The sequence below is a fragment of the Capricornis sumatraensis genome, chromosome 23 (assembly GCF_032405125.1).
Source record: "Capricornis sumatraensis isolate serow.1 chromosome 23, serow.2, whole genome shotgun sequence".
Taxonomy (NCBI): domain Eukaryota; kingdom Metazoa; phylum Chordata; class Mammalia; order Artiodactyla; family Bovidae; genus Capricornis; species Capricornis sumatraensis.
In genome coordinates, this window is record NC_091091.1 from 11,663,455 (window position 1) to 11,735,543 (window position 72,089).

Sequence of the window (72,089 nt, forward strand, 5' to 3'; positions counted from 1 at the left end):
TGGATTGATGTGCCCTCACACCTCGAAGATGGATTTTCCTGCTATCTTCTAAATAAAATAGAGCTGTAACACTGATTTGTCTAAGAGCTATAACATGGTCTATCCAAGACCTGAGAGCTGCAACGCGCCGAGGGGGCTTTAATGTCCGTCACTCCAAATCTTTGTTGTGACGAGACAAAGAACCCAGGAACATACACTCGCGTGACAGTACGATCCACCTTCCTATGGGGAGAAAAGACCCTGGTAGAGGGACTAGAAGTCACGAGTAAAGTGCTGTTGTGTGAGTCAAGGAGTGGGAGGAAAAGGAGACTGTGATCAGAGAATGGTTCCTTCATTTTTCTGCTGTAGAACATTCCCAATAGGTGTAAAGAGCAGGTATGGCCACAGGTACATAGAGGAAAATGAAAACAAAGGCCACTGCATAGAGAATGTCAAGGAATACTGACATGAGGGAACGACCTGAGTAATTGCACTACCCTCTTATTTACACAGAAAAAAGGTCTCCATCCTGCTTGTGAGTGGGATGCCAGCTATCCACTGATGGCACAGCAGGGCAGAAAGGACTTGCCTCATTGAAACAGACACTGTCCTCCCCATAAAACAATAAAGTGATGCAATGTAAAGAAAGTAGAGTGGGATGCGACAGTGAGCGAATCTTCTAGCCTCATGAGGAAAGTTAATGATGCAATCAGGGATGGGGGTAGAGCAGCTGGAGGACAGCTGAGGGCAGAGAAGTGAGTCATGGTAACTCTTCATGAAAGGCCACCAGACTCTCACCACCTGCCCTCAGCCAGGGCTGGCCGAAGTTCTAAAAGTGTCCAAGAAGGCGACCCAGTTCCAAAGACCACATTACTTGTAGCGAATTGCAGCCTCTCTCCCTAAGTGTTTCTGGAAGTGTGGGAACAAACATCATCTCTGGCCTCCAGAAGAATGTGCTACGGCTGAATTGCTTTCAGTCTTGGAAGATGCTGGCGTCAGAGACTCTTATTTTCTCCAGTCATTAGAGTGTATTCAAATCAAGGCACGCCTTTTTCCTCAGCTTTTCCCATTTCCTCAAACGTAGGCGATCAAACCTCTCCCACACATCTGTCTCCACTAAACTGTGCCAGGCAGCCTCAGGGGGCGGATGCTGTCAGTTTCCGTTTGTTAGCATCAATACTTATCAGCAAAATTCCTTTTATCGCACACTGTAATTTATTGACATGTCCCACGGATTGGGGCATGACATCTTGTGGTGGGGCAGGCATTATTTTGTCTAGCACACTCAGCTTCATTTATCTGTAAAGTGAGAGTAATAATACTACCTACCTTGCAGGTAGTAATAATGCTACCTACACATTGCTTTGGACAGTGTTTGGCATTCTCTTAAAGTTATAGCTTATTGTTGGCAGAGTTGTACCCAGGTGAGATCCAGGAGTGGGGAGAGGATAGGGGGAAAGGACCGTGTTTTACAGCTCTGTGCAAAGAAAATTCTGTGAAGCTCAGAGCTAGAAATTCAATCTGAATTTGAATCTTGCTTCATCACTGATAGCTTCATCACCTTAGAAAATAAACATTTTTTTGAGCCTCAATTTCTTCATCTGGAAAAAGGAGACAGTAATATTCAGCTTAGAGAGTTTATAACTTCCCTGGTAGCTCAGATGGTAAAGAATTTGCCTGTAATACAAGAGACCCATGTTTGATCCCTGGGTCAGGAAGATACCCTGGGGAAGGAAATAGCTACTGACTCCAGTATTCTTGCCTGGAGAATTTCATGTATACAGGAGTCTAGCAAGCTACAGTCCATGGGGTTGCAAACAGTCAGACATGACTGAGAGACTAACACTTGACACAGTCTATGGCAAGATTACATGTATAAAATGCCTGGTAAATGACAGTACATGATCAGGTAATAAGTCCACTTGTCCCACCCCACCCCCCCCCCGCCCCCCCCCCCCACCACTTATCACTTTTTTCCTTATATTTATATAAGTGCCATGTCCTGGGGTCTCTGACAGTGCAGAACATAATGTGTCATCTTACATTCTACTATGAAATTACTAAGATTACAATAGACTCATGATTTTTTTCCTGGAAGTTGACTTTTAATCTTTCACTGTTACTTTTTCCCAATGAGTTCTACTTCCTTGCATTATTCTGGTTTCCATCTCCATTCATTAGATAACATTTACCATGGAAAGACAAATTCTTGGGAATACTAGATTCTGGAACCCCTAATAAGAATGCTAGATATTATCATGGTCAAACTCATATAGTGTGCACCCAAGGGTTTTTGAATCATTCACTGTTTTGAAATTATCCTTCACATGTATAAACTAACTCAATACAAATGCAGATAGATATAAGGCTGGTTCCTGGAAAGATCATGCAATCTTGTTCCTTGAGAAATCCAAGCATGATATACCCAAAGATATTTACTTATTATGATTGATTATCTTCCACATATTCCTCATGTATGTACTAAAAATCTAGTAGGACAGTAGCTCTTAAATTTTGCTACCCATTGGATTCACTTGGGAGTCTTAAAAAATACAGGTGTTTTTTTTTTTTTTGCCACTTTCTAAGTGTGCAACTTAATTGATACAGGATTTGACCTGAGCATAGCATTTTTCCCAGATGATTTTGATGTTCAGCAAAGTTTGGAAACTGCTGTCTGAAGCTAGTACCTACCCAGGAGTCATTACAGAAAAGACATGTGTTTCTATGTTATTCAGCTTGAGTTTCACCAATTCATTCAATAAATATTTGTATACTGAGAGATACTGCATTGTTAAAATATATTATTTTTAATAGTACTAATTCATCGGACGTGACTGAAGCGACTTAGCATGCAGTTCATCTGTATTTTCTTTTATAATTAGGAACAGTGCCTCCACTCAAGGTGGAGCATAGAATTTGTTAAGTCAAATGAACAAATTTTTTTGGTAAAAGGTAAACATTACAAACTATATGACAGAATAGCCTGTATCTCTTTTGTTTTCCCTCTCTTAGGACACTCTGCTTTTAGCCACATACCAAAGTACAAAAGCAAGCCAAGTGGAGGGCTATATGCATGTGTGTGTGTGTTCACACTTGTATATGTGTACATATTTCTGTCCAGGGGCAGCCAGGCTTACTTGGGGCTTGTAAAAGACACGATGACACAATTCTGTGTCACATTCGCCTCATCTGCTACTGACCTCAATCCCCTTTTACCTTTCATGTCTCTCTCCTCATCCCTACTCTTTGTGGAAATAGCAGAGCATCCATCACACAGCGGGTTATGGAATAGGTGCCCACATTTTTCAGATTTATTTATTTGACTGGGCATGGTGGCTGAATATGGTTGGAATACATTTAATATGGAGCCATAAGTGCCCGCTAATATAAATATTTGCCTTTAGCATTAGCTAGCTACCTGGCTACTTAGGGGAATCATTGGAAGAACTTAAAAAACCAAAACATTAATGCCAATGCCAGGGTCCCATCTAAACAAATAGATTCTGTTTCCATTGTTTCGAGTGGAGTCCAAATTTAGGGCATTCATATTTTGCCGTATTCTTCTTCTCCTTTCCTCCCTTCCTCCTCCTCCTCTTTCTCCTCTCCTCACTTTTTCCTCAAAGCTCTTTAGGCAACAATAATACAGAACTTGATATCAGAGCTGGAAGGAAAAAGTAATATATTTCTAGGCAATGATGGTCAAGGAAGGAAACATTACCACCTATATATGAATGCAATAACCTGCACAGATACAGCATAAAACAAATGAAAGTGCATTCATTAGATTAAATCGTATGAGGTCATTGCTTCTGTGTGTGATCAGTTTAAATTAAGGGTTATTGGGTCAGCATCTACTATGCACCTGGGTTATGCAACAAAGGTCCATCTAGTCAAGGCTATGGTTTTTCCAGTGGTCATGTATGGATGTGAGAGTTGGACTATAAAGAGGGCTAAGTGCCAAAGAATTGATGCTTTTGAACTGTGGTGCTGGAGAAGACTCTTGAGAGTCCCTTGGACTGCAAGGAGATCCAACCAGTCCATCCTAAGGGAAATCGGTCCTGGGTGTTCATTGGAAGGACTGATGTTAAAGCTGAAACTCCAGTATTTTGGCCACCTGATGCGAAGAGCTGACTCTTTTGAAAAGACCCTGATGTTGGTAAAGATTGAAGGCAGGAGAAGGGGACGACAGAGGATGAGATGGTTAGACGGCATCACCGACTCAATGGACATGAGTTTGGGTAAACTCCAGGAGTTGGTGATGGACAGGTAGGCCTGGCATACTGCGGTTCATGGGGTCGCAAAGAGTCGGACACGACTGAGCGACTGAACTGAACTGAACTAATGCTACATGGGTCTTTGCTAATGTCTCCAATCTAGCAGTCTACTCAGTCAATTGTAACTCTTTCCCAACACGTCTGCTATTCCCATGATGTGGAATTTTTGATCCAGACATCCCCAGGTCTTTTTGTGTGCTCTCAGGGGTTGACCAATAGAGTCTCACATGTAGTTGGTGCTCATTGACTCTTTATGGGTTGACTGTAGAAGTGAGCAATTAAGTTAAACGCTGAGAATCATGAAGTGTGCAGGAAAAGACACAGTCTAACTCCCACATTCATGGAATTTATAATCTCATGTGAGAGTCACATGAAAAATATATCCATGGCTTTCCAGGTGGTCTCCAATGCGGGAGACTTAAGAATCATGGGTCCAATCCCTGGACTGGGAAGATTCCCTGGAGGAGGCTTGGAAACTAACTCCAGTACTCTTGCTGGAGAATCCCATGGATAGAGGAGCCTGACAGGTTACAATCAATAGGATCACAAAGGGTTGGACAGGATTGGTGCGGTTTTTTTTGTTGTTCAGTCACTCAGTCATGTCCGACTTTGCAACTCCATGGACTGTGGCATGCCAGGCTTCCTTGTCCTTCACCATCTCCCAGAGTTTGCTCAAACTCATGTTCATTGAGTCGGTGATACCATTCGACCATCTTGTCCTCTGTCATCCCCTTTTCCTCCTACTTTCAATCTTTCCCATCATCAGGGTTTTTTCCAATGAGTCAGCTCTTCTCACCAGGTGGCAAAAGTATCGTAGCTTCAGCTTCAGCATCAGTCCTTCCAATGAATATTCACAGTTGGTTTCCTTTAGGATGGACTGGTTTGATCTTTCTTTCCAAGGGACTCGCAAGAGTCTTCTCCAAGACTCTGAGCCAGAGAACGCTCAGAAGGTGCAAACAAAACTCTGTGCTCCAAGACCCAGGAAAAGGAGCAGTGACCTCCACAAGAGACTGAGGCAGACCTGCCTTTGAGTGTTTGAGTGTCTCCTGGGAAGAGGCATCAGCAGTGGCCTGCCACAGGGACTGGGACTCTGGCAGCAGCAGTTCTGGGAGGCACAGCATGTGGCAGAAGTCCTCTTAGAGGGAGTCACTATTAACCCCACCTTAGAGCCGACAAGCAGGTGACCCACAAACTGGATAATAATTATACCAAAGAAATTCTAGCCCTGTTGTGAAAGGTCTAGTGCCCACAGCAGATTTCCCAACCTGAGGATCCAGCAAAAGGACTGAGAACCCCCAGGGAACTTGACTTTGAAGGTCAATGGGATTTGATTACAGAACCTACACAGCACTGAGGAAACAGAGGCTGTTGGAGGGCACAAACAAAATCTTTCTTGCACCGGGACCCAGGAGAAAGGAGCAGTGACCCCACAAGAGACTGAGCCAGACTTGCCTATGAGGGTTCAGGAGTCTCCAATAGAGGCGTGGGTCGACAGTGGCCTGCCACAGCGTCAGGGACACTGACTGCAGCAGTCCTGGCATGCTGGTCTAAGTCCTTTGCAGGTCGCCATTAGCACCATTACCCCTACCAGAGTTTGGCCTCAGGTCAAACTACAGGGAGGGAACACAGCCCCGACTCATCAGCAGAAAATTAAAGATTTACTAAGCATGGCCTTACCCACCAGAGCAAGATCCAGTTTCTCCCACAACCATCCCTCCCATTAGGAAGCTTCCACAAGCCTCTTATCCGCATCCATCAGAAGGCTGACAGAATGAAAACCGCAATCAAAAAAAAAAAAAAAAAAACTAACCAAACTGATTACATGGATCACAGCCTTGTCTAACTCAATGAAAATATGAGCCAAGCCATGTAGGGCCACCCAAGATGGAGGGGGGTCACGGTGGAGAGTTCTGACAAAATGTGGTCCACTGGAGAAGGGAATGACAAACCACTTCCTCATTCTTGCTTTGAGAACCCTGTGAATAGTATGAAGCGATTTAGCATGCAAAATTAGAAAGTAACATGGGACATCCTCCCCGCCAAAAATTTGTTAAAGCAATTGAGGCGCAAGGTCTCTGGTCAAGAAGGGGAAAAATAATATGTATCATCATGGCTGATTTGCATTGTTATAGAGCAGAATCCATCACAACATTATAAAGCAATTTCCTCCAATTTAAAAAATAAATTAAAAAAAAGAAGGGGAAAAATAATCATGGGACTAAGGAGTTAAGGAGGAAGGCTTTGAGAAGGAAATGAAACTTGAACTCAGTATGGAAGCTGTGGCAGAATTTGAAGGATTAGAATAGTAGCAGGCATTGTGTAAAGTGAGAATTACAATGTGGAAATGATAGCAATGGATGCCCACTGTAACATCTGAGTAAGGATCTTGTTGTCTATTCAACTGACAAGAGCAACATAGATTTAAAAAAAAAATAAATAAACCATGTGACAATAAACTTTGATGAGTGGGATTTGTTCACCACTGCATTCTTAATTCCTAGAAATGTGTGGTCTATAGTAGGCTCCTAATAAATATTTGTTAAATTAATGACGAACTGTATAAACAACTAAATGAAAAATGAAGGAAGGCATGAAGAATCAGTATTCATCAGGCATTTACTTATTGCTCAAATTTATTAAGTACCTACTGCTTGCCTGGTTATATGCTAGAAATAAGAGACACAAAGATGAATATAATTGTAGTCTCTATTGTCATATTCAGTGGTTCTCAAACTTTCATTTGCCTAAGAATCACCTAAGGAGTTTAGTAAAAATGAGGATTCTTGGGATTTACTCCCTAGATATCTCAGAGATTCTAACTGAAAATCCTGGGGCTTAGGAATACACACTTTCATAATTTTTCTTCCCCTGGATACTGAGTACTCTGAGGATTATACTGGGAGAAATTCTTGCCAAAAAGAAAAGATCTAACATGCACCTCACCAAAGAAATCTCCCAATAACTGTGAATATCAGGTAAAAGGTGCTGTAATAGAGACTCTCTCAGGGAGTGACAGTGGGTTTATTACTGAACTGAGTCCTGAGTATTGAGTCGGCTTCTAGAGAGTCAGCATGAAAAGAAAGAAGGAAAAGCAGGAAGGTGTGAAAAACACAGAACATTCAGGAAATGGCAATTGGCTTGGTACAAAGATTTGATGTATCTTGGGATGCACCAATTTCTCTCAATAATCTTGATAGATAGTATTTTGGCTGCTTGGCCTAGCATTGTTAGAAAAGAAAGGACAAGCAATGCTTAAATCAGATGAACCAGTTAAAAACCTGGGATGATTATGAAACAGAGAGACCACCACCATATGACTGTGATCATGCTTCTACAAGTCTATCTCTAGCCCGCTGCTTGATGTAAGTTCACAGATTAGTATGATTAGTGGGATGCTTACTTCTCTAATTATAGGACCTTTGGTTCTCCAGTGTTGGAAAAATTGAGTTCGAAAAAGCAGAACAAAACACTTTCTTGGTACTGACTTCCTCTGTACCAAGAATGTTCTTTTGTTTAATCAAGAAAATGTGACCTTTCACTTTACTTATCAAGAAAGGAACACATTTCCGACTAAGTACAGATCATTCAGATACACTTCTTAAAAGAGGAGTTTGGGCTGTTTAGAAAAGACAGTTGAACACACCCTTTGGTCCATCCATGTAAATCTGTAGGCTAATCTATAATTATACTGTCTGGAAAGAATATAGAACATGATTCCAACATCTAGTTGGTTTTTTTTTCCTCCTGATTCTCCTTTTGACACCAAACCTGTGGGAAGAGAATTTTGTGAGTTATCCCAGAAGAGAGAAGCAAGCTGACAGAAAACTACAATTCAGCCTGAGTCTATTGAGTATTAGCGTAATACAAGACTCATCCTCCTGTGTAATTTAGATGCTTCAGCTCAGGCAGGCTTGGTGACTCCTCAAATATGAGACAAGCTTAAGAAAAAGACTGTCAATCACAAATGGGGGAGATGCTAGGGACAAAGCTCCCAGGCTACCCATCTCTGAAAATAATTATTAATTTAAAACACAGTCATCATCTTATGGGGCTTCTACAACTGCAGAATGTTTGGAGGGGCTGTTTTCTTAGCCCTGTGGCTTGGATGTGGGGACACTATCTCCTCGGCTTCCTGGAATGGATCATCACCTTTCTAACCTAGCCACACACAGGCTGACAGCACCAGTGCATGTTAGTAAGGGCCTTCAGAGGCTGGGGGATGGGGAGTTGTTATTTCATCAGTCACAGTAGAAGAGGTTCCCAAGTGACCAAAAGGTAGGTTTTTTCTTTTTTCAAGTTGAATTTCTTCTGCCACATTTAACCAAGGCTCCACCCCAGGTGACTGACTTCCTATCTGAAAGAAGCATCATTTAGGGGTTGCCCTCCCTACCTCAGCAGCTCCCTCCAAGATTTCTCTCTCATGGGGGTACACTTACTCCAGTCCCCTGCAGCATTTCATGGCTATTTTTTGAGGGACAAAATGGTTTCTTTCACATATACAGCCTGCCACAAGATGCTATTCCTTTTAACAATCAGAACAGTTGAGTGTTTCTACCTCATTGAATGCTCTTTTTTTTTTTGAACTGTCTTCTGTTTCCACACCAAACATACTGGGTTTCACTGTGCTAGACAGTGGAAGCAAAAAGTGTTAGTCACTCAGTCATGTCCGATACTTTGTGAACCCATGGATTGGACTCAAGTCCGCCAAGCTCCTCTGTCCATGGGATTCTCCAGACAAAAATACTGGAGTGGGTTGCCATATCCTTCTTCAGGGGGTTTTCCCAACCCAGGGATTGAATGGGTCTCCCTCATCGCAGGCAGATTCTTTACTGTCTGAGCCACCAGTGCACTCTCCCTTCTTATCCCTTTGAATTTAGAAGCAAATTAAAAAGCCTAAGTTCTGACTTATTTTGGTGCCTGTGACCAAAATAGGGGCTTCATGTCCCACCACTAGGACCTTATTTGTGTATGCTCAAACTTGAAGAGCTGAGTCACACTTAAGAAGCTTCATTTCACTGGATTGATATAGGCATCTCTGAACCGGACTTCTTCCTTGGGTCTTGTTCTCTATTGTTGCTTCCTTTATCCTCTTCTCTTCCTCTTGAAGTATTTTTATGTACAATCAAATCAATGGGAACTTGAAAGGAGAAGAAGACATTTAATCCTTTCAACCCCAGTTGGGTATGATTTCCCAAATTGCACCTCATAGCATTTTGTGGTATGTTTCTTGGAGAAAGTCTAAACAATTATATAAGGCTTTCCCGTTCCTATATGTGTGTGGTCACCATACAAATCCAGTAACTATGTATATCACCAGTCACCAACAACCTTTGCAGTACTACCAGGTTTTGTCCCCAAATGGCAGTTATTTTAAACTTTCATGATGATATAATTCTTAAGGCTGGCCCTGAAAGGTCATGGAGTAATTGACAGCCTTTGTTTCTTGATCTACAAGGCCAGGTACCCTATGGCAGATGCTATTTGTACATTGATCCCCATGAAGGATCCCTGCAGACAGTTTCCATTCAGGGCAATGGTTTTCCTGCAGCTTTTTACCTAAAACTATCTGTTCACCTTATATTTAGCCTATGCATAGAACAGCAAGAAATGTCAAATAGTAAGGTGTCAGGAAGGAACCTTGCCTGTTGAGGAAGAAAAGATTTCTTGTCCCTCTAGGGACAATTCTGAAGTGTGTTCTGAACAGTTTTTCAGAGAGTGCCCAGTGGGATTGAATCCCAGTGAAGCTCAGCCATCATCTGACGATGAATTTACCCTTCATTGGTTCTGGCCTGTCTCCTTTCCTCCTGCTCTTGGCATGCTTTCTGGGATCACCTTCAAAATAAATTTACAGTGAAAACCTTATCTCTGGGTTTTCTCTAAATAGTACCCAAATGAATACAGATCCCAAGCAAGTATGGGACCTGTTCTAACCACAATTCTCCTTATGATCAGGAACTGTAATGCACAACAATCTATGGTTTCTTGCAGCATATTGCCTTGACTAGGGTTTCCAATGAACATTGATAGCACCCCCCATACTAATGTTTCACGCTATCACCAGGGATTCCTGTGTTGGCAGGCAAAACAAAAAGACCATGAACCGAACGAGTGCACCTGCCTTCCCCCAAGAAAGGCTCCAGGTCTTTAGTAAAAGGTTTGTACACAAAGGCTGGGATGAACGCCAACATCTGGCCTTTTCTTGCAAGAGTTTCTTAGACATTTTTGTTACACCCATACAAGGTTATTTATTCCTTATTCTTCATTGGGAGCATCGGCTCTTGAGTGATCTTTCCCCCAGGGGTTGTACTGCCTCGTGCAGAATATTTTCCACAACTTCTGCCCAACACTAATGTAGTGTTTGGGGAATCCAACCAGAGAAGAAAATCCCACGTGTGGTCCTTCAGGTCCTAAATCTCAGATGATTATGAGCTTTGGATAGCAGGCCTCCTGGAGGTAGTTGCCCTTCCTACCCCACATGAGGTGCTCAGCCAACACACTGCAGTTTTCTGAAGAGAGCTGCAGTCAAAGTTCAGGCCTCACCCCTCAAAATCAAGCCAACCATGCTTATACTCACACCTGCATCCCTAACCCAGATGCCTCCTTCTGGTGTCTCAGCCGAGGTACTTCCTAGGTGTCTTCTATATCCAGAGTCTTGGCTAAGTCACTTTTCTCCACTCTGATCCAGTGCTTTCTCTACTCCTAGCCTGTTCCCCTTTTCCTACCCCTGACCACCAGATTCATAAAGAGAAGGACCCTTTATTTATTTACGGGGTCTTATTCTACCGTGAGATCACTCTTTCCACCTGTACTTCGTGCCACGTCTGATCCTAGCTGGGTGCTGTTCCATGGGAAAAGTTGGAACACTGGGAAGCCAGTGCTGCTTTTTGGGGCCTCTTGCTTGTGCAGTCACAGTGAGTGATTAAAGGCTTGATTGCCACTTTCCAGTTTGGCTCATTGCCCTAAGTGACCACTTTGACAGCTAGAAGCTCAACAACCATCTGCTGACCATCACAGCCCATGTTGGACACTCGGTTCACAGTGACCCGAGTTGGACACTTCACAGTAAAGGCATACACTTGGTTGGATTCTGGAGGAGGAAATGTCACCACAGACATGGCAAGGAAATGCTCCTCTATTTAAGTATCACAGTCATAATTCCAAAAGATAACCCCTAGATCTTTCGAGACCTCCTTAGCCTTTGGTATTTGTTTGTTTGTTTTTTTGTTTGTTTAAACTTGATTCCAATCCCCAATGTCTTAGTCTGGGTTTTTCCAGCACCCTCCTAATGATGTCTATAAATTCTTGTTCTTACTTCCTCATGGCCCTTTTTCTCCTATGCTGACTTGAGGCAAATGCACTTTTAATCTAGATGCAAATTTCTTTTTGCCAAAATCTGCCAGAAATGCAGTCACCAAGCATACTGTGATTTTTGGCTTCCTTAATATTTTGCGGGGTCACATTTATCTAGGGTGAAAATTCCACTATGCACAACCCAGGGCTTCCCTGGTAGCTCAGCTGGTAATGAATCCGTCTGCAATGCAGGAGACCCCAGTTCCATTCCTGGGTCAGGAGGATCCCCTGGAGAAGGGACAGGCTAAGCACTCCAGTGTTCTTGCATTTCCCTGATGGTTCAGATGGTAAAGAATCCACCTGCAACATGAGAGACCTGGGTTCAATCCCTGGGTTGGGAAGATCCCTTGGAGGAGGACATGGCAACCCACTCCAGTATTCTTACCTGGAGAATCCCCATGGACAGAGGAGCCCAGTGGGCTACAGTCTATGGGGTCTCAAAGAGTCAGGCATGACTGAGTGACTAAGCACAGCACAATCCTGGGATGTTTTCCAGCTGCCCACTCCAGGGAGTTCTCTCCTGGGAGCAGCTGTGACTGGGCCACATGTAGTTTCCAGCTCTCCTAAGAATTCTGTGGGGGTAAAAATGACTTTTTCAAATACCATGAGGGTGATTCTCACTTCCTTCCACCTCCAGTTTCCCCTCATACCACAGATTCTTCTATTTCTCTTCCTTTAAACTCCTTGAACTATTGCTCCCATATCAGAGTCAGCATGAACTTCTCCCTCTTCACATTTCCAAGATCTGAGAGGAAGGAACTAGAGAGGCAAACATTGAAGTGGGTAAGTTAGACGAGGCTATGGCAAAATCTTGGAACACTTGCAAGTGAAGGATCTGTGTCCTTGTACAACTATAAATGTAGTAAATGAGTCCACACTCCTTATCTATAAAGTAAGTGTAAAGAAGGCATTGTTTTCTCATTTTACAGACAAAAGCATGGGTTTAGAGAGAGGTGATGCAAATTTCCCATTATCAAATACCTTGGAAGTTGTGGAGTTGTGATTTAAACTCCTGTTGTGGTCTTCACAACAATGCAACTTTTCCAGTTAATTGATTTATTTGCTCATCATTTTGATGAAGAGTTGTATTGGTGTCGAGACCAAAACAGGAATTTAAATCTCAACTCCACAACTTTCAAGGCGTTTGATAATGGGAAATTTAAATCACCTCTACTTACTTTATAGATCAGTTCAGTTCAGTCACTCAGTGGTGTCCAACTCTTTGTGACCCCATGGACTGCAGCACACCAGGCCTCCCTGTCCATCACCAGCTCCTGGAGCCTACCGAAACTCATGTCCATTGAGTCAGTGATGCCATTCAACAAACTCATCCTCTGTTGTCCCCTTCTCCTCCCACCTTCAATCTTTCCCAGCATCAGGGTCTTTTCCAAGGAGTCAGTTCTTCACATCAGGTAGCCAAAGTGTTAGAGTTTCAGCTCAACATCAGCCCTTCCAATGAATATTCAGGACTGATCTCCTTTAGGATGGACTGGTTGGATCTCTTTGCAGTCCAAGGGACTCTCAAGAGTCTTCTCCAACACCACAGTTCAAAAGCATCAGTTTTTCGGCACTCAGCTTTCTTTATAGACCAGTCATCACATCCATACATGACTATTGGAAAAACCATAGCTTTGACTAGATGGACCTTTGCTGGCAAAGTAATGTCTCTGCTTTTTAATACACTGTCTAGGTTGGCCATGGCTGCAGTCACCACTTGCAGTGATTTGGGAGCCCAAGAAGATAAAGTCTCTCAGTGTTTCCATTGTTTCCCCATCTATTTGCCATGAAGTGATGGGCCTGGATGCCATGATCTTCATTTTTTGAATGTTGAGTTTTAAGCCAATTTTTTCACTCTTCTCTTTCACTTTCATCAGGAGGCTCTTTAGTTCTTCTATGCTTTCTGCCATAAAGGTGGTGTTATCTGCATATCTGAGGCTATTGATATAACTTTACTTTACAGATAAGGTGAGTAAAATGTTTAGCATCTGTGCCTAGGACACAGTGAGCACTTTATTGTATCTATCCTTATCCCTGGAAAAATGTTAAATTTTTAGCTGGAAATGCTTATTTAATGTTCCTGGCTCCCAGTCATACAGTCCATAAGAAACATTTCCTTGAAGGTTCCTAATAGATCAAGTGAAACCATCCTGCTTTTCTGCTCAACTGTGTGGAACACAAAATCACATGCAGCTCCTTCTTTTACACCTGAAAATGTTTCTGAAGAGATAGTCCATTGTGGAGTATAAGCAAATAGTTGAAGATGAAGTTTGCATTGATTTTAAAACCACTATGCCTGCAAGTGATTGATTTTTTTATTGAGCTCTTTTTGTTTGTGTGAGCTCTTTTTGTTTATTTGTTCTTTTATGTTAAAGCTTCAGGATGCTCTGACTTGTTTTAGTTAATTACAGATACTTAGGGTCATTAACTTGAAAAGCTATAGCTTTTCAGCATCAAATTTCCTTGAATTTCACTTTTATTCCAACTAAAAGACTCAAAAACAAGAAATCACATGAGACCATGTTCCCTTCTTCTCAAAAGAAATACAAAAGAAACAATAACACGTTGATAGTTCTCATAAAAATAAAGTGTGCAAAATCATACATCAAGCATTTCACGTTTAGTCCCCATTTTAGATAAAATACTTATAAAGAAAAAAATACTTATAAAGAGTCATAAATGTACTATGCACAAAGAAGTGATTATAGTATTATGCATATTTTATTATGGGATATTTCAAATATTAAAGTGGATAGAATAGGATAATGAATCCTCCATACCTCAGCTATTATTAACTAATGGCCAATCTTAATTTCTCTCTAGTCCCACCTGTTTTATTGAATTCTTTCTAAAATGTGGTTTTGTGGAAGAACCAAAGCAGATTACAGTCAGAGAGTGAGTAAATGAAATAGTTCCTGGCTTCTTATTTGGTACTGAGGTTGAAGGCAATTCATTGCCACTGAATCATAAGGCAAATGGTCCTCTTGAGTGGGGTCTCACTTTTTTATAGCCGGTTTCCACAATCTGGGGCTTCCCTTGTGGCTCAGCTGGTAAAGAATCTTCCTGCAACACAGGAGACCTGGGTTCAATCCCTGGGCTGGGAATATCCCCTAGAGAAAGGAAAGGCTTCCACTCCAGTATTCTGGCCTGGAGAATTCCATGGACTATACAGTCCATGGAGTCGCAAAGAGTCAGACACGACTGAGTGACTCTCACACTTCCACATTCTGAGCAAAATGAAGGGGAAATTAAAACTGCAAACAACTCTTGCTATAATTTTCAATGCATTTGATCAGAACTTTAATTTTTTTCCTACCTTTACTAAATCATTTCCTCAATGTACTTCTCTAGGTTGCATTTGTTGACTTAATGAAAAAGAGGATTTCAGGAGTAATGAAGTGATCACTTAGAAAAAACAGGCCTAGTGAATTTAACACGGAGAAGGCAATGACAACCCACTCCAGTACTCTGGCCTGGAAAATCCCATGGACAAAGGAGCCTGGTAGGCTGCAGTCCATGGGGTTGCTAAGAGTCAGACACGACTGAACGACTTAACTTTCACTTTTCACTTTCATGCATTGGAGAAGGAAATGGCAACCCACTCCAGTGTTCTTGCCTGGAGAATCCCAGGGATGGTGGAGCCTGGTGGGCTGCTGTCTATGGGGTCGCACAGAGTCAGACATGACTGAAGCAACTTAGCAGCAGCAGCAGCAATAAATTTAACAATTGCAGGACATCCTGACATTATCATAAAACATTATATTAATATACGTCTTCAAAAATATTACACGCATGGCAACACTCTGACATAACAAAGAAACAAATGGAGATAGCTTATACACTGATGTTGTATAAAATATCTCATTATTTAGAAATTTTTCTCCACTATAACAACAACAGCCTCAGACATGAATATAGAATTTGTCAATTTATCTCTTAAAACTACTCAATGTTTGTAGTCCTGAAAATGATACAATGTTATACTAACCTTAGTATAAATTGGCAAATTCTATATTCATGTCTGAGGCTGTTGTTGTTATAGTGGAGAAAAATTTCTAAATAATGATATATTTTATACAACATCAGTGTATAAGCTCTCTCCATTTATTTCTCTGTTATGTCAGAGTATTGCCAATCGTGTAATATACTAAGAGTAATGAATACAGGTTGGCTGCGCGGAGGGGCCTAGAGGAGCTATCCCATGTTGAATGTCAGGAAGGGCAGTGGTAAGAAGATACCCCTCGTCCAAGGTAAGGAGCAGCGGCTGTGCTTTGCTGGAGCAGCCGTGAAGAGATACCACATGCCCAAGGTAAGAGAAACCCAAGTAAGTTGGTAGGGGTTGCAAGAGGGCATCAGACAGCAGACACACTGAAACATACTCACAGAACACTAGTCAATCTAATCACATTAGGACCACAGCTTTGTCTAACTCAATGAAACCAAGCGATGCCCACGGGGCAACTCAAGACAGGTGGGTCATGGTGGAGAGGTGTGACAAAATGTGGTCCACTGGAGAAGGGACTGGCAAACCACTTCACTATTCTTGCCTTCAGAACCCCATGAACAGTATGAAAAGGCAAAATGATAGGATACTGAAAGAGGAACTCCTCAGGTCAGTAGGTGCCCAACTCGCTACTGGAGATCAGTGGAGAAATAACTCCAGAAAGAATGAAGGGATGGAGCCAAAGCAAAAACAATACCCAGTGGTGGATGTGACTGGTGATAGAAGCAAGGTCCGATGCTATAAAGAGCAATATTTTAGGAACCTGGAATGTCAGGTCCATGAATCAAGGCAAATTGGAAGTGGTCAAACAGGAGATGGCAAGAGTGAACGTCGACATTCTAGGAATCAGCGAACTAAAATGGACTGGAATGGGTGAATTAACTCAGATGACCGTTATATCTACTACTGTGGGCAGGAATCCCTCATAAGAAATGGAGTAGCCATCATGGTCAACAAAAGAGTCTGAAATGCAGTACTTGCATGTAATCTCAAAAATGACAGAATGATCTCTGTTCATCTCCAAGGCAAACCATTCAATATCACAGGTATCCAAGTCTATGCCCCAACCAGTAACACTGAAGAAGTTGAAGTTGAATGGTTTTATGAAGACCTACAAGACCTTTTAGAAGTAACACCCAAAAAAGATGTCCTTTTCATTATAGGGGACTGGAATGCAAAAGTAAGAATTCAAGAAACACCTGGAGTAACAGGCAAATTTGGCCTTGGAATGTGGAATGAAGCAGGGCAAAGACCAATAGAGTTTTGCCAAGAAAATGCACAGGTCATAGCAAACACCCTCTTCCAACAACACAAGAGAAGACTCTACACATGGACATCACCAGATGGTCAACACCAAAATCAGATTGATTATATTCTTTGTAGCCTAAGATGGAGAAGCACTATACAGTCAACAAAAACAAGACCAGGAGCTGACTGTGGCTCATTCATGAACTCCTTATTACCAAATTCAGACTCAAATTGAAGACAGTAGGGAAAACCACTAGACCATTCAGGTATGATCTAAATCAAATCCTTTATGCTTATACAGTGGAAGTGAGAAATAGATTTAAGGGTCTAGATCTGATAGATAGAGTGCCTGATGAACTATGGAATGAGGTTCATGACATTGTACAGGAGGCAGGGATCAAGACCATTCCAATGGAAAAGAAATGCAAAAAAGCAAAATGGCTGTCTGGGGAGGCCTTACAAATAGCTGTGAAAAGGAGAGAGGCAAAAAGCAAAGGAGAAAAGGAAAGATATAAGCATCTCAATGCAGAGTTCCAGAGGATAGCAAGAAGAGATCAGAAAGTCTTCTTCAGTGATCAATGCAAAGAAATAGAGGAAAACAACAGAATGGGAAAGACTAGAGATCTCTTCAAGAAAACTAGAGATACCAAGGGAACATTTCATGCCAAGATGGCCTCGATAAAGGACAGAAATGGTCTGGACCTAACAGAAGCAGAGGATATTAAGAAGAGGTGGCAAGAATACACAGAAGAACTGCACAAAAAAAATCTTCAAGACCACGACAATCACGATGGTGTGATCACTCACCTAGAGCCAGACATCCTGGAATGTGAAGTCAAGTGGGCCTTAGAAAGCATCACTACAAACAAAGCTAGTGGAAGTGATGGAATTCCAGTGGAGCTATTTCAAATCCTGAAAGATGATGCTGTGAAAGTGCTGTTCTCAATATGCCAGCAAATTTGGAAAACTCAGCAGTGGTCACGGGACTGGAAAAAGACAGTTTTCATTCCAATTCCAAAGAAAGGCAATACCAAAGAATGCTCAAACTACTGCATAATTGCACTCATCTCACACGCTAGTAAAGTAATGCTCAAAATTCTCCAAGCCAGGCTTCAGCAATACGTGAACCGTGAACTTCCTGATGTTCAAGTTGGTTTTAGAAAAGGCAGAGGAACCAGAGATCAAATTGCCAACATCCGCTGGATCATTGAAAAAGCAAGAGAGTTCCAGAAAAACATCTATTTCTGCTTTATTGAGTATGCCAAAGCCTTTGACTGTGTGGATCACAAGAAACTGTGGAAAATTCTGAAAGAGATGGTAATAGCTGACCATCTGACCTGCCTCTTGAGAAATCTGTATGCAGGTCAGGAAGCATCAGTTAGAACTGGACATGGAACAACAGAGTGGTTCCAAATAGGAAAAGGAATGCGTCAAAGCTGTATATTATCACCCTGCTTATTTAACTTCTATGCAGAGTACATCATGAGAAACGTTGGACTGGAAGAAACAAGCTGGAATCAAGATTCCCAGGAGAAATATCAATAACCTCAGATATGCAGATGACACCACCCTTATGGCACAAGGTGAAGAAGATCTAAAAAGCCTCTTGAGGAAAGTGAAAGAGGAGAGTGAAAAAGTTGGCTTAAAGCTCAACATTCAGAAAACGAAGATCATGGCATCCGGTCCCATCACTTCATGGGAAATAGATGGGTAAACAGTGGAAACAGTGTCAGACTTTATTTTTGGGGGCTCCAAAATCACTGCAGATGGTGACTGCAGCCATGATATTAAAAGACGGTTACTCCTTGGAAGAAAAGTTATGACCAACCTAGATAGCATATTAAAAAGCAGAGACATCACTTTGCCGACTAATGTCCATCTAGTCAAGGCTATGGTTTTTCCTATGGTCATGTAAGGATGTGAGAGTTGGACTGTGAAGAAGGCTGAGTGCTGAAGAATTGATGCTTTTGAACTGTGGTGTTGGAGAAGACTCTTGAGAGTCCCTTGGACTGCAAGGAGATCCAACCAATCCATTCTGAAGGAGATCAGCCCTGGGATTTCTTTGGAAGGAATGATGCTAAAGCTGAAACTCCAGTACTTTGGCCACCTCATGCGAAGAGTTGACTCATTGGAGAAGACCTTGATGCTGGGAGGGATTGGGGGCAGGAGGAGAAAGGAACGACAGAGGATGAGATGGCTGGATGGCATCACTGACTCGATGGATGTGAGTCTGAGTGAACTCCGGGAGTTGGTGACGGACAGCGAGGCCTGGCATGCTGCGATTCATGGGGTCGGAAAGAGTCGGACACAACTGAGCGACTGAACTGAACTGAATGAATACAGGTTAAGAAAGAACTGGCCAGAAGAACTCACACAGTTAAAGTCAAGATTGAAACATGGAAATAAAAATATCATTACAGAACAAAGCAAGACTTGAAATTCCAGACAGATTTTCAACTAGAGTCTCAGCTGAGTAAATCTAAAGATTTTCTCAATTTATGCTATGAAAATAACAGCACCCAAAGATGTTCTACCTTTTCATCATAAGCATTATCAATTCCTTGTTAACTCACCATTTGGAAAATATTGCACAAAGCCTCTTAGGCATGAATTCCCATACTGGAATGAATTAGTAACCAAGATCATTAAAATATTGAAAAAATAAATGAGACATGCCTCAAGAATTAAGCATGCCAACTTCCTTGGCAGCTAGCCTGGATGTAACTCATAGTCACTTTCATAGGCTCTGGAACAACTAACCTAGTCTTTTGTTTCGATGACATCTTTTTATGTGGAATATCCTTCTGTTCTCCAAAGAGAAATCTTACTTCCCAGAGTTTTAGTCTCTTCCTTCTCCCATTGTCATGACACTGGATTCTGTTATCTTTGCCTGATGTCTTTTCTCTGATTACATAAACAGAGGGAGCAACTGGGTACTGACTGATGAGAAAGCTCTCAGACCCCTTCTCTGAGCAGCCTTCATCTCTCACATACCAATACCTCAAATGATGCCACTAGAATCACTTCTGAGAGTTAACTGTCACCTGTCTTCACCTGACCTCAAAGAGTCAACTCAAGAAGTCTTACTTATTCCACTCCAATGCAATGGGGAATTCAGAACGAGTGAGATTCTGACTTGAGGATAGGAACCAGTTCTCATGCATTTCCATATACTCAGTATGTGCCTGTCATGTGGTAGGTACTTAGTAAAAGGGCAGTGAAGTGAAAATAAACAAAATAAAATATTTGATGAGGAAATGCTAAAATAAGGGAGAAAAGGTCCTGAAAGTGAAGATCAGAAATCCACCATCTTTACCTCTTTGCTACAGATGGTCCTTGAAGTTCAAACTCACTTGTCAGATGCCACCAACTGCTTTCTGTTAACAGGTTTCTAAGAGCAAACTGCCCTGCTTCCTGGGCACCAGCCTTCCAACCTCTCTAGTCTAGGTGTCCCTGATAATTTAGATGTTTCTCCAGGAACCTGGATCTGCAGACTATTGCATAAGCAGAAAGTACTCTCTCCCTGTCTGTGGAGTGAGGAGAAAATGGATCAGTCTACAGGGCATTGGAAAGGGAGAAGGAAAGGAATTAGAAGTATGAATAGCAGAACTACTGCATACCTCTCTGAGGAAAACTTCGTGGAAAGTAAGCAGAAATGAATAGTTTTAAGGAAAACAATTTTGAGATCTCTGCTTGTTTCCACTGACTTTAAAACTCCAAAAATCAGAATAAACCCCCATATGCACTTTAGATTCAGCAACTTATTAGCATTTTGCCATGTTTCCTTTTTTTCTCTCTCTCTTTCCTCCTCTTACCCTCATTCAAGTGGAATCCCATAGCAAAGTGACCTTGATCCCAAAGTTTCACAGAACTTGGTGAGAGCGCACTTGTAATTCGTATTTGCATACATCCATTTTTCCCCCAAGTCGTACTCATGTTTTCAAAGTGAGTCCAGTCCTGGCTCTATACAGTGGATGGAATCTAAAGCCCTATCCCTTTTCAGGCCTTGAACAGCCCAGACTCCTGATTATTTTATGGCTCTTTTGAATGAAAATTGGAGAATATGAATAAGAAGGAAGAGGTGAGGGAATTCTCTGGTGGTCCAGTGGTAAAGAATCCACCTGTCAATGCAGGGGACAGAGTTCAATCTCTGGTGCAGGAATAGTCCACATGCCATATAGCAACTAAGCCCATGCACCACAACAAATTAAGCCCACTCTCTAGAGCCAGAGCTCCACAACACGTGAAGCCATCACAGTGAAAAACCTGTGCACTGCAGCTAGAGAGTAACTCCCACTTGCTGCAACTAGAAAAAGCCTGTGTGCTGCATCAAAAACCCAGTGTGCCCAAAAATAAATAAAGAAAAAGACGAAAGAGGTGAGGGGTGGAAAGCTGCCAGGAGCCAGCGTGAGGAACTCCGCCTGTGGCAAAGGTCATGAGGAAGGAGGCTCGGCATACACAAAGGCGGGATAGAGCCTCAGGAGACACCCTGTTCCCGAGCATCTACCCCCAAAACCAGAGTCTGCCTACTTTACTGCTTTATGCTCTCACCTACACCTCTGACTTTACCGGGGGCTGTCCCCCACCACCTCTCTCAGAGAAGGAGTTAACTTACAGCTCCAGTTAATAAAAATTCCTGGGCGTGACAAGAGTATTTCAACTTACAAACTCCTCTGAAGTTTCTCTAGCCTGCCTGAGCAGGTTCGTCCGGCCACATGTGATTCACAACCTCCCAACCGTGAGAGGCACGAGATGTTTTAAACTTTCTAAGTACAGACTCTTTTGAGAAGTTAGAAAATTATTAGTATAGTACTAGTGGTGAAGGGTTTTCATTTGTTGGGCCAATATTTGCTGCCAAGTCTCCATATTCTCTGCCCTTATACACATTAATGAATATAACTAGCATATAGGGGAAATAAGTATTAACCTTTGATATTAATCATGTTAAACCTTAGGCTAAGTAAATTCCTTTCTTGATTATAACTCCCTGCACCCTCACCTTATAGGAATGCAACTTTATCTGGTACCTTTGGAGGGTGGTACCTGGTTTAAAGAAAAATCACCCCTGGAAAATAAGTTTTCTGGTTGACTGACCATTATCAGAAAGAAAGGGCCATAAAATGTTAGCAGGCCCCCTGGCCAGAAGATGATGTAAAGCCACCTAAGACCTTTTGTATACATTTATATGAAGCACCTGATCTTGATAAAGGTCAGGACTGCTGACCCCCACGTGACTTTGAAATTTCCATTTGTCTCTATGTGTAACAAAAGGTATATAAGCAAACCTGAAAAATAAAGAAATCGGATCAGTTCCTGGAAAGACTGATTCCCCCATGTCATTCTTTCTTGTTCTGTTTTTCTGGCTGAATTCCCATCTGGAGCGTGGATGCCCACCAAGCCTGCTAATTATGCCTGTGCTTCTAAGATCTGACCGGGGAGGCCTTAGTGTCTCCTCTCCTTCAGGAGAACGGGAGGACGCCTATGGCCTATGTAGGTGGTGCAAATGTCTTGTCTGAAGTTTTATTGGTATTCCATGTAAACCAAGTTATTCAGCCTCTTTTCTCCTCTAATTTTCCTACTACACTATTCTTTCCTAATCTCTCTTTATATTTCTAATTAAATAGCTCTTTCCTAGGACTCTGACTCCGTCCCCGCTTCAAATTACCCTGGATCCACTGGGGCTGGACCCCAACAGAAAGCCAACACCTGTTGCCCCACATGCACATGGATTTGTAGAAAGGAGGATGTTTTCCCACATCCTCTTATGATCTTAAACTCAGAGAAGATGCCAAGGACCAGCTAATATAAAAATGTACACAGAACTAAAATCTGTGGACTTACCAGTTGTTCTTCCCTACTGTGGAAGTTACCATTTGTCAGATTTTATCCTCCACTTAGAAATATGGAACAATCATGCAGAATCATTTAGGTCAACCACCAATCTTACAGATACACGAAGTAAATCCAGAGAGAAGAAGTGACTTGCTAATGTTGGTGTGGCTTGTAAATATCAGAGTCAGTACTTGGACAAGTGGTTTCCCGGGCTCAGTTTGGTGTCCTTTCTTCCATACCACTCCTTTTCATAAAACTTCCCTGGAAGTTTAATTTGATGTTCTGTCAAGTAAGGTGCCTAAAATAACTTACCAAATTCACCGTTCATGAGTCAGCAGTTACATGATTGGAAGAAAAATAAACAAGAGGGAGAAATCTAATGACAAGCATTTTGGAGAAATAACTCAAAGGAGTGAGGACACAATGCAGTTTATAAATGAATTTTCCGACATGACTGAGCACACACATCATCTTCATCACCATCTCCTTAAACAAACACTTTGGTTGAAATATATTGAGATGCTGTCCCAATGCACCAGGCTGTGACTCAAAGCCACTTTCATTTTCGGAGGATCTAGCAAATGTGGTCCGAGAATTCTATACCATCCAAACTGTCGTACCTGAGTGAAGGGAAACAAGAAGCATTGTCAAAGACTGAGTTTATCCTCACTCAGCCTTGCTAAAAAGGTGGGGAACATTGTAAATCAACTATATTTCAATTAGAACAGAGAAAAAATGGAATATAAACAACAAGTTTCTATTGCATAGCACAGAGAACAATATTCAATATCTATGATAATGGAAAAGAATATATATATTTTAAAAAATTTATATACATACCTTGATGCTGAGAAAGATTGAGGGCAGGAGGAGAAGGAGTTGACAGAGAATGAGATGATTGGATGGCATCACCAACTCAATGGACGTGAGTTTGACCAAACTCAAGGAGATAGTGAAGGGCAGGGAAGCCTGGTGTGCTGCATTCCATAGGGTTGCAAAGGGTCAGACATGATTTAGTGACTAAACAACAATACATACATATGAATGAATCACTTTGCTGTACAGCAGTAATAACACAGCACTGTAAATCAACTACTTCAATTTAAAACTTAAAATTTAAAAAATGCAATGAATGAATGTAGTTCGGGAAGAAGGATTTGAATTCAGAAAGATGGTGCATTCTATACTTTCTGTTCATAGTCAAATATTTCAAAGTTGAAAATAAGAGAATAAAAAAGTGATACTGAAACTTAAAGTTAAACTAAAGATGGTTAAAAGGTACAATTTTCTAGTCATAAAATAAATTAATCCTGGGACTATCACATACAGTATGGTGGCTATAATTAATAATACTGCATTGTATATTTGAAAGTTGCTAGGAGAGTACATCTGAAAAGTTCCCATCACTCAAAATATTTTGTAACTATGTGTGGTTATGGATGTTAACGAGATTTATTATTTTTCAATATATACAAATATCAAATTATTATATTGCACCCCTGAAACTAATATAATGCTAGACGTCAATTTTATCTCAATGAAAATGGAGCTCTAATATACTCAATAATCCAGTGAGTATTTTTGTTAGAAGGCATATGACACATAGAGTTTAGAGAACTGGGGCTTCTGAGGAAAATAAATGCTGACAAACTAAGATAGCAGATGAAACAGCTAATGGCAGGAAATCAGGCATCTTCCATCTAAGAGCAATTGTGTTTTGCTGTTTTATTTATTCAGAAAACATGTCAATGTGTTAGAAATTAAGGATACAGATGAATTAAGCCTGGCTTTCATTCTCAGGGTCTTCCCTCGTGGCTCAGACTGTAAAGAATCTGCCTGTAAGGCAGGAGACCCAGGTTTGATTCCTGGAGAAAGGAATGGCTACCCACCCTAGTATTATTCTTGCTTAGAGAACTTCATGGACAGTGGAGCCTGGTGTGCTACAGTCCATGGGGTCGCAAAGAGTTGGACATGACTAAGTAACACTTGCTTTACTTTGCTTCATTCTGAAGCTGATTAGGGAAATAGGACATGACCGTCAGAATTTCAGTACAGACTATAAGAAGGTTTTAACAGACTGTGGACTTGTAGATGTTAAACCCTGGTGACCAGGAAGCAGAACAAAAGTATAACTCTCCACGGCAGGATGTATTCAGGCTGGGGCAACTAGAAGGTTGATTCTAATATTACGTTTGTAAGGTTTCAGTGGTAGCTGGAATCAGGAAGGAAATTAAATTTGTAAGAATGGGGTGTGATGGAAAATCTGATCTTAATAATCATGTCATTTCCTTCTCTGGAGCTCATATTTCTATTCTATAAAAGGGAGCTTAAAAAATGTATTCACAGAATTACTGAGACGATGCCAAGGATTAATATTGTAGCCCTTTTACTCAATTTAGCCATCAAGTGTCCCACAGGGGAGAATGCTAACTGGAAGATTCATCCAAATCATGTTAATCTTAATCTCTAATTCCTAAATCTCTGACTATCCATTCTTCATTGCCGATGCTCACTTCAATTCAATCATCATTTTTGAAGGCTTTCTTCATGTCTGGTCTTAGCATATGAAGATTAATAAACACACCCATTCTGTCACTGAGGGACTTCAAATTCTTTCCCTAAAAGTTTTCCGTGTATTCATATAGCATCTTGTTTATATCTTTAGGACATAAATCTTTATTAATATCTTGCTGCTGCTAAGTCACTTCAGTCATGTCTGACTCTGTGACCCCATAAACAGCAGCCCTCCAAGCTCTGCTGTCCCTGGGATTCTCCAGGCAAGAACACTGGAGTGGGTTGCCATTTCCTTCTCCAGTGCATGAAGGTGAAAAGTGAAAGTGAAGTCGCTCAGTCGTGTCCGACTCTTTGCGACCCCATGGACTGCAGCCTACCAGGCTCCTCCATCCATGGGATTCTCCAGGCAAGAGTACTGGAGTGGGGTGCCATTGCCTTCTCCATCTTATAAAAATAATTATCCCACTGAACTTAGGGGGAGAGTTACCCTCATACCACCAAATTACAAGCTTTCTTTGAGTGATGTCAACCTAATTCTTATTCAGTTTTGTATCTTCAAACTGGTATTAAAAAATGCCTGCCATAAAACCATGCCCAATAATTGCTTTTGTTGTTTATTTGTCTTTCTTGAATTGAAAATGATCATAAAAATAATATTGAATGCAAAATCACTGGATTTATGTTACTGTAGTTCCAGTATTCCTAGAAGATTTTTTTTTGTTTTATTCCCAACATACAAAAATTGGTGTATGTATGATAGTTATCATCATTAAAGGATTCCATGCAATGGCTTGTGTTTGTTTAAGTGATGTGGATTGTTTATCAGATTAGGGTATCACTTCTATTTCTCTTCTGTCTTTCCACACCTAATTCCCTAGAACTAGTAGTCTCACAACAAATTGCCCTTTCTTTCCTATATGGAAGAGTCATGGTTTATTTCTACCACTTCCTTTTCCTGACATAAACCCATTCCTAGTATAGTAGGTTTGGGGGACTTCCTTGGTGGTCCAGGGGTTAAGACTACCCCTTCCAAAGCAGGGGATGCAACTTTGATCCCTGGTTGGGGAGGTAACATCCCACATGCCTCATAGTTATAAAATCAAACATAAAAACAGAAGTAACAGTGTAACAAGTTCAAAGACTTTAAACATGGCCTATGGTCCACACAGACCTGTAGAATCTCATGGACAGAGGAGCCTGGTGGGCTACAGTCCATGAGATCACAGAGTCGGGCACGACTGAAGCGACTGAGCATATGGTTCACATCAAAAAAAAAAAAAGATTCTGCAGGCCTCCCTGGTGGCTCAGTGGTGAAGAGAACACCTGCCAATGCAGAAGTGCATTCAACCTCTGATCCAGAAGGATTCACGTGCCTTGAGGCAACTAGGCCCATGTGCCACAGCTGCTGAGCCCATGCGCTGCAACTACTGAAGCCCTCACACCCTACAGCCTGCACTCTGCAGCAAGCCAGCCCATCACAGGGAGAAGCTTGTGAACCTTCCTAGAGAGTAGCCTCCATTCACTGCAACTAGAGAAAGCCAGGGCTTCTCAGTTGGCTCAGTAGTAAAAAAAACTCGCCTGACAATGCAGGAGACATAAGGGATGTGGGTTTGATCCCTGGGTCAGGAAGATTCCCTGGAGAGGGAAACGGCAACCCACTCCAGTATTCTTGTCTGGAGAACCCCATGGACAGAGGAAGCTGGTGGGCTATAGTGCATGGGGTCACAAACAGTCGGACATGACTGCAGCTACTTAGCACATAGCAGGGAAAGCCCATACAGCAATGAAGACCCAGCACAGCCATAAATAAATAAATAAAATAAGAATAAACATTTTTAAAAATCTTGAAAAAAAGAAACTCAGTCTTTAGTTATAATGCTAAGCATTAGATAGACATTGCCTAATGTTCTAAACTGGAGTATAAAACTTTAACTAATGGATCTCCAGCTAACTCTGAGAAGCTGTACCTGAGAAAACAAAATGGACTTTTCAAGGGATAAAGAATCCCGTGTAACATACTTATTAGCTTCAGAAAATGAAAGGGTAAGAATAAACTTAAGCCCTCCTCAAATGTAACGCTGTTTTCCTTCCAGAAGCTATATTATATGTGCAACTGCCTAGGGTTCAGTTGGGTAACAGAAAAAAATCTAACTTGATGTTATTTTTTTCAGCAAACATCTACTCATCTCTAGCCCAGATCAAAATTCTATGTTTGCAGAGAGACAGGCTACAAAGCTAAATTAAATAGACTTATGTTCTCCACAGGACGTTTACAGTCTTAAGTTTATACTAAAGTGAATTCACCAATGGCAGGAACCCAGGGCACTATGGTAGGTTCATTGATTTGTGGGTAATTATCACAAAAGGAATACAGTGCGCGACAGGAATTCAAAGAAGGAAGAGAGTGACAGTTTATGGTGAACGATGTCAGATTCATGATCTCCAAAGAAGATTTAGCTTCAGGACCAGGGACCAGGCTTGATCACTCAAGAGCTTTTGTGTAGCAGAGTTTTATTAAAGTACGAAAAGGGACAGCGAAAGCTTTTGACATAGACATCAGAAGGAGGATGGAGTGCCCCACTTACTAGTCTTGCTGCTGCTGCTGCTGCTGCTGCTAAGTCGCTTCAGTCGTGTCTGACTCTGTGCGACCCCATAGACAGCAGCCCACCAGGCTCCTCCGTCCCTGGGATTCTCCAGGCAAGAACACTGGAGTGGGTTGCCATTTCCTTCTCCAGTGCATGAAATTGAAAAGTGAAAGTGAAGTCGCTCAGTTGCATCCAACTCATAACGACCCCATGGACTGCAGCCTACCAGGCTCCTCTGCCCATGGGGTTTTCCAGGCAAGAGTGGTCTTATCAAGGCCTTATATACTTTTACCAGACCCACTCCCACAACATACTTAAGATAACAAGATTAGTCAGTAGGTCCTTGTTAAGGAGAAACATGTCCTTGAGCAAGATACATTGTTATATTGACTAAGACAAAGCAATATAGAAAAAAAAGTTTGTCCTTTTCTCCTTGAGAGCCCCAGACCCCTTTCTCCTTCTTGAGGGCTCTGGACCTCTTTCTCCTTCTTGGAGACCCCGGACTTCTTATCAACCTGCCTAGAAATTGACTCTCTCAAGAGACCATCTATATTTGGAGTAATCAAGGAAGAATCTAGGTGCATTTGAGTTGAACACTGAAGATATGGATACTATTGATATTTGGAGAGGAGTTATCAGAATGAAACCCTGAATATTCACTGGAAGGACTGATGCTGAAGCTGAAGCTCCATTACTGTGGCCACCTGATTCGAAGAGCTAAGTCAATGCAAAAGACCCTGATGCAGGGAAAGATGAAGGCAAAAGGAGAAGAGGGTGGCAGAGGATGAGATGATTAGATAATATCACTGATTCAATGGAAATGAATTTGAACAAACTTAGGGAGATAGTGAAGGACAAGGGAGCCTGGTGTGTTGCAGTCCATGGGTTGCAGAGATTCGTACATGACAGAGACTAAACAACAACAATCAGAATGAAAATCCAGACTTTAAGGGATAATGCAAACAAAGGCGTTCTTGTAAATAAGAACCAAGGCTTAACTGAATCTTAATTTGCCCATATTAAAATTTCACTAATTTTTCATTTATCTATATCACCCATTTTTCAAAAAAATGTAACAGGTTGATCTTTTTGGAATGTGTCTGACTGCTCATGAAATTTATTCATTCAGTTAACGCCTCTTATTCTGTGTTCAGAATTGTGCCAATTAATAGAGTTAGAGAGATGGAAGCCACTGCCTGTTCTCAAGGTAACTGGTTTAGTTAGTGAGGAAGACAGATTAGTGAACATGTTGCAAATCACACACATAACACCCCAATTTGAAATTTTCTGGACTTGGGAATAAAAAGTCAAGTGTGAAAGAACATGAATTTTAATGACCCTCCCCAAAGAATCTATTAATCTTCAAAATTAAAAGAAATTTTTAAAAAATCTAGAATAGAGAACAATGGGGGTGAAGGGCAAAGGAACTCAAATGTCTAGAGTAAGAGGAAAAGGATAATGAGTCAGAAAAAAGTATTAAAAGAATCTGGGGTGAGTCTTGTTGTGAGAAGAGTAGGACTTGAAAAGAAAAGAAAATTCCTGGGATTCAGCCAAAGAAAACATTAGTGTCCAGAAAATTGGAAAGAGTGAAATCAAATACATACTTATTTAAGTATGTATTCCAAGACTATGTATACCAGGAGTTGGCATGCATGTATACCATGCAATTTGGGGGTTTGAACATTAAACCTAAACATATGGACTCTATATGATTATATGATCCAATTAAAAGAATGCATAGAGGAACTGAATAGACATTTTTCCCAAAGAAGGCACACAGATGGCCAAAAGGCACATGAAAAGGTGTTCAGCATCACTAATCATTTGGGAAATGCAAATCACAGTCATAGTAAGATATCACCTCACACCTGTTAGAATGGCTATTATCAAGAAGACAAGAAATAACAAAAGTTGGTGAGGATGTGGAGAAAAAGGGAACCTTTGTACACTGCTGGAGAGAATGTAAGTTGGTATAGCCACTCTGTAAAACATTGTGGAGGTTCCTCAAAAATTAAAAATAGAACTATCATATGATACAGCAATTCCACTTCTGGGTATTTAGTCAAAGGAAACAAAAACACTAATTTGAAAGGAGGAGAAAGCAATGGTACCCCCCTCCAGTACTCTTGCCTGGAAAATCCCATGGGCGGAGGAGCCTGGTGGGCTGCCATCCATGGGGTCACTAAGAGTCGGACATGACTGAACGACTTCACTTTCACTTTTCACTTTCATGCATTGGAGAAGGAAATGGCAACCCAATCCAGTGTTCTTGCCTGAAGAATCCCAGGGATGGGGGAGCCTGGTGGGCTGCTGTCTATGGGGTCACACAAAATCGGGCACGACTGAAGCGACTTAGCAGCAGCAGCAGCAACACCTTGTTCACAGCAGCATTACTTATGATAGTCAAGACATGGACACAACCAAAGTGTCCATCAGCAGATGAATGGATAAAGATGTGGTATATATACACAAGAGAATATTACTCAGCCATTAAAAAGAAGGAAGTTTTACCTTTTTTGACAGTCTGGGTGACTTTGAAAGCATATGCTAAGAGAAATAAGTCAGACAGAGAAGAAACAAATAACATTTGATCTCACTTGTAGGTGGAATCAAAAACAAACAAATAAAAACTTTTGGCAACAATAATCTCTCTTTTCAGCATGGTTTCTGAGCTGTAAAGATATGAGCAAGGACAAGTATTTTGCAGTGAGTAAACATTTTGTCAGACTTTATTTTCCTGGGCTCCAAAATTGCTGCAGATGGTGAGTGCAGCCATGAAATTAAAAGACACTTTTAAAAAAATAAATAAATAAATAAATAAAAGACACTTGTTTCTTGGAAGAAAAGCTATGATAAACCTAGACAGTATTTTAAAAAGCAGAGACATTACTTTGCCAACAAAAGCCCTTCTAGTCAAAGCTATGGTCTTTCCAGTAGTCATGTATGGATGTGAAAGCTGGACCAAAAAGAAGGCTGAATGCAGAAGAATTGATGCTTTTGAACGGTGGTGTTGGAGAAGACTCTTGAGTCCCTTGGACTGTGAGGATATCAAACCAGTCAATCCTAAAGGAGATTAGTCCTGAATATTCACTAGAAGGGCTGATGCTGAAGCTGAAGCTCCAACAGTTTGGCCACCTGATGCAAAGAGCCTACTCATTAGAAAAGACCCTGATGCTGGGAAAGATTGAAGACAGGAGGAGAAGGGGACGACAGAGGACAAGATGGTTGGATGGCATCTCTGAGTCAATGGACGTGAGTTTGAGCAAGCTCTGGGAGATGGTGAAGGGCACGGAAGTATGGTGTGCTACATTTCATGGTGTTGTGAAGAGTGGGACGTGACTGAATGACTGAACAACAACAAAACATTTTGTCAGGATGATGGGAGAGTCTGCTTGAGAATGAAGCCAACAAATAAGAAAGCAGAGCTGAGAGATAGAAAGAGATGGCTTTTAATGATATCCTTTGAGTATATTTAGGCATATCTGATTCATGGGGTCGCAAAGAGTTGGACGCAACTGAGCAACTGAACTGAACTGAACTAATGAGTCCTACTCCTGACTAAGATATCCAATAAATCCATAAAATATTATTTCTCTTGAACCTAGTTTAAACTGAGTTTCTGTCACTTATAAGCAAGAGACTTAATAGAGGCCCACTGGCAAAATTCTGGAGCTCCCTCTTGCCCCTGCTTCCTCCTGAAATCCAGTGACATAGACATATCTAGTCAGCTCTTTGTGAGAGCAGCTCCTCTGTAGGTAAGTAAATGAACCCTTTGAGATGGGGCTGCCTACAAGTCATCCAGTCTCCATATGGCTGGACTGTTCATTTTCTCATTTGTGTTTTGTTTTGTTTTTAAACATAGGAATTGTTTTAAATAAAATGCAATGCATTTCTTTCTAAAGAGGTCAGAATCATTTTAACTAATTTTGCTTCCTTTGTATATGGTTTTTGAAGATGAGTAATCTAATCAGGTCAGCACTGGAGAGTTTTGTTTCATCATAAGAGGCAAATTTCCATAGTTATTCCTCCTTTAAGAGGCAGTAGGATCCTAAATGATAATAGCTGAAGCTGAGCAAAGACGTTATGTAAGTAACATGGAGGAAGTGGTTACGGTAAGAATTTTGGGGTAGTCAGCAGGGACTGTTGCCATTGCCTCCACTTCATCTATTTTTACTCTGTTGAAAAATAAGTCTAATATAAGGGTTCATTTGTCATTAGTAAGTTGACACCTCATGTCTGCAAATGTCAGATTTCAAGGAAAATACTAATGAGATTATAAATAAAGAAGGCAGAACAGGATGCTTGAATTTCATGAGAGATGGAGAGAGAGAACAAAACAGTTGTGCAAGTACATTCAGAACATCATTCCAAATAAGGAAAACGCTACTTACAGAAGCAAAGTCAGTTGGTACTATTTTGCAAGTTAACAGTAAACCAGACTAGCTTTCAGTTCAGTCGCTCAGTCGTGTCTGACTCTTTGAGACCCCATGGGCCTCAGTACACCAGGCCTCCCTGTCCATCACCGACTCCCGGAGTTCACTCAAACTCATGCCCATTGAGTCTGTGATGCCATCCAACCATGTCATCTGCTGTTGTCCCCTTCTCCTCCCACCTGCAATATTTCCTAGCATCAGGGTCTTTTCAAATGAGTCAGTTCTTCCTATCAGATGGCCAAAGTATTGTAGTTTCAGCTTCAGCATCAGTCCTTGAATATTCAGGACTGATTTCCTTTAGGATGGACTGGTTGGATCTCTTTGCAGTCCAAGGGACTCTCAAGAGTCTTCTCCAACACCACAGTTCAAAAGCATCAGTTCTTCAGGGCTCAGCTTTCTTTATAGTCTAATTGTCACATTCATACATGCCTACTGGAAAACCATAGCTTTGACTAGACAGACCTTTGCTGGCAAAGTAATGTCTCTGCTTTTTAATATGCTATCTAGGCTGGTCATAACTTTTCTTCCAAGGAGCAAGCGTCTTTTAATTTCATGGCTGAAGTCACCATCTGCAGTGATTTTGGAGCCCCAAAAGGATAAAGTGTGTCACTGTTTCCACTGTTTCCCCATCTATTTGCCATGCAGTGATGGGACCAGATGCCGTGTTCTTCGTTTTCTGAATGTTGAGCTTTAAGCCAACTTTTTTGCTCTCCACTTTCACTTTTATCAAGAGGTTTTTTAGTTCCTCTTCACTTTCTGCCATAATTGTGGTGTCATCTGCATATCTGAGGTTATTGATATTTCTCCTGGCAATCTTGATTCCAGCTTGTGCTTCATTCAGTCCAGCATTTCTCATGATGTACTCTGCATATAAGTTAAATAAGTAGGGTGACAATATACAGCCTTGACGTACTCCTTTCCCATTTTGGAACCAGTCTGTTGTTCCATGTCCCATTCTAACTGTTTCTTCTTGACCTGCATACAGATTTCTTGGAATGCAGGTGAGGTGGTCTGGTATTCCCATCTTTTTAAGAATTTTCCACAGTTTGCTGTGATTCACACAGTCAAAGGCTTTGGCATAGTCAAAAAAGCAGAAGTAGATGTTTTTCTGGAACTCTCTTGCTTTTTTGATGATCCAACAGATGTTGGCAATTTGATCTCTGGTTCCTCTGCCATTTTTAAAACAGGCTTGAACATCTGGAAGTTCATGGTTCATATACCGTTGAAGCCTGGCTTGGAAGTGTGTGAGATGAATGCAATTGTGTCGTAGTCTGAACAGTCTTTGACATTGCCTTTCTTTGGGATTGGAATGAAGACTGAACTTTTCCAGTCCTGTGGCCACTGCTGAGTTTTCCAAATTTGCTAGCTTATTGAGTGCAGCACTTTCAGAGCATCATCTTTTAGGATTTGAAATAGCTCCACTGGAATTCCATCACCTCCACTAGCTTTGTTTGTAGTGATGCTTCCTAAGGCCCACTTGACTTCACATTTCAGGATGTCTGGCTAGCTTTACCATTCAGTTATAGGGAGATAACAAGCCTGGCGTAATCAATTCATACAGAACAGAGAATAAGTATTTTTCAAGGCCCAATTGTGGCTCAGCTGGTAAAGAATCCACCTGCAATGCAGGAAACCTGGGTTCAATCCCTGGGTTGGGAAGATCCCCTGGAGAAGGAAAGGGCTACCCACTCCAGTATTCTGGCCTGGAGAATTCCATGGACTATACAGTCCATGGGGTTGCAAAGAGTCGGACACGACTGAGCAACTTACACTTCACTTCACTTCAATCTGTACAGAATTGGTGTGTGATTTTGGACTTTCCATGTTAGCAAGCAACTCGACGGCCATATTGGGTATAAAACTATCACTAGACAGAAACTCACAGCCTAGGCAACCACTCAGAATCACATACAAGAATCAAAATTCTTTAGAAACTATATACTTCTTTTTGTGACATGACAGATGTAGAAATCACAATACTTAGTTTTATGACATTTGAAGTCTTAACAGTTTAATAGGTTCTGAGGCACAACACGGAATCCTAAACCAAAGTTGATAGCTCAGTGCACTCAGAAGAATGATTAAAGCAAACAAGTGTTTTTCAAGTTTGATTATTTATCTAGCTCTGTAAAAAGGAATTGTAAGAGAAAAATAAGCCATGTGTCCTATCCCTCTCACAAGCTTTTGGTTATCAAATATCAAATTGCATAGAACAGTTAGAAGTGATCAGTAACAGGAGAGATCACTGAGGGTGAAACAGAACCACTCTGAGACCAGCAGAACTGGTAGAATTTGGTTACTCTGGATGTGTAGAGAGAAGACTGTTCTGGATTGGGGAGTGTGTGTGTGTGTGTTTTCATGTATTGTGTCCTGTGGGTTTTAGAGGTACCATAATGGCACCAATTTGACTGGAAGAAATAAATAGTGCTCAGGTTTTTATAGTGAAGTAGGTTCAGATGAAAAAGGCCCTAAGAGACAAGGCAGGAGGGTAGACACTTGATAGGGAAGGGAGCAATGAGTCAGTATAATTCACTGGAGAGGAGAAAGGGTGGTGTGTTACTTTCTGATGGCTGCTGTAGCAAGCTACCACAAACACAGAGGCTTAAAAAGAGCACAAATTTATGATCTTACAGGTTGAGAAATTAGTAATCCCAACACAGTGCTGTATTTTTTCTGGAGGCTCTATGAAAGAATCTGTTTCTTTGCCTTTTACAGCTTCTAGAAGCTGCCTAGATTCCTTGGCTCACTGCCCCTTCTTCCATCTTCAAAACCATCAATCATACCACTTTAACCTCTACCTCCAGCCCTCATATCCTTCTCTGACTCTTCTGCCTTTATCTTCTTTTAAGGACCTTTGTGACTATGCCAGGATCATCTGGATAATCCAGAATACTTTCCCTATGTTAAGACTCTTACCTTTATTACATTATATCATCCTCGTACCATGAAATGTAGCACACTTGTAGGTTCTGTAGATAGGTTATGAATACTTTGTGGGGAGCATTAGTCTGCCTACCACCTATGGAAGAGTGACTTAATCCTAACCCTGAATCAGTAAATCACTATCAGCTTTTAAAAGTTGATGCTAATACAAAGATGCTGAGTAGGAGAATATAACAGGCTTCATTACTTATAATGACTGCTCTTGGTACATCTCTGTGTTTCTGATATACATATCAATTCTAGAAACCAGCAGCATAGAAGAGAATACTGTACTATGGGCCCACCAAAAGCAATTCAGACTAGTCTAGCACATGAGAATTCTGCAGGCATAAGCAACCAGGATGGAGCATGGTTGCCAGTGAATGGAAAACTGAAGTATTTTTTTCAGAATGGAAAACTGAGACTTTAGGAAATGGTACAGACATATCTACAATGAGGGACCACAGGAAGGAACTGGATCATGTTAACAAATGCACTGAGTATTTAATTTCACTTCTCCTTTTACATGAGTGGGGTTTTTTTCCTTCATAAATTTTTAATGTAAGTTGTTATTCTGGTCACATGGATGAAGAAAATGTCCATGGATCTATTTCATTGCAGTGAAAGGGAATGCTATTTCTAAATGACTTCATAATGGCTGACTCAATCATTCTTTTAATGAATATATACTGTAAACCAACTTGGTGACAAAAAAATGACATTTAATCCATAATCTCAAAGATTTCATGGTCCAGTAATCTTCATGATAATTATGTGAGATAGATGTACCATTACTCACTTTTAAGTAAAAGAAGAAAGTCTCAAAAAGTTAAATAATTCATCCAAGGTCATTCAGCTAAGAAATGACAAGGAGGAATTTGAATGAACATTCATGTAAAGGTAAGGCCCATTTTTTCCCACCAAATGATGTGGCTTTTCTCTGGGCTTAGACCCTTTTATAAAAAAGACTTTACACAGACTTTATACCTTGATATTTTTGTCTCCTATTCTATAAAGTGTTCATATTCACTAAACCAAGGATGGTTCATAACTGAAAAACTTTACAAACTTCTTATTTCCATCAGTCTTATGCAATATGGTCCTGTAATTCTGGGATGTGAGAGTTGGACTGTGAAGAAGGCTGAGGGCCGAAGAATTTGTGCTTTTGAACTGTGGTGTTGGAAAAGACTCTTGAGAGTCCCTTGGACTGCAAGGAGATCCAACCAGTCCATTCTGAAGGAGATCAGCCCTGGGATTTCTTTGGAAGGAATGATGCTAAAGCTGAAACTCCAGTACTTTGGCCACCTTATGCGATGAGTTGATTCATTGGAAAAGACTTTGATGCTGGGAGGGATTAGGGGCAGGAGGAGAAGGGGACAACAGAGGATGAGATGGCTGGATGGCATCACTGACTCGATGGACGTGAATCTGAGTGAACTCCGGGAGTTGGTAATGGACAGGGATGCCTGGTGTGCTGCGATTCATGGGGTCGCAAAGAGTCGGATATGACTGAGCGACTGAACTCAACTGAACTGAACTGAACTGAACTGAATTCTGAAATTCACTGACTCACCTGTGAACTGTGGTTGTGGTGCTTTCCACCTTACACTGATGCATATAGTTAATATAAAAAATAGGCAAGAGAATTTTACAGCCAGTAGTTGCAAAGAGTCAGACACAACTTACTGCCTGAACAAATTATCTCAGGTGGCTCAATGGTAAAGAATCTACCTGCCAAGCAGGAGACTTGTGTTTGATCTGTGGATCGGTAAGATCCCCTGGAGAAGAAAATGACAGCTCACTCCAGTATCCTTGCCTGGGAAATCCCATGGACAGAGGACCCTGATGGGCCACAGTTCATGGGGTCGCCTAAGAGTCAGACACAACTTAGCAACTAAACAGCAACAACATTAAATCTGTGGCACAGGGCTAACAGTAGGAGAAACTTGATTAACGGGCTGACTACCTCTCTCATTAGCTGTGAGGTCTGTGGCTGAGGCTGTGTCTTCACAACTCTCTAGCTCCAGCTCTGAACCAACATCTGTAGGTTTTCAGTAAATGTTTAGAAAAATGATTTATTCAGTCAAACTCTTACTCATTTTCAAGGGTCCCCCATGCTACACTTCCACTTACCTCCTTTTGAAGTCTCTCCTATCCACTAGCCAAGCAAATGCAGAAAATCACACACAAGGGTGCTGTTTACAGTGAAGTGCCGGAGCCATCTAAGACCAGATCCTGAAAGCCGATTATAAAATGTTCAGGAACTTACCGAGCCCACTGTTAAACTAAGGTAAAGTAAATTACATAAACTTGAAATCAAGTTAATTATATTAAAAATGAAGACAATAAACAAACTTCATCACTTCCTAATTATTTTACTGTATTTTTATTGCCCATGCCCTTGAAATTCTTTATGCTAATTTCAACTGTACAGTGCAGATTTTATATAATCATGTGCTACTACTGTGAATCTCTTCCCAGCTCTACATTCAGTGATGTCACATTGGAAGCTTAAAACAAGCCTTGGAGTTTTACAACATGGAAACTGGCAAACACTACCGGACAGAGTGTGGTTTGTTGTTTTGCTGATTGTCTAGACTAGAGATCAGTCCCCTTTTTCTGTAGAGAGCCAGATAATAAATATTTAAAACTTTATAAGCCATCCAGTCACAGCTGATCAACACATGCTATAGGTTAAAAGAAGTCACACACAACATGGAAATAAATGAATAAGCTTGTGTTCCAATAAAACGTTCTTTCAAGTAAGGCCAAGGTGTTTTGGGATGGTGGGTAGATTTGGTTGCAGTTTGAGAACCCTTGGTCTAGTCTTAAGAAACGTTAACATTGAGGGTTAAACTTAAAAATTTAAACAGTGTCATAACTGTTATATTATGAGTAATACCAAAAATTGAGGATTATTTTCCCAATGTTCTAAAACTATTATCCAATTTAGTAATAAGTTAGTCAGATAACTAACGAAAGAGTGAAGTTCTAATATTTGTCTCTGCTGTTTCACTTTTACCTGACTCATTAACACTTATGAAAATATCAATAAACATCCCTATCAGAACTACATTCCTTTGCCATCTGTAACTATAGTTGGACTACAGATATGAGAGTTCAGCCAAAATCACCGAAGGCCTTCTTTGAGAATTGGTTACGTGGAATTTACAATGGAACATAATCTGAAAAATATATATATAACTGAATTACTTAACTGTACACCTGAAAAAATATTGTATATTTTATTGTTATTTTATTTGTAAATTGTATGCTATATATCCGTTATCCTAAGATTTATAATAAGTATATGTATGCATAAATGCTATGCCCTTGGTCCTCAGCTGTAATTCAATGTCTATTACTTAGAAGGTATTATTTAGTTATATCTGAGTCTTCCAGTCAAGTAACACTCCATGGACCCCAACCTCAAATTAATATCTAAAACACAAGTTTTATGAAAGAAATTGTATACCTCATACAGATACACCCATGGACACAGAAGCCTGATAGTTTACAGTCCATGGGGTCAAAAAAAGTCAGACACGACTGAGCAACTTCACTTACAGATACTGCAAGGAGAGGTAAACTAAATTCTTTGGATAATTAAAAATTGCTTACGCAATGCTGCTGCTAAGTCGCTTCAGTTGTGTCTGACTCCGTGCAACCCCATAGACAGCAGCCCTGCAGGCTCCCCTGTCCCTGGGATTCTCCAGGCAAGAACACTGGAGTGGGTTGCCATTTCCTTCTCCAATGTATAAAAGTGAAAAGTGAAAGTGAAGTCGGTCAGTCGTGTCTGACTCGTAGCGACCCCACAGACTGCAGCCTACCAGGCTCCTCTGTAGCTTGTCTTTAAAAGTCCTTCTAGACAAGCTTTATTACTGTTGGGTCTGTTGTAATTTTTTTTTTTTTTAACTTTTTGTTCTTTTTTTTTTTTTAATTTTAAAATCTTGGTCTGTTGTAATTAATCCTGTTATCTTTTACTCTGTGGAAGCACAGCTGGCTTGATTCAATTACACTCATAGAGTAGGTTGAAAACCAAAAGACAGCTTCCTGGAATAAGATGGCCTTAAAAGGGAGAGACAGCATTTGGTCACTCACCCTCCTCCCCAGCTTTGAGCAGTCATTATCTCTGCCAGGAAAGACATTGCTAGTTTGTTTAAATTATCTAAGACTAAAAGATTAGAGAATAGTTTAGAACCTCAATGTGGTTGTAATGAAGACAGAAAGAAGTGTACGACTCTGAGACCACATGGACTGTACACAAAGAAATAAAGGTTTTTTAATTAATGGAATTTTCCAGGCAAGAACACTGCAGTGGGTAGCCATGCCCTTCTCCAGGGGATCTTCCCAACCCAAGGGTTGAACTCAGATCTCCTGCATTGTAGGCAGATTATTTACCATCTGATTCACCAGGGATGCCGCTGATGAAGACATAGTGGTAGAAGAAAAAATCATCTCCAGATACAGATAATAGAAAAAGGTAGGTAATAGGAAAAAAAAGAAGAGTATAATGATTGCAGCTCTGCTTTAGCTCTCAAACTAGTGTGTGGGATAGGATAAGTGTGGTTAGGTCAGTCTTTACCACCTCCGAACGGGCTTCCCTGGGGAATTTCAGTGGTACTACCACGAAAATTCAGGCTACATTCCCGTAACTCCATTGTGTCCAAAACAAGACTCTGGCAGATACCATCTTGTATTGGCACTGTTTTCCTGTCTATTGTTCCATCTGTGAACAACTTGGCAGTAAGGGTGGTGACCTATTTATCTTTGTAATTCAGTTTCTAAAATAGTGGCTGAAGTGAAGTCAATGTTCCATAAAGGGGCACCACCTGGATACATGAAATGGAATTAGGGAGCTTCTGAGAAATCTGGGCGCCCTGCTACCAGTTCCATGTTCTGATGTAATTTAAAAGTCTCATCCCACAATGCTATGAGAGCAATGAAGCAGAAATGACTAAAATAATTCTGATTAAAAAAAAAATTGAAACAAAGGGAGTTTAAATGTTTGCCCAAAGTCATAAATATGGTAGGTGGAAGAGTCAAGAATAAACTCCCAAACCTAAAGCAACTTTGAGAATCCTAATTATAATGTAGATTCAGGAAGTTTAGGAAAGAAACTTGAGCATCATTTCAGTAATCAATGGATTACAGAAGTTGCAGATATAAGAAGGTTGGCTTTAAAAGAATAATAAGTAATTCAATTTTGAAGAAAATAATAATGAGTAGTTTTATTTCTGTTGCTTCAAGTTAGTTAGATGCCTAAAATTCCAATAATTAGTTTTATTCCATAGAAGCCATCTTAAGGAACAGTTTCTCTTTGCTTCATGGAAAACAAAATGATTATTTCATCCTATTACAAGGGTTGGTTAATTTGACGACCGCAGCCCACTGTTAACGTGTTCATTTGCCATGGAATGCAGGCCAGGCATACAGAGAACAGGGTTTGACAGTTGTAGTTATGTTCTGGGAAATAGTTCTTAGCCCTTGCTGGACATCACATCACTTGAGGAATTTTTAATGGCACAGATGCCCAGACCAGAAGCCAGAATATTTTTATCAGAATCTTTGGGAGTGCCACCCATGTATCAGAAGGCTCTTTGAGTGACATAAATGTGCAGTCAAAATTGAAAATCTCTTTATTAATAGGTCTTAATGCAGTAGTAACAACCAACATTTTGTCAAAAGGAATGGAATGAAAAAGAAAATATAAGAGGGTATTCTGCATAATAAAGACACGGTTTGTTTTAGTAAAACTTTAGTTTCACTTTTGTGTCTCTGTGTGCTTGAACTGTGCTGCAATGTAAAACACAGTCACTATATGCTGTGTTCTAGAACATTCAGTGAATACTGATTTGGGTAGGTGAGACTCTGTGATTGGGTCTTAGCAGGCAGAGGTGGCAGGAGAATCATGTAGGGAGGGCATTGTTCTCATCTCCTTCTCTATTCCACATGAAACCAGGTTGGTGGGTCAGTCAATCTTTAGAAAATTAAATTCGTTTGATGAATTGGCAAACTGTCTCAGACTTCATGGTATAGGGAAAAATTTGTGTTTTGATGGAAAACTATGTATCGTCTCTAGCCTATCTTTCTAGGGTATCTTATTATAATTCTATGAAAGCTATTGTACAACTCTGAAAAAGTATAGATGGCGAATAGAAATGAATGCTTATCTGTAAGCAGGCAAATTCTGTCCTATCCAAGAGAGCTTCAACTGACTTACCTCCCCAACTTAGAAGAGGCTAAAGAGCAATGTCTGCCCATGCACATGCATTTCAACACTCCATTTCATGGGAATTTCTGCTTTGTTAATTGCCTGATAGCTCAGCTGGTAAAGAATCCGCCTGCAGTGCGGGGAGACCTGGGTTCGATCCCTGGGGTGGGGAGATCCTTTGGAGAAGGGAAAAGCCACCCACTCCTATTCTGGCCTGGAGAATTCCATGGACTGTATAGTTTACAGGGTCGCAAAGAGTCGGACACGACTGAGTGAACTTCACTCAACTTCCTTTGAGCCAGTTATAAAGCATTGCGATTCCTTCATTATGAATTAAATATGACATTTAACACATGTTCACTTCTCCATCTCTATAAGAGTTATGATCTTTTACTTTTTTGAACATTAACTTTTAATAATGATAATTCCCTCTTCAGAACAATGTGGCGGGCCTTTGTATTTTGTGGTCTCCTCGCTCTGTGGGCCAAAAGGACACCACTTCACGGCCACATACCCCTCTTGCAACCTGCCTCAGTGCAGCCACAAAACACAATCTGAATTCACCACAGTTGTCAGGCTTGGATCTGACCCAAGAAAGTCATGCCCACAGCTAAGGTTAAGTAATACCATGGCGTATGTGTGGTTTCATGTAAAACAGAATGAACGCTGATGAAATCTTGGAAATCAAATTGTAAGGAAAACTGCTGAATTTACTAATTTATCTTTTTTATTTTTTTTTCTAACAGGCTCAACTTTCAGTATATTTCCCAGTCATGTGATTTATTTATTTCAACAAGCATTAACAGAGAACTTTTTTCTCGCATCATGATATTAATAGAAAAGACACACTGAAAAATCCCCCCTAAAAATACCCAGAAATTAAACAAACATCCTTTAAAACATACAGCTAAACTTTAAAGAAATAGAGAAAAGGATGCTAGAACAATTAGATATCCTCTACAAAAAAAAAAAATTTATATATATATAGGCATAAACTTGACACCCTTTACAAAAATTGACTCAAAAAGGATAGACATAAGTGTAAAACGCAAAACTAAAACTCCTAAAAGATAACACAGGAGAAAATCAATATGACCTTGGATAAGACAATGACTTTTGTTTTGTATTTCAGTTTGCATTTCATCATTACATTGCATTTCAGTCTTGTATTTCATGAGTGCAACCAGTTGACAGATTGGCAGATAGATGTTTACAGACTATCCACACTACCACATTACAATGAGGTTTTATACTTCTAACAGCTTTTCTATGGCTTGTCCTATTTTCAGAGCCATCTGAAGCTTGAAATTCAAAATCAAAGTCCTTTTTTAAAAAAATACTTTCATTTCCCATTGACTTCTAAAATTCCCTACAGCCTATATTAAATGTTTTCTTTTTCTTATGTGAGCATAGAGGTCCTCAACTTAGGACCTGTGTTGGAATTACCTGGGGAAGCTTTAAAAATCCTAACACCTGAGTCCCAACTCAAATATTTTTATTTGATTGATTTGGGATAAGGCCTGGACATCAGTGTTCTCAGGAGATCCCAGGTAATAATATTATATAGGGCTTGGTGGGGCTTCCCAGGCGGAGCTAGTGGTAAAGAAACCACCTGCCAATGCAGCAGACATTAAAGACGCAGGTTTGATCCCTGGGTCAGGAAGATTCCCTGGAGGAAGGCATGGCAACCCTCTCCAATATCCTTCCCTGGAGAATCCCATGGACAGAGCCTGGTGGGCTAGAGTCCATAGCGTTGCAAAGAGTCAGACATGATTCAAGGACTTAGCATGCATGCATGCAAGATGGTGATGACTTTTTAGATACAACACCAAAGGCATGATCCACAAAAGAAATCATTTATACACTACACTTTGTTAAAATTAAAAGGCTTCTTCTCTGTGAAAGACATTGTCAAGAGAAATAAAATACAAACCACAGACTGGGAAAAAATATTTGCAAAAGACATGTCTGATAAAGGACCATTGTCCAAACTGCACTAAAATTCTTAAAACTCAACAAGAAAACCAACACAATTACAAAATGGTTATAAGATCTCACCAAAAATGATATCAGTTTAATCAGTTCAGTCTCTCAATTGTGTCTGATTCTTTGCGACCCCACGGACTGCAGCATGCCAGGCTTCCCTGTCCAACACCAATTCCCAGAACTTGCTTTCCCAGCATCACGGCCTTTTCCAATAAGTTAGTTCTTCACATCAGGTAGCCAAAGTATTGGACTTTCAGCTTCAGCATCAGTCCTTCCAGTGTGTATTCAGGACTGATTTCCTTTAGAATGACTGGTTGGATCTCCTTGCAGTCCCAGGGACTCTCAACAGTCTTCTCCAACACCACAGTTCAAAAGCATCAATTCTTCTGCGCTCAGCTTTCTTTATGGTTCAACTCTCACTTTCATACATGACTGACTACTGGAAAAAACCATAGCTTTGACTAGACGGACCTTTGTTGGCAAAGTAATATCTCAGCTTTTGAATATGCTATCTAGGTTGGTCATAGCTTTTCTTGCAAGGTGCAAGCATCTTTTAATTTCCTGGCTGCAGTCACCATCTGCAGTGATTTCAGAGCCCCCAAAAATAAAGTCAGCCACTGTTTCCATTGTTTCCCTATCTATTTGTCATGAAGTGATGGGACCAGATGCCATGATCTTCATTATTTGAATGTTGAGTTTTAAGCCAACTTTTTCACTCTCCTCTTTCATTTTCATCAAGAGGCTCTTTAATTCTTCTTCACTTTCTGCCATAAGGGTGGTGTCATCTGCATATCTGAGGTTATTGATATTTCTCCTGGCCATCTTGATTCCCGTTTGTGCTTCATCCAGCCCAGCGTTTCTCATGATGTACTCTGCATGTAAGTTAAATAAGCAGAGTGACAATATACAGCCTTGACGTACTCCTTTTCCAATTTGGAACCAGTCTGTTGTTCCATGTCTGGTTTAACTGTTGCTTCTTGACATGCATACAGATTTCTCAGGAGGCAGGTAAGGTAGTCTGGTATTCCCATCTCTTTAAGAATGTTCCACAGTTTGTTGTGATCTATACAGTAAAAGACTTTGGCATAGTCAGTAAAGCAGAAGCAGATGTTTTTCTGGAACTCTCTTTCTTTTTTGATGATCCAGCAGATGTTGGCAATTTGATCTCTGGTTCCTCTGCCTTTTCTAAAACCAGCTTGAACATCTCGAAGTTCATGGTTCACGTATTGCTGAAGAATACTGGCTTGGAGAATTTTGAGCACTAGCGTGTGAGATGCGTGCAATTGTGTGGTAATTTAAGCATTTTTTGGCATTGCCTTTCTTTGGGATTGGAATGAAGACTGAACTTTTCCAGTCCTGTGGCCACTGCTGAGTTTATATTGAGTGCAGCACTTTCACAGCATCATCTTTTAGAATTTGAAATAGTTCCACTGGAATTCCATCACCTCCACTAGCTTTGTTTGCAGTGATGCTTCCTAAGGCCCACTTGACTTGGCATTCCAGGATGTCTGTATCCAGCTTTGCAGGACAGTGGAATTTGATTACAGAACTTCCACAGGACTGGGGCAACAGATTCTTGAAGGGCACAAACAAAACCTTGTGTGCACCAGGAGCCAGGAGAAAGGAGCAGTGTCCCCTCAAGAGACTGAGCCAGACTTGCCTGTGAGTGTCCAGGAGTCTCTGGCGGAGGCAAGGATGGACAATGGCCTGCTGTGGGGTCAGGGGCACTGAATGCAACAGTACTGGCATAAGCCCTTTTGAAGGAGGTCCCCATTACCCTCATTACCCCTATCATAGTTTGGCTTCAGGCCAAACAACAAGGAGGGAACACAGCCCTGCCCATCAGCAGAAAATTGGATTAAGTGATTTACTGAGCATGGCCCTGCCCGTCAAAACAAGACCCAGATTCCCCCATAGTCAGTCTCTCCCATCAGGAAGCTTCCACAAGCCTCTTATCCTTATCCATTAGAGGGCAGACAGAATGAAAGAAGATATACAGGTGGCAAACAAACATATGAAAAGATGCTGGACACCATACGTCCTTAAGAAATTGTAAATGAAAACAACATTGAGATACACCACTACATGGTGTATCTCAAAACCCAAATGGTCAAAACCCAAAACGCTGGCAACACCAAAAGTTCATGAGGTTATAAAGCAACTAGAACTCATTGTTGATGAGAATGCAAAACAGACAGCTTGGAAGACAGCTTCGCAGTTTCTTAAAAAACTAAACAGACCTTTAAATGTAATACACAGTAATTGTGCTCTTTGGCATTTACCCAAAGGAGCTGAAAACTTTTGTCCATACAAAAACTTGCACACAAATCTTCATAGCTGCTTTATTCATAATTTCCCAGAACAGAAAGCAACAAAGATGTCCTTTAGTAGGTGAGTGAATAAATAAACTGTAGTGCATCCAGACAATGGATGAACTAAACAATGGATTTCTAAAAAGAAAATCGCTGTTTAACCATGAAAAGACACATGGGAAACTTAAATGCAAATTACTAAGTTAAAGAAACCAATCTGAAAAGGCTATATATTCTATGATTCCAACTCTATGATATTCTGGAAAAGCCAAAACTATGGAAGCAGTAGAAAGATCAGTGGTTGCCAGGAATTAAGAGGGAGGGTTGGACTATTAATAGGGGGGACACAGAGGATTTTTAGGGCAGTGAAACTATTCTGTATCATACACTAATGAGGGGTATATGTCATTATACCTTTGTCAAAACCCATAGAATGTGTCCACTAAAAAGATGTACAACTTGAGAGTTGTGAATTAAGTTTTATTTGGGGCAAAATGAGGACTGCAGCCCGGGAGGCAGTATCTCAGATCGCTCTGAGAGCCTGCTCCAAAGTGGCAGTGGGGGAGAGTCAGTATATAAGGTTTTGGTGAAGAGGGAGTTCAATACCATGAAGCACTCATTTTACAAAAGGTTTTTTGTTAGGATCTGATATCACTATGAAGGGATTTAGTTCTTTTCTAGATATGAGGAGATAAAAAGATTGAGGTCATAAAATCTGTTCCTAAAAACATCCAACTATCTAAAGAACTATCCCACCAGATTCCCTGGAGCACAGAGTGCCTCACTCCACCCCGAATTCCAGGGGTTGTTGAAGGTCGTCAGCTACAGCAGCATGGGGTTTAGTCTCTGCAGAGGCAGATAGCAAATGCCCTTGTTGTTCAGTCGCTGGCAATGCTCTGGCTAAGTGCCGATTTGTGTTGACAAATGTACAACACGAAGAGCGAATCCTGATACGACGAACTGTGGACTTCGGGTGATCATGATGCAACGTACTAGTCAACATGGGGAGTTGATGGTGGGGGAAGCTACTGGGGGCGGTGAGGGGCAGGGCAGGGTGTGTGTATTAGGAATTTTCTGTGCTCTTCTCTCAGTTTTGCTGTGAACCTAAAATTGCTGTAAACAATAAGTCTAATTAAAAACAAAAGAAAGAAAACAGGACAATGAAATCAATGTTAATCTTCCCACAAGGAAAATACCAATCTTAAGACTATTTTAAAAGTTATATACACCCAAATGCTCAAATGACAAATAATTCTGATCTTATGCAAAATATACCACAGCATAAAAAATGAAGGAATGATCCACCATTCATTTCATTAATCTAGCACAATCTTGACACCAAGCTTCTGAACACAGAAACACGGACACTGGACCAAACCACACCTTATTGCCTTGTGTTATTGCAACTTGCACCGTTTCTTTGTACTCATTAGCATGTTTATTCATCCAGGAGTCACCTGCTCAGGCAAATGGTTATTTGATTCTTCATTGTAGGGATTTCCCGGAAGACTCATCATCTCCTCAGTGTGAAACATTAACAGTTTACAACCTAACAGTCTTTGAATCTTTCGCTGCCTCACCACTAATCCTGGACTGTTGGATCTTAAATTCTTACCCAGTCCTGATCAGCCCTGCCTCCTTTAAAAGACCTGCCTTTAAATCAAACTTCTAATTTAACAAATTCTGATCTTACCTTCCATCTTCTCAGAGTTGCTGTCAAGGATTTGCAGGGCTGGCATTCTCATGAAATTGTCACTTTGTCTGATCAAATATTTGAGGAGCCAGATTTTGACATTTTGGAAAGATAGTACTAAAAAGGAAACTGATAGTACTTTTTGGAAAGATAGTACTAAAAAGAAAATCAGGCCAATCTTACTCATATACTGTCCTCAGTCCTCAGTCATGTCCAACTCTTTGCAACCCTTTGGATGATAGCCTGCCAGGCTCCCCTGTCCATGGGGGTTTTCAGGCAAGAATTCTGGATAGGTTGCCATTTCCTTCTCCAGGGGATCTTCCCAACCCAGGGATCAAGCCCACATTTCCTGTGTCTCCTGCATTGCAGGTGGATTCTTTACCTGCTGAGCCATCAGGGAAGTGGATAGATGCAAAACTCCTAAACAAATTTGCATATAACTGAACATAGGAATGTATAACAAGTAAAATGTGATAACCAAGTTTGGTTTATCCTAAGAATGCAAAATTGGACTACTATTAAAATATCACTGTAATTTAATACATTGACAGATTAAAGGAGAAAAATTATACAATCAACTCAGTAGATGTAAAACATCTTTCAATAAAAATAATAGCCATTCAAAGAAAAGCAAGTCTCAGATCAAATCACACATTTCTTAAAGAAATATTTATCTATAAGATTCAAAATAGCTTATATAACCTGTTCTAAGCCCTACACATGACCAAATAGTCTTAGGTCTGTTTATCACTAAGGATATGTAAAGTAAACATACCTACTAGTAAAACACTGAAAGCTTTCCTTGTAAGATCACACTTAAACTAGGGAACATCCATTACCATTTATCCTTTTTAATATTATGCTAGAAGTCCTAGACAATGAGTAAAAAAGACAAAAATATATAGGCTACAAAGGATAAAATAAAAATCTCTTAAATAAGATGGTAAAATTACAATCTTTTATAAGAATTTGGCTGAATATAAAATCATAATAATAAATCATTTGCATTTCTATAATATAGTGAGTAAGAAAAAGTTTGTCATTATAGTAACTTCCGTAAATATAAAGTACATGATAATAAATCTAACAAAAGTGTATAAAATATTTATAGAAATTTTTAAAAATTATATTCAAAAGTAGTAAAGACTAAGTAAATGATGAGATAAAGCAGGATCGATATATTAAAAGATTTAATATCACAAAGTATTCATTCTCCTCAGATTCATCTAGGGATTCAAAGTGATTCCAATTAGAAAATCAGCAACATTTCTATTTTTTGTAGAAACTGACAAGATAATGTGGAAAATAAAAATTCTAAGATAGTCAAAACAATCCTAAAATCAAAGAACAGGAAGGGTAATGGTTTTCACTGCTGCTGCTGCTGCTGCTGCTGCTGCTGCTAAGTCACTTCAGTTGCGTCCGACTCTGTGCGATCCCTTGGACAGCAGCCTACCAGGCTCCCTCGTCCCTGGGATTCTCCAGGCAAGAACACTGGAGTGGGTTGCCGTTTCCTTCTCCAATGCATGAAAGTGAAAAATGAAAGTGAAGTCGCTCAATCGTGTCCGACTCTTAGTGACCCCATGGACTGCAGCCTACCAGGCTCCTCCGTCCACGTGATTTTCCAGGCAAGAGTACAGGAGTGGGGTGCCATTGCCTTCTCCGATGGCTTTTACTAGACATCTATAATTACAAGGTTGTAATGATGAACATAGTATATTATTATCTCAAGAAAAATAAAAATATCAATGAAATAGAATATATAGCCTGGAAATGAATGTATATATACATGTACATTTACTATATATGTGAATGTGTAAATCAATGGAGATGGATTTTTTTTTAATAGTGCTGGGAAAATGGTCATCCATATTTTAAAACATAAAACTGGATACTTATTTCAATCAAAAGATCACTCAAAATCCTAGTAGCTTTTCTGTAAAAATTGACAAATTGACTCTAAAATGCCTATGGCAATTTAAGAGACCCAGAAGAACCAAAACAAACAAAGAGAAAGGGCAGAATGGGAAGATTATACTTCCCAATTAAAATCTTTGCTTTAAAGTTATGGGAATAAAAACAGTATTGTGCTGGTGTCGGGACAACAAATAAATCCATGAAACAGAATAAAAGTCCATCATTAGACTCACTCATGTTTGGTTAATTGTTCTTCAGCAGAAGTAAATTTGATTTTAAAATAAACAATTTAATAACAACAGTGAACTAAAATATTGGGTAATTTATGCAAAATGAGAGTGACAAGATTTATAGCATTCCAAGGTCATTATGCTCTTTAGGTGGAGAAAAACAAATGTTAACTTACTTGACTTTCTAATGGGAAGTATACATTTTCTAAACGTTTAGCTTAACCACTAAAATAGAATGCAGTAGAAATAAAATGTATGACTTAAAATCATAAAGGGAAATAAAAGTAATTTGTTTAAAGTTCATCCAAAAGAGTACAGAAAAAGATTTTCTAAATAAACATAGAAAATTGTGCATGTGGGGGGGGGGTAAATCACTTCAGGCATCATGTCTGCCTATTTGTGTATTCTTCCTCCAGGCAAGAATACTGGATGGGTTGCTATGCCCTCCTCCAGGGCACCTTTCCAACCCAGGGATCGAACCCACATTTCTTCTGTCTCCTGCATTGGCAGGAGGGTTCTTTACCACTATTGCCACCTGGAAAGCCCAAAAAATTGTTTATGCTTTTGCTCTGTGCAACCCCACGTCCAAGGAGCAGTGGCTGCATGGGTACAGGAGGGCCTAGAGGAGCCATCCCACGTGGAAGGTCAGGAAAGGCGGGGGTGAGGAGATACCCTTCGTCCAAGGTAAGGAGCAGCGGCTGCGCTTTGCCGGAGCAGCCGTGAAGAGATACCCCATGCCCAAGGTAAGAGAAACCCAAGTAAGATGGCATCAGAGGGCAGACACACTGAAACCATACTCACAGAAAACTAGTCAATCTAATCACACTAGGACCACAGCCTTGTCTGACTCAATGACACCAAGCCATGCCCACGGGGCATCCCAAGATAGGTGGGTCGTGGTGGAGAGGTCTGACAAAATGTGGTCCACTGGAGAAGGGAATGGCAAATGACTTCAGTATTCTTGCCTTCAGAACCCCATGAACAGTATGAAAAGGCAAAATGATAGGATACTGAAAGGGGAACTCCCCAGGTAGGTAGGTGCCCAATATGCTACTGGAGATCAGTGCAGATATAACTCCAGAAAGAAAGAAGGGATGGAGCCAAAGCAAAAACAATACCCAGTGGTGGATGTGACTGGTGATAGAAGCAAGGTCCGATGCTATAAAGAGCAATATTGCATAGGAACCTGGAATGTCAGGTCCATGAATCAAGGCAAATTGGAAGTGGTCAAACAGGAGATGGCAAGGGTGAACGTCGACATTCTAGGAATCAGCGAACTAAAATGGACTGGAGAGGGTGAATTTAACTCAGATGACCATTATATCTACTACTGCGGGCAGGAATCCCTTAGAAGAAATGGAGTAGCCATCATGGCCAACAAAAGAGTCCGAAATGCAGTACTTGGATGCAATCTCAAAAATGACAGAATGATCTCTGTTCGTTTCCAAGGCAAACCATTCAATATCACGGTAATCCAAGTCTATGCCCCAACCGGTAACACTGAAGAAGCTGAAGTTGAATGGCTCTATGAAGACGTACAAGACCCTTTAGAACTAACACCCAAAAAAGATATCCTTTTCATTATAGGGGACTGGAATGCAAAAGTAGGAATCAAGAAACACCTGGAGTAACAGGCAAATTGGCTTGGAGTACAGAATGAAGCAGGGCAAAGACTAACAGAGTTTTGCCAAGAAAATGCACTGGTCATAGCAAACATCCTCTTCCAACAACACAAGAGAATCTACATATGGACATCTCCAGACGGTCAACACCGAAATCAGACTGATTATATTCTTTGCAGCCAAAGATGGAGGAGCTCTATACAGTCAACAAAAACAAGACCAGGAGCTGACTGTGGCTCAGATCATGAACTCCTCATTGCCATTTTCAGACTCAAATTGAACAAAGTAGGGACAACCACTAGACCATTCAGGTATGACCTAAATCAAATCCCTTATGATTATACAGTAGAAGTGAGAAATAGATTTAAGGGCCTAGATCTGATAGACAGAGTGCCTGATAAACTATGGACTGAGGTTTGTGACATTGTACAGGAGACAGGGATCAAGACCATCCCCATGGAAAAGAAATGCAAAAAAGCAAAATGGCTGTCTGGGGAGGCCTTACCAATAGCTGTGAAAAGAAGAGAAGTGAAAAGCCAAGGAGAAAAGGAAACATATAAGCATCTGAAGGCAGAGTTCCAAAGAATAGCAAGGAGAGAGAAGAAAGCCTTCCTCAGTGATTGATACAAAGAAATAGAGGAAAACAACAGAATGGGAAAACCTAGAGATCTCGTCAAGAAATTAGAGATACCAAGGGAACATTTCATGCAAAGACGAGGTGGATAAAGGACAGAAATGGTCTGGACCTAACAGAAGCAGAAGATATTAAGAAGAGGTGGCAAGAATACACAGAGGAACTGTACAAAAAAGATCTTCAACACTAAGACAATCACGATGGTGTGATCACTCACCTAGAGCCAGACATCCTGGAATGTGAAGTCAAGTGGGCCTTAGAAAGCATCACTACGAACAAAGCTAGTGGAGGTGATGGAATTCCAGTTGAGCTATTTCAAATCCTGAAAGATGATGCTGTGAAAGTGCTGCTCTCATTATGCCAGCAATTTGGAAAACTCAGCAGTGGCCACGGGACTGGAAAAGGTCAGTTTTCATTCCAATCCCAAAGAAAAGCAATGCCAAACAATGCTCAAACTACCGCACAATTACACTCATCTCACATGCTAGTAAAGTAGTGCTCAAAATTCTCCAGGCCAGGCTTCAGCAGTACATGAACCATGAACTTCCAGATGTTCAAGCTGGTTTTAGAAAAGGTAGAGAAACCAGAGATCAAATTGCCAACATCTGCTGGATCATGGAAAAAGCAAGAGAGTTCCAGAAAAACATCTATTTCTCCTTTATTGACTATGCCAAAGCCTTTGACTGTGTGGATCACAAGAAACTGTGGAAAATTCTGAAAGAGATGGTAATAGCTGACCATCTGACCTGCCTCTTGAGAAATCTGTATGCAGGTCAGGAAGTAACAGTTAGAACTGGACGTGGAACAACAGACTGGTTCCAAATAGGAAAAGGAGTATGTCAAGGCTGTATATTGTCACCCTGCTTATTTAACTTCTATGCAGAATACATCATGAGAAACGCTGGACTGGAAGAAACACAAGCTGGAATCAAGATTCCCGGGAGAAATATCAATAACCTCAGATATGCAAATGACATCACCCTTATGGCAGAAAGTGAAGAGGAACTAAAAAGCCTTTGATGAAAAGTGAAAGTGGAGAGTGAAAATGTTGGCTTAAAACTCAACATTCAGAAAACAAAGATCATGACATCCGGTCTCATCACTTCATGGGAAATAGATGGGGAAACAGTGGAAACAGTGTCAAAGTTTATTTTTTGGAAATCACTGCAGATGGTGATTGCAGCCATGAAATTAAAAGACGCTTACTCCTTGGAAGAAAGCTTTTGACCAACCTAGATAGCATATTCAAAAGCAGAGACATTACTTTGACGACTAAGGTCCATCTAGTCAAGGCTATGGTTTTTCCTGTGGTCATGTATGGATGTGAGAGTTGGACTGTGAAGAAGGCAGAGTGCCGAAGAATTGATGCTTTTGAACTGTGGTGTTGGAGAAGACTCTTGAGAGTCCCTTGGATTGCAAGGAGATCCAACCAGTCCATTTTGAAGGAGATCAACCCTGGGATTTCTTTGGAAGGAATGATGCTAACAGTGAAACTCCAGTACTTTCGCCACCTCATGCGAGGAGCTGACTTATTGGAAAATACTCTGATGCTGGGAGGGATTGGGGGCAGGAGGAGAAGGGGATGACAGAGGATGAGATGGCTGGATGGCATCACGGACTCGATGGACGTGAGTCTGAGTGAACTCCGGGAGTTGGTGATGGACAGTGAAGCCTGGCATGCTGTGATTCATGGGGTCACAAAGAGTCGGACACAACTGAGCGACTGAACTGAACTGAACTGTGTTGTGCTATGTTGCTTCGGTCATGTCCGACTCTTTGTGACTCCATGGACTGTAGCCGCCAGACTCCTCTGTTCACGGGTTTCACCAGGCAAGAATACTGGAGTTGGCTGCCATGCCCTCCTTCAGGGAATCTTCCTGACCCAGAAATGAACTCAAGTCTCTTACATCTCCTGCATTGTCAGGCAGGTTCTTTACCAGAAAATGGTTTAAGTAGCACCAAATAAGATTAAAAATAAATCCAAATATATCAAGACTTCACAGAATATGTAAGTCGACTGTATTTGCCCCAGAAAAGATACAGTAGCAGATTGGAATGCCTACGATGTGCATGGCAAAAAGGATGGAAAGGTGAGCAGCTCATTGTGAAGGGCGAACTCAGGAAAATGGCTACTTAATCGTCATCACCATGAGCTGTCTGAGGGCAAAGGTCATCCCAGGATACTACAAGAGCACAAGCAAGTTGGGAAGGGTCCTCTCCGTGGAGTCATGTGTCTTGGCAAAGATAGCCACTGAGTTTAGTCGCCCAGGTTAAGACAAAGGGAAAAGGCATTTTGGGCAGAGGGGACAGCCTAAGCAAAAACAGAGGAGAGAAGCATCACACTGTTCAGGAATAATGAGCAATTTTATGATACTGACCTAAGACATGAGGTCTAATAGATAATGGTTTCTTCTTTATATCCTTTATATCCTTCTATGTAGAATGCCTTTTTTGGCAGGTTCCAGTCTGTTGTATTGATGGTTGCTCAGCAGTTATTTCTGCTCTGGGTGTCCTTGAGGGAGGAGGTGAGCTCGAGGCCTTCTACGTCTACACTTTTCTTCTCCTTTTCACTTTAATGGATCCGTGAACTGGGCAACTCTTTGACACTCACATGTCAAGGACTCATTTCATTCTCCATCTCAGCATACAGCAACTCAGAAAAGGATCATTTTGAGAGTAGGGCCTACCTCAATGGAATCAACCCATAATGGAAATTACCAGTTATTGCTGGAAGAAGAATCTTTTTCTTCAAATACTCCTATGCCTCCAAGGAGTTAGCATCTTAGTTAGTGAACATAAATGTATACATTCAGATTTGCAGATTGAGTGGATTTGGATGATCATTCATTTCTATATCCTACCTAAACCTTTAGAATGAACCCACCTGTTACCTCTTCCATAAATTTCCCTATATGATTTTCCTTTCCTCTGAGATAATAGTGTACTCTCCTTAAGAAATTTTCAGTTTTATCCTTAGAACTCAACTTATTCGTACCTCCATATTTCCAAAATTTCCAGGAAGACATAGCCTATGTCCATTTCATTTTAGCTACCATACAAAACCCAGTCCCTTGCACATATGTTTTAAGTAAAGGTGATGGAATAGTTGTTACACTTTCAGCAAATTACCCTTTCAAAGATCATTTTAAAATACCTTGATTGTCGCTGTTAACGATGATTTGATTATGCTTTTACATGAACGTTAATGGCTTTTCTCTAAAAGAAAAGGAGAAATTTTAAATAAGCTTTTACATATACTCTTTGAAGATCTGTTGTTATTGTTCCGTCTCTCAGTCATGTTTGACTCTGCAGAACTATGGACTGCAGCACACTAGGCTTCCCTGTCCTTCACTAACTCCCAAATTTGTTCAAATTGTTGTCCATTAAATTGATGATGCTATCTAACCATCTCATCCTCTGTGGCCCCCTCATCCTCCTGCCTTCGATCTTTCCCAGCATCAGGATCTTTTCCAACGAGTCGGCTCTGCACATCAGGTGGCCAAAGTATTGGAGCGTTAGTTTCAGCATCACTCCTTCCAATGAATATTCAGATTTAGGAGTTGAAACAGTAGCATTTCAAGACTTTATGAATAAAGTCCACTGGTATACACCTCTGCAAATTGTCTGCCACATCCATCTTGCATCTCAGGAGGTGTTACCTGCTGCTTCTGTACCAGGTGAGCACTGCCTGGAAAGCCCCTTACAGCTCAGGGATGGCATTAGCAGTGAGAAACTGGGAAGCTAGTCAAATCTTTCTGTGTACGTTCCCATTACTGCCAGCATTCTCTTCTGTTTGGTATTTCATACTACACAGGACAGAATTTTTTTTCAGTGATTCCTTTCATTCTTCAGTTATGCCTCATTAGTAAATTAATCCAAATAGTAAGTAAATCCAAATTAGTAAATAAATCCAAATACTTAAGATGCTTCTCTCTCTCTTTTATAAATTTTCCATTAACAAACTTCATCAAGTGATCTCAGAGTGGCCTGTTTCATTTGTTGGTTAGGGAAAAAAGAAAAGAAAAATGTACGGAGTCCTCCTTCCATAAGTGTACAGCACTCTACACTTTCACAGCTATAGTTCAATCGATCTTCACAAAAACCCTGCTAATAACATTAATGTTACTAATATAATATGATCAGTAACTAAAGTTTATTGATCTCTACATGAACTTTTTCACTAGATTTTCAAACCAACTAAACGAGGCAGATATAGTCTTCTCCATGTTTTGCAGATGAGAAGCACTGAGTCCTAGCTGAGTTAAGAACCCAAGTAGGAAGTTCATGGCATTAAGACCTGAACTCTCATTGGGAAGGGGTTAGCAGAAGGAAGGAGTGGGAGATTGGGGTTAGCAGATGTAAGCTAGTATATATAGAATGGATACAACAAGGTCCTACTGGATAGCACAGGGAACTATATTCAATTATTTTACAATAAGCCATAATGGAAAAGAATGTAATTATTGCAATATGTATAACTGAGTTGCTTTGCTATACAGCAGAAACACCACAACCCTATAAACCAACAATACTTCAATAAAAAAATTTTTAAATAATGAAAAATGTTTTAAATAATAAAGAAATAAATCCCCCTACTGACCCGTCTCTGTCTTATCAGTTACGTTTCTTTCTCTCCTTCTCTTTACAGCACAACCTCTTGACACATTCTCCTTCTTTCTCTCCTTTCTTTCACTCTTACACTCACTCCAAATAGGTTTTTGTCCACAACATTCCACCAACAACAGTTTTTCCAGAGGACACCAGTGGTTGCTAAGTTGCTGAATTCAGGGGTCATTTCACTTTCTGTCTCAACATCATTCTTTCTGCCTTGAGATCCATCCTCATTTTGTTCCCAGGAACCGCACCAAACCAATTACGTTCTTACATGGCTCATAATCCCTTTCAATCTCTTTTGCTGGTAATTTCTCTTTCACATTCATACATAATGGCATGCTGTAAGGTTCCATATTTGGACTATTTTTTTTCCTTTGTTTCCAACCACTCTCTGATGATCTTATTCACTGTAATGGCTTCAGTTATATTTATTCATTTAACTTTGGCTCTGCTGGGTCTTCAGGGCTGCACGGGTTTCTCTCCAGTTGGGGTGACTAGGGGTTACTCTCTAGGTGCCGTGCTACGGCTTCTCACTACAGTGGCCTCTCTTGTTGCAGAGAGTGGGCTCTAGGGCACATGGGCATCAGCAGTTGCAGCCAGTGGGTTCAGTAATTGTGGCGCATTGGCTTAGCTGCCCTACAGCATGTAGAATCTTCCCAGGCCAGGCATCAAACTCATGTCTCCTGCACTGGTAGGCAGATTCCTTACCGCTGAGCTACCAGGTAAGCCTGGCTTTAATGTTAATGTCATCTCTTAGGTGACGACTTCTCAGTTATCTCCAGCTTGGAACTTTCCTCTTAAATAACAAACCTATATGTCCAAATGACCATTGCCAGCTTGCTCCCCACTTCCTTCATCTCTTGACTGGAAAAGTCATTTTCTCAGTGAAATCTTCCCTGGGCATCTTAAAATTCCAACTCCCTCTACCAAACTATTTACATTCCCCTTTCCTGCTTTATTATATCTTCATAGCACTATCTAATGTATATTTAGTTATAGATCTTACTTATTATTTCTCCCCCTTGCCTTGAATATAAGCTCCAAGAGGCAATGGTTTCTGTCTTTTTTGTTCTTTACTATATCCCTCAGGCCTAAATTAAGGCATGGCGTATATTGATAGCTATTGCTCAGTAATCACCGGCTGAATGCCTGATCCTCTCTTCTGGTTGAAGGGACATGAGTTCCGGAACACAATTTCCCATGGTCACGGAGCTAATAAATTGCAACGCTTTGAACTGAATGCTATCCAATCAGAAACCAAATGTCTTACTATTAGTATTATGGACTGCCTCTTTTTGAAAGAGTTTTCTATGATCATTTTGATACTTCAGCCTTCATTTTGGTAAATTATGTATCTGGGGGGTGGGGGATACTCAGCACTCCCCTCCTATATAGGACTACATTCTCCACCAAGACATGTTAAAACATAGTCAAGCAATAAGGAAGGAAGTGTCAGGATGGTATCTTGCCTGAGGCATCCTGCTTTCAAGAGGTCCTCTTTCAGAGAACTTGATTCAGAGCTGAAAGGGAAATGTGTAATGCCCCTGCTTCATCCCTTCCTGTCACCCACTCCTTCTTCTGCCCCCTCAAATAGTTCAAGGAAAGTTTTCCACAGAACAAACATAGGAAGTAAAGGCTTGTCACATTCCACAGCTCCCCTAGAAAGTAAGATCTAGTTTAGAATATCAGGAATGTCTATTTTTTCAAAATAGACATTTAGAAGTTAATGTCCTTGCCTCTAAAGTAATTATACTCCAAAAAATGATAATTGGGAGATGACCACTGACATATATACATTACCATGGGTAAAATAGGTAGCTAGCTGGAAGCTGCCATTAGCACAGGAAGCTCAGCTGGGTATTCTGTGACAACCTAGAGGGGTGGGATGGGGGCTGGGGTGGGAGGGAGACTCAAGAGGGAGGGGATATATGTATACTTATAGCTGATTCCCGTTGTTGTAGAACAGAAACCAACACAACATTGTAAAGCAATTATCCTCCAATTAAAAACAACTTTATGAAAGAACAAATCTAAAACAAAAGTCCTTGCCTCTCTAGCCAACTTAGCCACAGGACTAGGATTGGTTGAAAGGGAGCACAATTTGTGCAAAATATTACTCTCAGCCCTATCATTTTCCAGTGTTCAATCAGAACTTCTTTTAATTTTACTTTCCTTATCTCTCTCTCATGGATTCTCTTGTGGTTCAGACAGTAAAGAATCTGCCTGCAATGTGGGAGACCCAGGTTCTATCCCTGGGTTAGGAAGATCCCCTAGAGAAGGGAATGGCAACTCACTCTAGTATTCTTGCCTAGAGAATTCCATGGACAGAGAAGCCTGGCGGACTACAGTCCATGCGGTCACAAAGAGTCAGGCGTTGGCTGAGTGACTACACTTGCTTATCTCTAAAATAGAAATAACAGCACCACTTGAGAGTTCAGTTCAGTTCAGTTCATTCACTCAGTCATGTCCGACTCTTTGCGACCCCATGAATCGCAGCACGCCAGGCCTCCCTGTCCATCACCATCTCCCGGAGTTCACTCAGCTTCACGTCCATCGAGTCCATGATGCCATCCAGCCATCTCATTCTCGGTCGTCCCCTTCTCCTCCTGCCCCCAATCCCTCCCACCATCAGAGTCTTTTCCAATGAGTCAACTCTTCGCATGAGGTGGCCAAAGTACTGGAGCTTCAGCTTTAGCATCATTCCTTCCAAAGAAATCCCAGGGCTGATCTTCAGAGCAGACTGGTTGGATCTCCTTGCAGTGCAAGGGACTCTCGAGAGTCTTCTCCAACACCACAGTTCAAAAGCATCAATTCTTTGGGGCTCAGCCTTCTTCACAGTCCAACTCTCACATCCATACATGACCACTGGAAAAACCATAGCCTTGACTAGATGGACCTTTATTGGCAAAGTAATGTCTCTGCTTTTCCATACACTATCTAGGTTTGTCATAACTTTTCTTCCAAGGAGTAAGCGTCTTTTAATTTCATGGCTGCAGTCACCATCTGCAGTGATTTTGGAGCCCCCCAAAATAAAGTCTGACACTGTTTCCACTGTTTCTCCATCTATTTCCTATGAAGTGATGGGACCAGATGCCATGATCTTCGTTTCCCGAATGTTGAGCTTTAAGCCAACTTTTTCGCTCTCCTCTTTCACTTTCATCAAGAGGCTTTTTAGCCCCTCTTCACTTTCTGCCATAAGGGTGGTGTCATCTGCATACCTGAGGTTATTGATATTTCTCCCGGCAATCTTGATTGCAGCTTGTGTTTCTTCCAGGCCAGCGTTTCTCCCAGTCCAGCGTTTCTCATGATGTATTCTGCATAGAAGTTAAATAAGCAGGGTGACAATTTACAGCCTTGACGTACTCCTTTTCCTATTTGGAACCAGTCTGTTGTTCCATGTCCAGTTCTAACTGTTGCTTCCTGGCCTGCATACAGATTTCTCAAGAGGCAGGTCAGGTGCTCTGGTATTCCGATATCTTGAAGAATTTTCCACAGTTTCTTGTGATCCACACAGTCAAAGGGTTTGGCATAGTCAATAAAGCAGAAATAGATGTTTTTCTGGAACTCTCTTCCTTTTTCAATGATCCAGCGGGTGTTGGCAATTTGATCTCTGGTTCCTCTGCCTTTTCTAAAACGAGCTTGAACGTCAGGGAGTTCACTGTTCATGTATTGCTGAAGCCTGGCTTCGAGAATTTTGAGCATTACTTTAATAGCATGTGAGATGAGTGCAATCGTGCTGTAGTTTGAGCATTCTTTGGCATTGCCTTTCTTTGGGATTGGAATGAAAATAGACCTTTTCCAGTCCTGTGGCCACTGCTGAGTTTTCCAAATTTGCTGGCATATTGAGTGCAGCACTTTCACAGCATCATCTTTCAGGATTTGAAACATCTCCACTGGAGTTCCATCACCTCCACTAGCTTTGTTCATAGTGATGCTTTCTAAGGCCCACTTGACTTCACATTCCAAGATGTCTTGCTCTAGATTAGTGATCACACCATCATGATTATCTGGGTCATGAAGATCATTTTTGTACAGTTCTTTCATGTATTCTTGCCACCTCTTCTTAATATCTTCTGCTCCTGTTAGGTCCATATCATTTCTGTCCTTTATCGAGGCCATCTTGGCATAAAATGTTCCCTTGGTATCTCTACTTTTCTTGAAGAGATCTCTAGTCTTTCCCATTCTGTTCTTTTCCTCTATTTCTTTGCATTGATCACTGAAGAAGGCTTTCTTATCTCTCCTTGCTATTCTTTGGAACTCTGCATTCATATGCTATATCTTTCCTTTTCTCCTTTGCTTTTCGCCTCTCTTCTTTTCACAGCTATTTGTAAGGCCTCCCCAGACAGCCATTTTGCTTTTTTGCATTTCTTTTCCATGGGGATGGTCTTGATCCCTGTCTCCTGTGCAATGTCACGAACCTCATTCCATAGTTCATCAGGCACTCTATCTATCAGATCTAGACCCTTAAATCTATTTCTCACTTCCACTGTATAATCATAAGGGATTTGATTTAGATCATACCTGAATGGTCTAGTGGTTTTCCCTACTGTCTTCAATTTGAGTCTGAATTTGGTAATAAGGAGTTCATGATCTGAGCCACAGTCAGCTCCTGGTATTGTTTTTGTTGACTGTATAGAGCTTCTCCATCTTTGGCTGCAAAGAATATGATCAGTCTGATTTCGGTGTTGACCATCTGTTGATGTCCATGTGTAGAGTCTTCTCTTGTGTTGTTGGAAGAGGGTGTTTGCTATGACCAGTGCATTTTCTTGGCAAAACTTTATTAGTCTTTGCCCTGCTTCATTCCACATTCCAAGGTCAAATTTGCCTGTTCCTCCAGGTGTTTCCTGACTTCCTACTTTTGCATTCCTACTTTTTTGGGTGTTAGTTCTAACAGGTCTTGTAGGTCTTCATAAAACCGTTCAACTTCAGCTTCTTCAGCGTTACTGGTTGGGGCATAGACTTGGATTACTGTGATACTGAATGGCTTGACTTGGAGATGAACAGAGATCATTCTGTCATTTTTGAGATTGCATCCAAGTACTGCATTTCAGACTCTTTAGTTGACCATGATGGCTACTCTATTTCTTCTGAGGGATTCCTGCCCACAGTAGTAGATATAATGGTCATCTGAGTTAAATTCACCCATTCCAGTCCATTTTAGTTCGCTGATTCCTAGAATGTCGACGTTCACTCTTGCCATGTCTTGTTTGACCACTTCCAATTTGCCTTGATTCATGGACCTGACATTCCAGGTTCCTATGCAATATTGCTCTTTACAACATTGGATCTTGCTTCTATCATCAGTCACATCCACAACTGGGTATTGTTTTTGCTTTGGCTCCATCCCTTCATTCTTTCTGGAGTTATTTCTCCACTGATCTCCAGTAGCATATTGGGCCCCTAATGACCTGGGGAGTTCCTCTTTTGGTATCCTATCATTTTGCCTTTTCATACTGTTCATGGGGTTCTCAAGGCAAGAATACTGAAGTGGCTTGCCATTCCCTTCTCCAGTGGACCACATTCTGTCAGAACTCTCCACCATGACCTGCCCATCTTGGGTTGCCCCGCAGGCATGGCTTCGTTTCATTGAGTTAGACAAGGCTGTGGTCCTAGTGTGATTAGATTGACTAGTTTTCTGTGAGTATGGTCTCAGTGTGTCTGCCCCCTGATGCCCTCTTGCAACACCTACCATATTACTTGGGTTTCTCTTACCTTGGGGGTGGGGTGTCTCTTCACGGCTGCTCCTTACCACTTGGGACAGGCTGCCACTATTAAGGAGAATATATCCAAGTGTTTAGGGCAAGCTTATGAGCTGTCAGGAAAGGCTATTTGTTTCTGACTGAAGTCAAACTGGGTCTTATTGGGAGGATTTATGGCTGCTTATTCATTCCATTAGTAAAGCAGATAGATTGGCTTCCTGGGGGGAAAATAAAAGAGCTTTGCATATATCTGATGTGTGCTAAGTTGCTGTGTAGATAGTTTGCACGTATTATCAATGACTCTGTAAGGTAAGTGTGATTAGCTCCATCTCAGAGATGTGAAAACTCAGGTTCAAAGATGGTAAAGGATGGTTCCTGGCTTGTACTGTATAATCAGTAAGTAGCAGAATGAAGATTCCAGTGCAAGTCTAACTTCAAATAGTCCATCATTTGTAACAGAACAGCACCTCCACAAGCCCCTCAAATCTTTCCCCCACCATACAGTCTCCTCATGAGTTTTATGACATGCTAACCATGAACTTAACTGTGAATATTTCTAGTATTCCTTGAACTCTGTTCTTACGTGTTTCTCTGAAAGGATCAAAAATAAGAAGAGAAGAATTCACGCAAGGACATCTCAGGAGGAAGAGGATCAGCAGTCACCACATTCCTTGACTTTGGCTTCTTCTGCATTTCCTTCTCCATCTCTGTCCTAATCCCTCCAGTTTTTCTCTGTGCCTTGGGTGATACAGCATAATGTGTAAGAGATGGATTTAGCATCACACTTGGGTCTAAGTGCATCCTCCCTAACTAGTCGCCAGGGTCTTGGGAAATGTTTAATTGAATCTCAGTGTTCTCATCTAGGGAATGGGAATAATAATAGCTACTCGGTATTGAGATGAAGGATGGGAATAGCTTAACTGTGTTTTTCTCACTTTATAGTATGCCTACATCCATGCATGCTCATGCTCAGTTGCTAAGTCATATCCAGCTCTTTGAGACCCTAGGGACTGCAGCCTACCAGACTCCTCTGTCCATGGGATTTCCCAGGCAAGGATTCTGGAGTGGGTTGCCATTTCCTCCTCCAGGGGAATCTTCCCAACCCAGGGATAGAACCCAAATCTCCTGCATCTCCTGCATTGGCAGGTGGATTCCTTACCACTGAGCCACCTGAGATGCCACCAGTATGCCTATAGCAAGTGTTTATTTGACAGGATAATTTATATAAGTTTGCTTTAAGCTTTGACATGAATGCCACAGGAGGTTTAAAAGGAAGAGTCTTTCCTGTCTCACAGCCCCAAAGCTTACATCCTTCTGAACATCTCTGAGCATTTTCCTTTCCCTTTTATGGTTAGGCTTCTCTTTCTTCTGAGAAGGCAAGTGATCATCTAGTTACACTGTTCAATTCCAGATATTTAGACTTAGATGCTCTCTCTCCTGGAGATTCCACTCACATTTTACAACAGTTTTCATGACGTTTGGGGCTGACTCTGTTTCTAGTCTATTCTACCAAAAGTAGTTGAAAGCAAGAGTCTCATTAGTTACTGATTGAACTATTAATCGGTATTACTGATGGAAGGGTGGTTGAACCATCTCTAGGAAGCAATAATTCTCAAGCTTTTTTCACTGTCACATCCTCATCACCTAGAAAATACTGACACACAGCAGGAATGCAATAATAAACAAATGGACAAATGCTCCTTTTGACAATGTGCTTATGGGGAAAACCACTGAGCAAGCCCCCCCTAGTATACATACGTGAACATATTTAGTTATTATATTTGTATACAATTTTATTTCTGTATATTGTGTACACTAGAAAATACACACAAAAACAAACTAAAAAGGCTGAAATGGAAAAGTTAGTAAGAATAAAACTTTTGCTCTTATTTACTCATGTTTCAACAGTTCTCTACTAAGACTTCAGACGGAGCAGAGGCAAGGGTAAGAGAAATATCAGTGGTAACTCCAAACCATTGTTAAGTTTCTCACCAATCTGTGCTCAGAAGCTTAAGCTTCCACAGTCACTAGTCCTTTCATTCTCTTCTTCTCTGCCTCTAATAAGGAGCCCAAAGGCCTTTGCATCAATGTTTGCCCTGCATTCCTAGGAAATGTACGGTATTTCTTCTTTGGCTGATCAAGAATGAGGAAATGTTCATGTACCTTCCAGAGAATGCACACAGAATCTTGTGTTTGTTTCCTCCAAAGTGCCAACAAAATAGTCAAAAAGTTTATTACAGAGAACAAGATGGCGGAGGAGTAGGTGGACGTGGAGTACATCTCTCTCCATGGATACATCAGGATTACACCTTCAGACACACAAGTGCATGCAGAACACCAGCTGAGAGTGGACAGAAGTACCTGACCAGTGGAAAAGAATACATAGAACCACATAAAACTCGGTAGGACAAAGGAACTAGGGAGAAAAACAGGAGTGTTAGTAGGGCTGGACCTGCCCTCAGCCGGTGGGGGAACTGAAGCAGGGTTACTATCCCCACATCAGGGCAATTGTCTGAGTCAGAGGAGAAACATTTAAGGCTGCGAGTGAAACAGGTGATCTGTGGCAGCCTAAATGGAATGAGAAGCAGACAGTCCTTGCCACAGCCATACATACCCTGGACAGGGTTGCAGGTCCCCTGGAAGGTGTAGCGGCTGGGAGCTGGAGTTTAGGGATTGTGGAACAATCCCAGGGTGAGGGCTGTTCTTGACTGTGGAGAGATGGATCAAGGGGATGTGAGGGAGATTATGGTGGAAAATGCCTGTGGAGGAAAGCCAGGCAGCCTTGGAAGCAAGGCGATATTGCTGAGTCACTTGTAGGGGGTGGAGCCATCACCATAGCCTCTCTCTCCCCACACGCCAGCATCTGTAGCTGAGCAATAGAGAGGCTGGACCCATCAAATGCCTGACTGAACAACAGAGAAGGACCCCACCTAGGGTGCCCATTTAAGTGCCTGACATGTGAACTACAGAGTAGGATCCCAGCGGGGGGGGGGTGGGGGGGTGGGGGGTGGGGGAGTGTCCTTCTATGTGCCTGAGGAATGGAACAGTAGAGAAGGACCCCAGGCAAGGGAGCCCTCTAAGTGACTGAATGGGTGGAGCTACGGAGAAACACTGGCCAAAGAGGCCTTCTGATCACCAGCTACAAGAGGCTCAAAAAACATACTCTGATAGGGCCATGACTCCTGGGGCATAGGCAGTCCATGTACCTGCACACTTTGCACCACCAGGGTCCACCCAAGTCAAGCAGCTGTGCCACCTTCAAACTCAACTCTCACTGGGACAGAGCTGCCACAGGTGGAAAAAAAAAAAAAAAAAAAACTTGCATCTATGCAGGCAGGGTCACTTCGGTAGTGTCCAACTCTGCAACTCTATAAATTGTGGCCTGCCAGGCTTCTCTCTCAGGGGGGTTCCCCAGGCAAGAACACTGGAGTGTATTGGTCAATACTGGTTGCCATCCTGTTCCAGAGCACTAGATTTCCTGCTGCCCTAGCTGCCAACTCCCCTGAGTACCTGGTGCTGCCAGAGCCCCTGCGACCCAAGCAGCTGCACCACCTCCACACTGGCCCTCACAGGGGCAAACCCAAGTCCTCCAGGGCAGCCTCAGGAGCAAACCCCAGTGGACGACCCACATGTGGAGGTGGAAATAAAACCACAATTGGAACCCAGAGGTAGTGTGGCCAAGGAAGAAGACCCAAAACCTTCCCACCAGCTGTATAAGCTGCAAATTAAATCCACATGATCAACTAGGCAGACTCTGTGTCTATGGAATATATAAAAGGACATTGAGAGCTCCCACAAAAGAAAACACACTATTTCTGATAGCTGTGAACATTGGAGGCAAGAACACACAGGAGTAGGACCAGATTAGAATCTGAGCTGCCCCCACAACAGATCCAGAAATCAGCACAGTGTTGGAGGGCATCCTAGGGAGGTGAGGTGAACTGTGACTCCCAGCAAGGGAGAGGATTCTGACAGCAGTGACTCAAGAAAAACATTTATGATTCTTATGTTTTGACTTGTTCTATGGATTCTTTTGGATTTTTTTTTTCTTTCTTTTTTTTTTTTTTTTTCCTTTTTCCTCCCTCTGTTGGAGTGGTTGATTTTATTGGCACTATGAAATCTAATTAAGCTTTTGAGCTTTTTTTTTTTTTCTCATTCACATTTTTTATTGTTATAAACCTCTGCCTCTACATTGGGCTTTTGCAGTTCTGTGGCATTTTCCTTTTTCCTTTTCTCTTTTATTAATTTTAATTTTTTAAACCTATAATTATTTTTCTGCATTTATTCCTTTGTTTGCTTTTCCTACTGTTCTTTTCCCCTTGCAGTTAACCTTCAATGTATATAAACCTTCTTTATCTACCTCAATTTAACTTTGTATATCTATTCTTCCTTTCCTTTCCTCTCAACAAATTTGTTAGTTTTATTTTCATTGCTTTATTCCCCAACAGCCACCTTGTTTTAGTTTTGTTTTCCAGTTTGTGTTTTAGTTAGTTTTGTTCTTAACTGGTAGATATAATTTTTGGTTTCCTTTGTTCACTGGGTCAATCTATTATACTTTATTTTTGTTGGACTGTTTTGATTTTGCTTATGGGTGTATATGTATATGTGTATATTCAGTCATACTTTTTATTGTTGTTATAAACCTCTGCCTCTGCATTGGGCTTTTGCAGTTCTATGGCGTTTACCTTTTATTTAAATTCTCTTTTTTAAATTTTAATTAATAAATTTTAAACCTATTGCAATTTTTTTTTACATTTATTCCTTTGTTTGCTTTTCCTACTGTTCTTTTCCCCTTGTGGTTGAGCTTTAATGTATATAAATCTTCTTTATCTATCTCTATTTAACTTTGCATATCTATTCTTTCTTTCTTTTCTTTTTTTCCTTTCCTCTCAACATATTTGTTAGTTTTATTTTCATTGCTTTATTTCCCAATTGGTACCTTGCTTTAGTTTTGTTTTCCAGTTTGTGTTTTAGTTAGTTTTGTTCTTAACTGGTAGATATAATTTTTGTTTTCCCTTGTTTGCTGGATCAATCTATTGTACTTTATCTTAGTTGGGCTCTTTTGACTTTGCTTATCGGTGTATATGTATATGTGTATATTCCATTATTCACATTATTATTTGCCTGATTTTGTAACTGCCATTTGTCTGGGGTTCATCTTTGGTTTTTCATTTTTGGATATTTGTTTTAATCTCACTTAATGCAATAGCAAACAACTTATGGAATCTTCATTACTGACCAAGGATCAAGCCCCAAGCCTTTTGAGTGGGACCACTGACTCCAAAACCTTAGACTACCAGGGAACTAACCCTGGGAGTATCAAATAATGAGAACTCACACAAAGGAAACCGCTTGAATACAAGAGCCAGCATCACTCAACCACCAGTAGCCTCCTGTGCAGGACGCTTATCTAAAAAACAAATGAAACAAAAATACAAACCCAATCATCAGCAGACAGGAGTACCACCTCACTCAGCCTTGCCCGTCAGAGGAAAAACCAAACAAAAAACTCAGCACATATCTCACTCTATACAAAGCTTACACAAGCCATTGGACCAGCTTTAGGAGGGCAGAAATCAAAAGGGAGAAAGATTTCAACCTTGAAGTCTGGGAAAAGGAGACCTGACACACAATAAATTTTAAAAAAGAAAGAAAGAAAAGGCAGAGAAATACTACAAAAAATGAAGGAATAAATTAGAAACACAGAAGTTCAAATAGATGAAGAGTAAATAGGCAAACTACCTGAAAAAGAATTCAGAATAATGATAGTAAAGATGATTAAAAACTCTGGAAACAGAATGGAGAAAATGCAAGATTCAATTAACAAAGATCTAGAAGAATTAATGGAGAAAGCAATGGCACCCCACTCCAGTACCCTTATCTGGAAAATCCCATGGACAGAGGAGCCTGGTGGGCTACAGTCCATGGGGTCGCTAAGAGTCAGACACAACTGAGCGACTTCTCTTTCACTTTTCACTTTCATGCATTGGAGAAGGAAGTGGCCACCCACTCCAGTGTTCTTGCCTGGAGACTCCCAGGGACAGGGGAGCCTGGTGGGCTGCTGTCTATGGGATCGCATAGAGTCAGTCATGACTGAAGTGACTTAGCAGCAGCAGAAGAAGAAGAATTAGAGAATAAACATACAGAGACAAACCACACAATTACTGAAATTAAAAATACTCTGGAAGGAATCAATAGCAGAATATCTGAAGCAGAACGAATCAGTGAGCTGGAACATAAAATGGTGGAAATAACTTCTGAAGAGCAGAATAAAGTAAAAAGAATGGAAAGAACTGAGGATAGTCTCAGAGACCTCTGGGACAATATCAAACACACCAACCTTCTAATTATAGGGGTCTCAAAAGAAGAAGAGAAAAAGAGAGGGTATGAGAAAATTTTGAAGAGATTGTAGTTGAAATTTTCCCCAACATGGAAAAGGAAATAGTCAGTCAAGTCCAAGAGATGCAAAGAGTCCCATACAGGATAAACCCAAGGAGAAACATGCCAAGACACATACTAATCAAACTAAACAAGACTAAACACAAAGAAAGAATATTAAAAGCAGCAAGGGAAAAACAACAAGTAACATACAAAGGAAACCCCATATGTTTAATAACTGATCTTTCAGCAGAAACTCTGTAGGCCAGAAGGGAAGGGCAGAATATTTTCAATGTACTGAAAGGGAAAACTCTACAGCCAAGATTACTGTACCCAGCAAGGATCTCATTCAAGATTGATGGAGAAATAAAAAGCTTTTCAGACAAGCATAAGTTAAGAAAATTCAGTACCACCAAACCAACTTTACAACAAATGTTAAAGGGACTTATATAGTCAAGAAATACAACAGAAGAAAAAAGATCTACAAAACCAACCCCATACAATTAGGAAAATGGCAATAGGGGCATATATAAAAATAATTACTTTAAACGTAAATGGATTAAGTCCTCCAACCAAAAGACACAGCCTGGCTGAATGGATACAAAAACAATACCCCTATATATATGCTGTCTACAAGAAACCCACTTCAGATCTAAAGACACACATAGACTGAAAATGAGAGGATGGAAAAATATATTCCATGGCAATGGGAAGCAAAAGAAAGCTGGAGTAGCAATCCTCATAGCAGACAAAACAGACCTTAAAATAAAGGAGATTACAAGAGATAAGGATGGATACCACATAAAAATCAAGGGGGCAATCCTAAGGGAAAACATAACAATTATAAATATCTATGTCCCCAACATACAAGCACCTCAATACATAAGACAAACACTAACAGACATAAAAGGAGAAATTGACAGTAACACGATAATAGTAGACTTTAACACCCCACTCACACTAATGGACAGGTCATCAAAACAGAAAATTAATAAGGAAACACACGTCTTAAATGATACATTAGATGAGATGGATCTCATTGGTATCTTCAGTACATTCCATCCAAATGCAGAAGAATACATCTTCTTCTCAAGTGCACACGGAACATTCTCCAGGATAGACCACATTTTGGGTCACAAAAAATTGAAATCGTATCAAGCATCTTCTCCGACCACAATGCTATGAGACTAGATATCAATTACAAGAAAAAAACTGTAAGAAACACAAACACATGGAAATTAAACAATATGTCTCTAAATAGCCAACAGGTTAGTGAAGAAATCAAATGAGAAATCAAATAACAATGAAAACATGGCACTCAAAACCTATGCTAAGTCGCTTCAGTCATGTCCGACTCTGTGCAACCCCATGGACGGCAGCCCACCAGGCTCCCCCGTCCCTGGGATTCTCCAGGCAAGAACACTGGAGTGGGTTGCCATTTCCTTCTCCAATGCGTGAAAGTGAAAAGTGAAAGTGAAGTCGCTCAGTCGTGTCTGACTCTTAGCGACCCCATGGACTGCAGCCCACCAGGCTACAGTCAAAACCTATGGGATGCAGCAAAAGCAGTTCTAAGAGGGAAGTTTATAGCAATACAGTCCTACCTCAAGAAACAAGAAAAACATCGGAGAGACAACCTAACTTTACACCTAAAACAACTGGAAAAAAGAAGAAAAACAACAACAAAAATTAGTGGAAGGAAAGAAATCATAAAGATCTGAGCAGAAATAAATGAAAAAGAAATGAAAGAAACAATAGTAAAGATTAATACAACTAAAAGCTGGATCTTTGGGAAGAGAAACAAAATTGACAAACCTTTGGCCAGACTCATCAAGGAAAAAAGAGGAATCAAATCGACAAAATTAGAAATGAAAAAGGAGAGGTTACAACAGACAGTGCAGAAATACAAAGGATGATAAGAGACTATTATGAACAATGATATGCAATAAAATGGATAACCTGGAAGAAAAGGACAGATTCTTAGAAAAGTTCAATCTTCCAAGACTGAACCAGGAAGAAATAGAAATTATGAGCCATCCAATTACAAACACTGACATTGAAGCCATGATCAAAAATCTCCCAAAAAACAAAAGCTCAGGACCAGACAGTTTCACAGGAAAATTCTATCAAACATTTAGAGAAGAGATAATACCTATCCTAAAACTCTTTCAAAAAATTGCAGAGAAAGGAACACTTCCAAAATCACTCTATGAGGCCACAATCACCCTGATACCAAAATCAGACAAAGACAACACAAAAAAGAAAACTACAGGCCAACATCACTGATGAACACAGATGGAAACATCCTCAACAAAATTTTAGCAAACAGAATTCAACAATACATCAAAAAACTCACACACCATGATCAAGCTGGGTTTATTCCAGGGATGCAAGGATTCTTCAATATACACAAATCAATCAATGTGAAACACCATATTAACAAATTGAAAGATAAAAACTATATGATCATCTCAATAGATGTAGGAAAAGCCTTTGACAAAATTCAGTACCCATTTATGATTAAAACTCTTTAAAAAATGGGCATAGAAGGAATTTACCTCAACAAAGTAAAGGCCACATATGATAAGCCTAAAGCAAACATTATTCTCAATGGTGGAAAACTGAAAGCATTCTCCCTAAGAACAGGAATAAGACAAGGGTGTCCACTTTCCCCACTATTATTCAACATAGTTCTAGAAGTCCTAACTACAGCAATCAGAGAAGAAAAAGAAATAAAAGGAATCCAGATCGGAAAAGAAGAAGTAAAGCTCTCACTGTTTGCAGATGATATGATTCTGTGCTAGAAAACCCTAAAGATAGTATCAGAAAATTACTAGAGCTAATCAGTGAATTTAGCAAAGTTTCAGGATACAAAGTCAATACACAGAAATCACTTGCATTTCTATACACTAACAATGAAAAATCAGAAAGAGAAATTAAGGAATCAATCCCATTCAGCATTGCAACAAAGAGAATTAAATATCTAGGAATAAACTTACCTCAGGAGACAAAAGAACTGTACATAGAAAATTATAAGACACTAATGAAAGAAATCAAAGATGACATATTTCTGGGTAGGAATCCCATGTTCCTGGGTAGGAGGAATCAATATTGTGAAAATGACTATACTACCAAACACAGTCTACACATTCAATGTGATCCCTATCAAATTACCAATGTCATTTTTCACAGAACTAGAACAAAAAATTTCACAATTCATATGGAAAACAAAAGACCCCAAAGAGCCAAAGCAGTCTTGAGAAACAAGAATGGAACTGGAGGAACCAATCTTCCTGACTTCACATTATACTACAAAACTACAGTCAACAAGACAGTATCATAGTGACACAAAAACAGAAATATAGACCAATGGAACAAGATAGAAAGCTCAGAAATAAACCCATGCACCTATGGGGACCATATCTTTGACAAAGGAGGCAAGAATATACAAGGAGGCAAAGACAGCCTCTTCGATAAATGGTGCTGGGAAAACTGGACAGCTACATGTAGAAATATGAAATTAAAACACTTCCTAACATCAGACACAAAGATAAACTCAAAATGGATTAAAGACCTAAGTGTAAGACCAGAAACTATAAAACTCTTAAAGGAAAACATAGGCAGGACACCCAATGACATAAATCAAAGCAAGATCCTCT